The sequence below is a fragment of the Podarcis raffonei genome, chromosome 6 (genome assembly GCF_027172205.1).
Source record: "Podarcis raffonei isolate rPodRaf1 chromosome 6, rPodRaf1.pri, whole genome shotgun sequence".
Classification (NCBI taxonomy): Eukaryota; Metazoa; Chordata; class Lepidosauria; order Squamata; family Lacertidae; genus Podarcis; species Podarcis raffonei.
In genome coordinates, this window is record NC_070607.1 from 33,054,014 (window position 1) to 33,126,102 (window position 72,089).

Sequence of the window (72,089 nt, forward strand, 5' to 3'; positions counted from 1 at the left end):
GTTCCATGTGTTTGAGTGCCGTTTACAACCATTCTGTCGAGTTAACAAATCAATGAGAGATTTGAAAGTGGTTTGGGATCTCTAGATCTGACTGCTCACCTCAACAACAAATAGAGCTAATTTTGGGAATTGAACCTTCAGTCCCCATTACTGACTCCACAAGCCCCTAATTAGTCCCTAAATAAATCCATTCTGGTACTGTACTTACAAACTGAAGTTGTCTTCTAAGTCTCCAAAAATGTCCAGAATATTGATAGCCTTGTTTTGAGAATGACGTGTACCTCCAGGATTGGACACCTTTGCAGGATGACACCAGCTGCATCCACCATGATCTGGCATGGAACCTGGCGGTGGGGTCTTTTCCCAGGCTGGTGCAATGCCAAATTGGTCTTGCATCGGCCTGGGAATTGACTTCTGGCCTGCTAGTCATTTCGCCAGTCACTGGTGGGCTGGGTGCCTGGCTCCGCTTTGGGGGACAGACCAGACTGGACCAGCAAACTTCATTCCGGTCCACCTCTGGAATACTTATGCCCGGCCTGCCACTACCACCTCATCCATTTCCTTGTTTTGAGAATTTGCCATTTAAGCAAGCCTGCAATAAAAGATTTTTATTACATGAAATGTGGCAGAAAGGAACTAAGATCCCAATGTAGTTGATGAGACCAGAGTGCAAAGCAGCTTTATCACAAGAAAAAAGAAGTGTGGTTATTTTAAGCCTGCTATAAAAAGGAAGTCCAAGCCTTTCACCTGCAGGTTTATCTGAAAGTGATTGTTTCATGCCTGGAATAAGAGGCCACAGACTAATTAGTATTATACGGGAATGGGATGCATCCAACTTTTCTGATGAGAGAAAGACACCAGCCTTCAAGACTATTTACTGCTTTTCTGTTCCTTACAAAAGAGTCTAGCTCTTACAGCTCTGGAGATAAGCAGAACCTCCATAACTCAAAGGCAATTTTCCTTCATTTGGCACTGAAAACAACACGATTCACTAGATTTCAGCGAAAACTTTGCACCACCACCTCACTGGTGATTATTTACAGTAGCCATCTAAGTTTATTTCAAAGGAGTTTCAGTCAAGGCTCTGAACAACTTTGTATTTGGTACAGAAATTGAGCAAAAACGAGTTCCATTCACTGAAAACATGCATCTGACTTTCCTCGCAGAATTAATCAGAAAATTATCAACTTCCTTGAAATATTTCCCCTTGAAAGAGAATTGTATGCTGCCTGTACCAAGCGCTGGGAAGAAACAACAACACACTTTCTATGACATCTGAAATAGAGAACATTCACAGTGAACATTTCTCACACTGAACATTTCTTCCCACCAACAGAGGGGCTATGTCAGAAAGAGAAAGATTTATAATTTTAAAAGGCCACATTTCTCTTGTACAAGCCATGGTTTTGTGTTGTTTTGGGAAGTGAAAAGAAAGTGGTACATTGTGGGTGAGGGAAGTGAGATGTTATTTAAGTTAATACAGTGTGATTGAGTACAAGAGAAAGAACACCCTTTTACATACTATGTACCACATTCTTATCTCTCTGGTACCCTCAAACAGATTGCACTCAGCAGAAAATACACGCCGTCAATCATTCTATATCTATCCCAGCAGTTTTATTTCATACTTCACTTTCTTGCCTTTCAACGCCATGTGTGCACCACACATTCCTTCCGAGAGCAATACAATCCAGGGAGCAGCTGTATCTTAACAAGTAACGCTCAGTAAATCTCATTCGCACATATAAAGTCAGTTCCAAACAAAACTCATTTCACAGATGAGTTCTACTCTCTATGTTCAGGTGGGAAGGTAAAGGAACAGGCATCCCTGCTTGACCCAAGGAAGCCTGAGTCTATCTTTGCCTGCCCCTTAAAATTTTATAGGCCTATATCTGCTGCTATGTCAATTACAGATCAGACGATGGTTTGTTTAATGGAGTGTGGACTGGATTTGTGGCCAAGGTTCCTCGTGTGGCTACTAGAGCTTAGCTGTTCAAACAAAATGGAGCCCCAATGTACCGTGGTGATGACATACCTCTATGGCATTTGAAGTTGAAACGTTCCAAGATCCCCACAGTTGAACAAATTATTCAGTTCCAAACTTCTTTTCCTACAACAGAAGTACTGTAAAGAACAAACATCTATACTCCTAAGCACATGTAGTTGAGGACATTATCATTCCAATTAAAAATAAATAACAAATGGTTTGATTTGGTTCTCTCTTTTTGTTTATATCGTCTTATTCACATAACTAACACAGGAATGCCTTAATTGAACCCTTTTCTTCACTTGTTACCATGTGTCCTTATCTACACATACTTATGAGCACACATGTGAACTCAGGTTTCAACAGCAAACCTAAAAACATGGTGCATTATGATAGGAAATGGTATTGTTGTAGCTCCTTAAAAAGATAGCTGAGGGAAGCACAGGAAATGGTAAACAGACTCAGTCTCACCTTTACCCATCTCCTCCATAATTTTGATGCAGCAAATATTAATTTTGGGCAGGGGATTCAAAGCCTTAGCTCCTTCGTGTTATATAAAATTAAGCTACTTTAGTTTCTCTAAGCACTTTTAAGTTATTAGTCTTGATTAAAATTCCAGTACGTCAACTCAAACATGTTGCTACAGTGAACCTTTAACCTGTTCTCACTTTTGCGACAGCTATAACAAATTAGACACTATCCTGGCATTCTACAGTCATAAAAGCCCAAGTATAGAAAGCCTTAATATTTTCCACTTTTCCACTCTGTTCTAAGGTATTTTTATATGGAAATATTAAATTTCCATATATGCTAACCTTAAATCACTTCAGTATTAATTCTAAAAACCCTAATGGTTTTAAATAAAACATTGTATGGATATAAGCATTCAAGGGCATTAGGGTGTCTCTCTGACTTAGGGCACATCCGAAGGACCTGTTTATTGACCATTTATCCTGATTTGCTTGCACAAAGCTTACATAGAGGTTAGACTGCATCCAATCTTGATGAAGCATTCATTCTGACTTGTCTCCAGGGAGGTTTACCATCAATGAGCAATCATCCTGATTTGCATGTAGAATATTTGTGCATCTTCCTGTGAACCATTCATTCACCCCACACTTTTCCTCCAAACCTCAAAAAGCCTTGTTACACCCGGGCAGCAGAACTCGCTTTTATTGTGCAAACCTAAATTTCTTGTATTCACGTGATGCTACCAACCTATTGCTACTAGTAGTGGTAGCAATAGAAGTAAAAGTAGTAGCAGTCATTTATCCTCTTATTAGTAGTAGTATCACTAGTCTAGGCACTATATGGTATACTCCGTTTTCTTCTATCTTGGTCTTCAACAAAAAACTCATAGATTACACTGAATTCTTGACTACTTCAAGGTGAGAAAAAATGAAGCTTCTATCCCAAAGCAACTAATAGCTGCTATTGGTAATAGTCATACTATTATCCAAGGAACAGACTACACTGCATTTTAATAAATCTTTATTTGTTTTTTAAATACATTTCATTTTTATTCTGTAATCTAGCCACAGATGTTGAAGCACTCACTGGGTGTTTCTTGCCTGAGTTTTGACTGGTATATTGTTACAGGTAATTCTCTTCAAAGAAAAATACAAACACATATTAGAAAACCAACAAGTGACAACAAGAACACAATTTTAACGACCCTAACATATAAAATGAGGAGCGTAATCACTTTGGGCTGTAAATAAACACAGATGCAGATTAGGTAATGGAATAATAAAGTCACCGTGTTCAATATACCTCCTATTTAATTCAGTTGCAAAACTTGTCATTGATTTTAATGCAGTTGGATTGCATCCATAATTTGCAGACTTATGTTTTAACTAGCCTGACATTTGAAGATTTTCTTGTTCACTGGTGTTCTAAAATTAGTATGCCTGAAATGAACCTTAAGAACTGTTTTTTCTTCTTCTTCTCCTTTAGAGTAATAATTATACTCTGTCACTTTCTGTCTTTGCACATTTTAAGCTACACGTAGCTTTCTACGTTGACACCACATCTTACCTTTGTCTTTAGCCTTTGAAATTCCAGCAATCTTATTGCCAGTTTGGATTTCAATTAACATTGTTAAACTGGAACCAAAAATAGCTTATGGCATGTTATTCTTTTCCACTGGGAAATGAATGACCTCCATTGTCTTTTAAACATGATTTGTAGGACTAAAAACTACCTAGCTTATTTCTCATTCCAGTATAACTCAGAGAGTCTTCTGCGGTTACGAGATACAGAGGAACAGGAAGCACACTAGCCCATACTTCCTGTCCTCTGCATTTCTTCATACTAACATAAAGAAGGCTGATCGCTGAAGAATTGATGCTTTTGAATTATGGTGCTGGAGAAGACTCTTGAGAGTCCCATGGACTGCAAGAAGATCAAACCTATCCATTCTTAAGGAAATCAGCCCTGAGTGCTCACTGGAAGGACAGATCCTGAAACTGAGGCTCCAATACTTTGGCCACCTCATGAGAAGAGAAGACTCCCTGGAAAAGACCCTGATGTTGGGAAAGATTGAGGGCACAAGGAAAAGGGGATGACAGAGGACAAGATGGTTGGACAGTGTTCTCGAAGCTACCAGCATGAGTTTGACCAAACTGCAGGAGGCAGTGGAAGACAGGAGTACCTGGCGTGCTCTGGTCCAGGGGGTCATGAAGAGTCGGACACGACTAAACGACTAAACAACTAAACAACAACAACAACAACAACAACATGTTGCAACTTCTCCTCTTTTGAGATGTGCAATCTCTTGATGCAAGGACAGAACAGATGTATAAATAAAAGGAAGACCAGGGAACTGGAGGCGCGAGGCACTTGGGCTTCCTGTTCTCCTCTGTGTTCCTTAAAGTCTGAAGGCGAATTGATGCCATTTTCTTTTAGCAGATTTCATGATTGATTGTGGGCTATAATCATATAGGCATACAGAAGCAAAGAGGAAGCTAATAGAGCTGTTCAGGGCTGGGCATATGGAAACTCCCTCTCATGCAGCTGTTCAGGGGTCAAGATTGCTCTGCCCTGCAATGTGTTATATCTGTGGATGCCTTTGGGTACTTGCACACTTCAATAAATGTAAAATGTAGTAGCCAAACTGCTGACTGGAGATAGCCAATTTGAACACATTTCATCAGTATTAAAATATCCTCACAGACTTCCTGTGCGTTTCTGAGAATTATTCTTCTTTGGCGATCACTCATAGCCGAGTAAGATTGTCTTCCATAAACAGTTTTAACAATGAGTCCATAAGTGACTGTGGAGGCCAATTCTGGAACCACATGTCTTTCCACAGTGGGGACATTGGTTTCCAGGCAGGAATTGATCACAGTGTGGATTTGCCAAGATTGCCTTCCTCCTAGCACAATTCTCTCTTTTGTCCTGAGTTTGAGTGTCTTCAAAGCCCATGACACCTTTGGTAAAGGCTGTTCTCCAGTTGGAGCACTCGCAGGCCAGTGTTTCCCAGTTGTCAGTGTTTATCCTACTTTTTTTTTTATTTGCCTTGAGACAGTCTTTAATCTTCTTTCGTTGACCACCAGTATTACACTTTCCATTTTTAAGTTTGGAATAGAGTAGTTGCTTTGGAAGATGATAATCAGGCATCTGCACAACATGTCCAGTCCAACGAAGTTGATGTTGAAGAATCATTGCTTCAACACTGGTGATCTTTGCTTCTTTGTTTCTGAGAATACTTCACAGTCTTTAATACTGCATATGGTTTGAGGCCAGGAATAAGAAAAGGATAATTAATTGCATGTCGAGGTCCTCAGGGCCACCCCAATAACTCACACATCACACAGAATTTTTTGTTTAAGGTTTTTGGCATAATTTTGGCCATAATTTTCGCACGATGCGAAAGTCAGAATAGGGCAATACACTTGGGGGGTAGTGAGGGAGCAGGGAACCTGCCCTCAGCCCTCCCCAAATGCAACCAGGAGCTCATTGCTATGGCCCGAGCCCCCTTGACAAAGTGGACAAGCAATAGTTAGCCCCCGATTCCTTTAACGGAATCCCTTGCAGCAGCAGCATTAGAGGGGCAGGCACAGCCAATCCATGCCCCTCAACCAACCAAACCATAAACCAATGCCTAACCACAACCTTACAAGTTGTGACAATTTGCTACGCAGTAGGCAAAAACCAAATGGCCCCAGCCAATCAGCCAGATGGACAAAATTCCTACCGGGCCCCTGCCCCAAGAGCTGATGACCCCATGACAGGCATAGCAAGGTCAAAGCGAACAACCCTAATTCTAGGGAGGGGGGACGGGCAATCCGATGCACGGGCGAAAAAGGAAGCCCTAGTCTCATGCAATGAGTTTTAGCATTTCTGGCTGTCAATCAACAAATGGCAACATTAACTTCTTCCCAACAACAAGGGAGGCCCCAATCGCATCAGTGGCCAATGATCAATTAGCCCACCCCCAACTTTGGAGAGTCCTGGCAGCCCCCACTGCAACACGTGCTCTCCATGAAGGAGAACATGCTTTCCCATATATGAAGCTGGTCATTGTGATCTTATTCAGTGGCTCTACTCTGCTTGTCACAGATTCAGAGGCTGGTTGCTGCTAGACACATGGGACCTTTTCATTACTGATGCCCCCAGTGTGGAAAAGAACCCCTAGAGATGTTCAACTCACACCATTTTTGGAAGGTTTTTTTAATGCCAGAACAAAGCCCATTGTTACACAGAGTTGCTGCTGATGCCAGTTTGATTTTGATTAATGTAAGTCATCTTTTAAACTGTGTAAATTAAAAGGCAAGTAGTGTGTGCTTGTGTGATTTATTGACCAATTTATCAATCACCTTTTACATGTGTCTCAAAGTGAGTTACAAACAAATCATAAAAAACAGTTTTCATAATTGGTTTTCAAAACAGTACAAAAGGAACTCCTAATGCAGAGCCCTTTCCATTCAGCTCGAAAAGTTCATTGAAGCAAACATATCTGCAGCTGTTTCTGGAAAGTACAATAGTAGGCAATATTTCAGTTTATTTGCTCTCTCTTTTATCATTATTTGTGTAACTTGCTTTGAATATCTACAATTGAAAAATGAGTGAGAAATACTTCAAAATAAATAGATGGCAATCCCCCTCCACATTTCTTCAATAGTTCTTGCTTTAGTTTCTAAAGTATGTGCAGAAAGTGAAGGTAATTCCTTGAAGGTGGGGGAGCAGTGTCAGAACTGAATGCTGTGTTTCAACTTCTGTCGGCTGCTTTTTCAGGCTACTGTCCTACTTATTTCCTGTCTCTTGCATTTAGAACTGCTCTTTAAAAATCTACTAGCTTAGATAACACATATCTGAAAAACAGAGACTGTCATTTGTCAGAAATAAAACCTTAAACACTCAGTGCTGTTCTCTCCTCCCCCCCCCCCCTTTTACTTTCCATAACTTTCATGAATTTCAAGCCCAGAATTTAGGCCTAGACACTTGTCTGTCTCTTATCATATCTAAATCTATTTGTAAGGTGCTCAGCACTTCATCCAGTGAATGAAGAGATAGCCAGCATTATTTCAGGGAAAGAGAGAGGCATTGTGGGAATGTTAAGGATTATCAAGCCTTCTGAGTGTTTGTCTCTATCTGGAAATTATTTGTTAATGAGTGGAAAGTCCAGCAACATCAATCGAACTGAATGATCTGAGATTTGCTGTATTTATCTCTCAAAAACAATAAGGCAAGTAGAAATGTGTTCAAATGATAAGATTCATAGAGCCATTACCTCACAGAGCAGGAATTTTCTGGAAAATCTCTACAGCTACATGAACAGACTGTATTTGAGTCAGATTTAAAAGGAAACGCAGAAGCCATCCTGTAAATGTAATTATGTCCATAAAGGTCCAAATAGTTTAGGAGGCTATAATACCAAGTTCTCCCCATGAGGATAGGGTTAAAGTCAAGTGAAGTCTGAAGCAAAACTGACTTTGTACTCAGATCAGTTCACAGAAGACAATAATTCAACCTGTCAGTGCACCCCAAGTATATATATTTCAGTTGCTTAGCCTCACTGACAGGTTCTAGTCAGGGGAGATTTAGGATTGCAAATGTTAACCCTGAGTTAGCAGTGCAATGTTCAGGAAGACAGTTTGCGATCATTTATCTGATGGGCATCTCAATTGTACCATTTTTCACAGAACAAAGGGGTCATACAGAATACAGCTCAGGAGCAACTGAGGGGCAACTGAGTCAATTCTTTAGCAAACAAGAACAGAAGGGGGATGTCTCTTGCCAAGCAGATTATATCAGGTTATACTGCAAGTGGATTATATCAGATTTATATTGCAAATGGTTTAGGTTAGAAATTATGGCTGGGGTCAAAAGGCCCTCACAACTAGTTCCACATGCTCAGAAACGGATCTGGGCTGCCATGTGCCACAAGACAAACCCTTTTGAAATTAGGAGATTTTCAAAAGCAGTTTTTGTATCATATAAGACAGCGGTTCCAAAACTTGAGCTCTTTGGATGAAAGGCAGAGAATCTATCTATCTAAATTTAATCTCCAAAGTACTAGCCCAGATCTTACCTCCACACATCCTTTGCAGTTAATGCTTATTACTTCATTGCAAACATATTGAACAGCAAACATAAAATGCACTTGCCAACGGTGTCTTATTCCTTTAAGGCAGGCATAGGCAAACTCGGCCCTCCAGATGTTTTGGGACTACAACTCCCATCATCCCTAGCTAACAGGACCAGTGATCAGGGATGATGGGAATTGTAGTCCCAAAACATCTGGAGGGCCGAGTTTGGGGGTGCCTGCTTTAAGGGCTCAAAACAGGAGTCCACCAAAATCTTTCCCATGTTTACTTCACCCTCACCCTCAGAGCTAGCTTTCTTTGGACGTTAGGGATTGGAGTGTTGGGAAAAGTCCTAAACCAGCCGCAAATTTATCACAAGGATCCCTGGAAGTGGCCATTTTCCTTCACGGTAAGGAAAGGATTTACCTCATCATGCTGCACTATGTTGCAGACAATTGAAGTGAGAACACTGCTATCATTCTAGAGACATAGGGGAGGCAGGGGGAAATGGCAGCCACAAGAGAAACAACAACAACAAAATGCCAGTGCCAGTAGATGGGGGATTAAAATATATAATTTCCTTCTTCAGTTGCTCATTTGCTCATATTTAGTTGAGGGAGGGAGAAGTAATTTACACATGGGAATATGATGCCGTAGCCGTGTCGGCTCACATCAATGCATGGAATTATGCATGTGACATATTTATTTTTGTTACATTTTTTTTAAAAGTTTCATATCCACAACCCACACACACACACCCCGACACCTACCAGGAACCGTGTGACTTGAAACGTTTTGGGAAGTAACACATCTGCTTAACAGAGACACAAGTCTCTCATTTTCCTGTTTTGAAGAAGTCAAGTCCACAAACCTCCCATGCTCAGAATCTGCGTTTGAGTTGGATGAGCCCCAGGTTCTTGGGGTGCTTATCTGAGTCTTATCTGAATTACACGAATCTCTGGAGCCTAAAAATGGAAATATTTGGACAAGAACAAATAGACACCACTAGTCTTTCAGGCAGGATTTCTGTACACCCACCCCACCTGAGAACTAGAAACACAGATTCAATTAATGTAGGGATGCCTTTTCAGAGGTGTAGAGAGAAATTTCAGGAGGGAAGATTTTCATCTAGGCTTAAATGCCCCATTTTAAAGGAAAAACCTGCTTACATAGCTCCTTACTTAACCAGTGAGACTTAATGGGGCTCTACATTTTTCACCCCATAGCATATCTTTGCCTCGGAGCAAGCAACATAATGATTAACATGACTCATAAAAAGACTTGGAATTTCAGGAAATTAACAGGTGCTTTCCAGCAACAGCCTGACCTTTTATATTTTTCAACAGCTTTAGTGAAATGTCTTCATGGGAAATGTCTTCATAACTACATCTTACATTGGTTTATATGGATGTATACATTACCCAACACTTTCTGCACTGGACCACCCACTCACACATCAAACTCTCATTCTGCATGCATGAAATCTGGCAATGCTTATAAAATGGAAACTCATAATGTTTTCATAATTAATATTGGCATTCTGTAATTTGAAAAAAAAAATCAATACCATTTGAGACAGGGAAAAATGGAATCTTATTGAGAAATTTGATATGTAATTAATTATAGGAATGCATGAAATTCTCCCAATCCAGTCTCCTTCTACTCAGACACAAAAGTAGAATAAATTAGATGAAAGTAATTAATGGTTCTAATAAATTCTAATAAACACTTTAATCTTATCCAAATGTGGAAAATGAGCATATTTTCATTCATTTTGCATAGATGTAATTTATCTATAAAATACTATTAAATCCTTTGTAAAAATAGAATTTAGCTATTGCAATGGAATTATATTTGTTTTTGATGTTCACGTCAGGATATTCAATCACAGTCTATGAATAATCAGATCTCTGTTCTGTATTGCAACTAAGTCTAACTATACATAACTGTAATAGATGCTCATTGGTTTCTCCCTGAGGCTGTGATCTGTCCGCTTTAGTACTTTTAAAAAACACAATGCACATTGATGGTTCCATAAGGTGGAAGATTTAAGTATTTATTTATTTGGGAGCTGCCTAGGGCAGTGGCATGAGCTGGAGGGCTCTTTACTAGTCATGAACAGCCTATGACAAGAAACTGAGATAGTGGATGTTGTTGAATGCATCCCAATCTCTGAGCTTCAGGAGTGCCAGCTTGGTTTTCTTGGAATGAAGGTCAGTGGAGACTGCGGTGTCTTTAAGATATATGGTTTCATTTACACACAGAGAGATATACAACCTGAACATAAGATGGGAGGGCTCATAGCATTAACAATCCAATGGGTTTTGCTTCTCCATTAAGTTTTCAGGTGGGAAGGGTGCCAAAAGACATAGCCATGCATGCACAGAGCAAGAAGCCTCTTTCTTTATATCTTCCAGTCAGTGCTAAACATGCAGCATAGCCCTGGCTATTGTTCTCCTATTCAGAAAAATACGTTGCCTCCAGCCAGATGAAGGGGTGGGGGAAATGTCTATCACTCATCATAGCTCAGTTGTCTCCAAGGCAACATGGCCAGTTGAGGCCATTATCTTACAAAGAGACTGGTTTGACCAGTTTAGCAGATTCCATCTTGTGCAGGCCCCCATTTTGTAGATACACATCTAATCACTACTAATGATTATCTAAGAAAACTCCAATGACAATTTAAGATTAGTAGGGTTCATTTGAATGGTATGGTGTCATTTTTTTCACCTATGAGGGATTTATGGAATTAGGCCTACACTTTCCATAAGCACCAATCCTGTACCTCAGGGTTTTGCACCATGTTGCCACATGGAAGAGCCATGAGAACATATAGCGTATCCAAGCTGACAGAGAAACGGTCAGTCAGGATTGCACATCTCTGGTAAAACCCTATACATATGGCCCTTCAATTTGCTGGTTAATGTGTGGGTCCAAAGGAGCTGGAGTGGCCAGTGCATATGGTGGTGGTGGTATAAGTATGGGCATGGTGCCGCTTAAACCCTAATGTATGTGTTTGAGCCTTGTCGTATCTCCTCACTACAAAGGCATAGATCTTGTGATAAAAATCTCCTCTACAAAAATCTATAAGGAAAAAACCCTACCCCTCCCATTCCTACACACACACACACACACACACACACACACACACTGCTGTTTCCCAGTGGAGCTTCAGGATTATTTAGTAAATGTCACCATATGCATGAAAACATTAGGTGGGTAGCCAACACTGGGCATTTGCTGGTTTTGTTTGCAAATGAAACTTTGTTACAACGTGTATTGAGCAAGGATTAATTATCCCTAAATATTCATGTAAACGAGAGAAGAGGAGGTCTAGACATATTGGTACCTGCAGCAGTAAATGCAGATGAAGCTGCATGCATGATGAGAAAAATAAAAACAATCTACCACTTAGCCTCTAAGGAAACCTCAATGTATGCCACTAAAGACAAAGCTGTCCGAAAAGCAAGAGTTAGTTTACACATGGATGTCCTTTATTTTTATGAGATCCATTCATGGTGTTGGAACATTTGGTGATATTGAAGAATACAGGGATTAGAGTTCCTTCTGCAAACCCCCATTTCTCCATTAACACCATTCCCAGGTGCTCACATGGGAGGGCTGGGCTTATGATCCATGTGCATTTTTTCCTCATGCAGGACATTGATGGGGCCCAGATACAGAACTCTGGGATTTAAGCAAACAAAAATCAAAGAAATTTTGATCTGCATAAATATGGAAAAGGTCAAAATGTGCAGGGCAACTATTTCCCTTATGGGGCTGTAATTCACAACTTCATTTGTGACTGTTCTGAGGGATTTGATGTTCAGTCTAGTATGGTGGCTCTTCATAGAATTGGAAGGGATCCCCAAAGGTCATTTAGTCCAACCCCCTGCAATGCAGGAATATCAACTAAAGTGTCCATGACAGATGGCCATCCAACCTCTGCTTAAAAGCCTCCAAGGAAGGGGATCCCCAAACCTCCTGAGGAAGTCTGTTGTGCTGTTGAATGCTGTTCTTCATTGGCATTCCTCATCTTCTGTCCTTAACTATGTCTCCATGAATTACTTTAGTTGCTGAGAGAATGCCAGTAATATTCAAACTATGGCCACTGCTGCCTGCACGATATGTTCACAATGGGTGCAAAAAAATAATAATGTTCTTTTCCTGTACTGTTAAGTTTTGACCACACTGAGGGGCAGAACCTCAGACCAAAGGCACCAGATTTAGCACTGCAACACAACACGGCACCTAGTCATTGGTAAGGTTTGTTACCTGAAATAAAATGCTCCCACCACTTCACATGCTGGAAAATGGGTGGATTGTTGATTTGGCAGTTTATGTGATGGCGCCATGTAAAAGAGCGAAGTGTAACATACACCTAAATATAAAAATCCCCTGCCTTTTAGTTTTAACATATTATGCTAGGATGCTTTTTCTTGACAGGCTGCAATTCAATGCCCACTTATCTGGGAGTTAGTAGGATCTACACCAGACATGTGTAGAATTGCACTTTCAATCTCTCTTGGCTGCTTTGTCCAGAATAGCCTTCTCTGACCTAGGACCCTCCACATGCTGTTGGACTACAACTCCCATAATCCCTGGCCATTGACTAAATTGGCTGAGGCAGATGGAAGTTGTAGTCTGAAAGTTCTAATGGCATCAGGTCAGGGAAGCCTGGTTTATAATACACATTCCATTTAGCAACACATCTCTTCCACTAGCTGCCCTGCATTAACGATTCCTCATGCACACAAATAGAAGGAAAGAACACATGCTGAATGTGTGAAAACACCCTACATTGGGAAGCAAGGTCTTCCATCACTCTGTAAAGGAAGAATGAATGCAAATCTCTTTTCCAATAGGAAAAAAATGAGTATTCTATTTAGCAAAAATCATACATGCTGTGGGGGGAAAACTGATTTTTGGAAGAATGGGCAATAAAGGCACCTGCTCTAATCAGCATGCCCAGGCTTTGAATGTGAATTGATAGGCAAGCCTACAATCTCAGCCTTGCATTCTGTCAGCTCATACAGTAGTCTTCTTCTTTCCAGGAGAACAAAAGGAGCTCTCCTTTCCACCAGGCACTGTCTAATTATGTAAGGAAAAAAGTGATTAACTGATTATGATGAATAAATTAATCTCTGAGGAGTTGTATAAATTCAGACATTTCTAATTAGTATGATTTTCATGGGGCATCTCAAAACATCCCCTGTTCCTATTAGCAATGATTAACAGAACAATAAGTAATTTTTGGCAGCTCCTTGCAAAATTATTAGAATCAACCTGGGAGACCTAGATTAGGGATTCACGAGGATTTGCCGCTGATTGATGATGAGGGAATGACAAGTACCAAAGGCCTCCCCAATGAAGGCACCCATGTCTAATGATCTTAATAAGTAGCAGTGCAACTGGTGCATTTGCCATCCTGTCATCTACCCTTCTGCTAAATCCAGTGTCGTCATTCAGTTCAATTCATAGTGCAATGGGTACCATGTATCAGGTTAGCAGGATATATTTCTGGCAATGTTGCAACCAAGTAATTTCTCTGAATAAACCATTCATTTCTAACCTGTTCTTCAGTGCTAGCAAACTTGGATATGAATCATGTATCATGAATCAAATAATGTAGGGGCTTGGAAAAAAATTCCCATCACACACACACACACACACACACACACACACACACACACACACACCAGAGCTCTATCACATGTTGTTCTGGAGCAGGGGTCAGCAAGCTTTGTTGGGGGTGGGCTGGTTCACAGCACCACAAACCTCCTGGTGGACCAGAGTGCATGTGTGCGCATGCATGCGCATACGGCAGAGGGGCTTCTCTCTCCCCCAGTCCACCCGTCCCCCTGTCCACCTGGGGTGCTGCCAAGAGGCAGAGGCTGCCGGCAGCAGCAGCAGTGGAGGAACGAGCAACCCAAGAGGGCTGCTTTTGGGCTTTTCATTCCTCTGCCGCCACAGCCACATCCTCTGCTGCTCGCAAAGGCACAGGAGCCACACTTGGCAGAGCGGTGGTGGTGGCGGCAAATAGCTTGCTCCAATGAGGGGCTGCTGGAAATGCGCTCGGCCGGCTCAGCCCAGCCCCCTTCCTCCTCTCAAACACCCATAGCCACCGTTCACCCATTGGCCAGGGCCTCAAACCTTAGCAGGCGTTTGGCCGGTGATTTGCTGCACCAGGAGGAGGGAGGAGGGTGGTGGTTCCGCTGCAGTGATGGAGAGGGAATCCCCACGCCGATCCACAGAACCAGCCATGGGCCGGTTCTGGGAGGCTCATGGGCCGGAACTAGCCCATGGGCCTTAGGTTGCCGACCTCTGTTCTGGAGGTCCTTCATCTTTTGGAAGCATCTTTGTAGCATACAGGGGGCTGTAGTAATGAGGGAGCCAACAAGTCCCATTGTGCAAATCAAGTATTACTTATTTATTTCATAAAATTTATACCCCACACACCTCAAAGTATTTTACATAAATAAAAAGCAGTTTACAAAAAAAGAAGTTCTGCTCATCTATCCTTGGATCGAAACCAGGGTCATTGGATTATGTAAATAAATCGATGCTTTAGGTGAGATTTATGCATTGCACGGAGTTGACCCCAACACTATGAGTCTATGAAATATTCCCCATTCCCTAACCTCTTCCTCGTGCAAATATTTGCCTTCCAGGATTTGATCCCAAAATTATACTTCTTCACTACAATTTTTGATTCCTGTCCATGTCATATTGTTCATGTATACAAATCTCTATATACACACACAAAAATTAAAAAGTGATCCATGGAAATAGGGATTGTGTGCATAAAATTATTTGCTGGATGATGAACTTAGTATTGTTGCATGGTTCCCTACTTTCCCATGAAGGTCCATTTCTGGAAGAAGTCTTTCAGTGTCTGTTTCTTGGTGAAAGCCCAATGTGCTGGCTCTTGCTTGTATGTGGGTCTGTGTACAATCATGGCACTCAGTTGTGCAGGTGTCCCAGTCATGCACATTCCCTAGCTGACAGTAGACCCTTGTGCTTTTGCCTCAGACAACCATGATCAACATGGTCAAAGGAAAAGACATAATGTCAGGGTTGGAGCGAAAAGTGTACCCCTGTTGCTCTAGAGTAAACACAGTAACATACTGCATGAGCAGTATACGAGTAGCGCCAGATTGTGTGCACTTTATATTAATTTGCATTTGTATCCTGTTTCTCTGAGATTATCACTGATGCTTAAAAAAAACATGCAAAATGCTAGTGACATAGTATCCATTGGGAAGTTCTCCTAAACAAGTGGCATCAAAATAAATGAAAACTATGCAAGACAAAGCACCAAATTTTTAAACCCACCTTCCCAAGCTGCTTATTTGGAGAAAGAAGTCTAAACTTTTCAGAGGGTCGTGCACAGGTCATTGCATGCAGAATATGTCAATTGTTCCTGTATGTTCCACATGTGCAATGGGGAATGAGCACTTATTGCTTCATAGCAGGGTAAGGTAAAGGTAAAGGACCCCTGGACGGTTAAGTCCAGTCAAAGGCAACTATGGGGCGGGGGCAGCGCTCATCTTGTTTTTCAGGCCGTGACAGCTGGTGTTTGTCATGTGGCCAGCATGACTAAACCACTTCTGGCTTTTTTATATATAGTTGCAGAAAGTTTTGGGGTTTTTTTGAGAAACTATAAGCATGTTAGGTTAACCCATTTCCTTTCAATGTGAGATGAGAGCAGCAACATTTCCATCAGTGAGCATTGCTCTCAGGAATATAGTGTTCACTATTTAAACTATATTACGCACTTGTAAATTGATGCAATGAAGGTCATGTCACTTTCCTGTTGCGCTATCATGCCAGAATATGCAAAGTTATTCAAGAGGGGGGAAATTGCAATGTCTTCAATGCCAGCAAAGAGTTGCCTTGTCAATGCTATTCTGGACATGACTAAAAAGGAATGGCTGAATTGCATTTTTAGCTAGGTTTATTGAAAATAGACATTTTAATGGATGTTGAACTCTGCAGACCTCAAGACTTTATCTTTCTTTAGCTTTTAAACACCACCCTATAATTCAGCACTATCAGCCGCCACCTCTTTCATTTTATCATCCACAGGTGAATACATTTGTTGAAAACATGATTTTCAGGTGTTTTATGCAAGTTGGAACTGTCAGAAAGCACAAAGGAAGAGGGGAATGTATGACAGTTGTTCAAGGAAAGGGCATTTGTAATAGTGATTTATACCATGCTGCTAAGTAACAAAGGAGACCTACCTAAAGGGCAAATCATGTAGTCACTAGGAAAATGTTTCTGAATTTATGATGTTGTACCTAAGTGGTGTTATCTAAAAGTGGGCTCTTGCTCTTATGTTTATCTCAATGGCATGGCTGTCTTAGCGGCATGGCTGTTTGAACCCATACCTGGGGAAACATGAGAAATCAAGAACCATGTGGAAGGAGAACTCTCTTGGCAGAGTCAGCCAAGTCTTCTGATGGTTGTGGTCCTGACCGTGTAATCAGACTCCAGAGGGTGAAGCCATGGATTCAGAGTGGGAGAGGCAATTGCCCTCTGCTGATGTTACATCCTAGAGTAACAGCAGACCATTGTGCAAGTGCCTCTCTGGCCAGGGAAGCTTGCGTTGCTCTACTCTTACTCCATCCGAGAATCCTTAGTGAAACACCACTATCTCCCACTCTGTTGGTGTCAACAGCTAAAGAAAAAGCAGGAGCACTTTGAATGGAGAGACTGCTGTCATGGAAGGTGGAGATTTAGCTCTCATTTAAGACTGGGGATGATGGTCATTGAAACAGCACCTTACAGAGCTGCTCTAGGTGCCATTGAAGCCTTGTTTCCATACTGCTGGAGCTGTTGCTCAAAACAGATCAGTTGTCACTTGCCAGGGAGCGGGGAGAGAGTTTCCATATGGACTAATAGTCTGGGCTTTTCGCATCAGTTCTGCTGTAGCTCCAAGGCATATTGAAACCCAGCCTAAGGCATGATTTGACAACTCTCATGCAAATACCCAGCTCTGATTAAAATGTGGTAAGTTCTGCTATGAAGCAAGTTCTCATAACACTTGCATTTTAAAAAGCCCTCTTAGATGTGTCATAGGACTTCCCTTTCTTGCTCTTTATTAATATTTTGGAAGAGCGTGGTAGGATATTACATCAACTGCTGACTGTCTGATGACACACCAGTGGTTATGCTGTTTGGAGTGGCTTCCTAAGTTGCTAAACTCCAAAAAGGATTTGTATCTGATAAAGGCAATATGTCTGAGCAAGCTAGGATATTATAGTGTTATATGTAATTGGTTTGTATCCCACTTCCTTTCAAGGCACTTTACTATCTGACCCAAAGGACTTGGTGACGCTTTCCATTTGGTATATAGAAACCAAGTGGACTGGCAGCTGACACTTTCTTCAACAATGGCGTCAAGAAGGAGTTCTCCACAACACCTGAGAGCAGCAAGGTGTTAAGCACAAGACAGGTCAACATGGTGTTTACAACTCTGTCATCCAACAGAGGGAAATGGCTGGGTAGGTTGCCAGCAGTGTCACTTCAACATCCCCTGCCCGAGGTAGCCATCTTACCCTGCCTTATGTTTGGGTGAGCCCTGCTTTAATACAACATAAGGAAGTGTATATAGGTGCCCAGATGGAACCTTAAGCTGACCCCAACCCAGACTTGCTGAAAGGTTGGTACATCATGTAAACTACTTAGAAGCCAAATCATTATCATCTTCTTTATCATTATCACCACCCTCAGAACCTGTTCTGGGATGACTCAGAGCCATTCTGAGTTCCTCAGAGGAAGCGTAGAGTGTTACAAAATGAAAACAAACACCTCTGGATTAAGTTACATTTGGTGGAAGTATTCCATTTTTATCTAAAAAAGATTAATGTTAGATCATTGCTACTTTGTTTGCCCTAGCTAAAGGCATTCATATTTACTGAGATTATTCTGCATAGCCTATTGTATTTTTTTTAATGATTTACTAACTGCTATAGCAGAACATTTAAGAGGAGAAAACAGGATATGATCCCCCACAGGTAACCATTGACGTGTTTGTCACTTGACACTAATCTAGAGAGAGGCATTACAAAAGGAGAGTTGACAGATGTACATGTGAGAGCCACGGAAGAACCAGGAGACCTCATTGTTATCGGCACTGCATAATACAATGCAGAATGAATTAATTATGATGATTGCTTAAAATGTACCTTTTTGTGTAATAGCACTAATTATCAGCAACCCTTTACAATGAGTGGGTAATCATTTCTAATTCCTCCAGCATTCATTGTGGTAACATTAATCACGATGAGCTCATTTGGTTTTAATGTGAATATAATATGTGATACCACAGGAATTCTATTGTAATCTAGCAGTAAATAATGCTCACTTACTGCTTGAATGTTAGCAAGAATTCCTTTGTTAGACGGTGAATGCTGGTTGGTATGCATCCTCCCATAGTGTTTGCTTGTTTGCTCAAACGTTTGTTGGAAACGTTTGACGCAGCACAGCCTGCCACTCGTAGCTCAGAGGAGAATTGTGCTTGAGGCCATCTGGAAATTCCATTGCCATTTTGGACCGAGCTGAATGGACAACATTGGCATGCTGGCATTGACTTGGAGAAGTGGCTTTGGGTTCCTTTAAATTAACATGGAATAAAAGGAGGTCTGAAGACATAGCAATTATGACACACTTGTATAGTTATTGTGTTAATTACTATACTGTGGAGTTGCCTTTATGCCTTTATTGGAGAAGGGCCATAGCATCTGCTCTGCTGCATGCAGGAGGTCCAATTCCAAGCATCTACAGTAGGGTTGAGAGAAACCCCTTTCTGAAATCCCAGTGAACTGCTACCAGTGATTGCAGATAATACTAAGCTAGGTGGACCAATGGTTTGGCTCAGTATAAGGCAAGTTCCTCTGTTCCTATGACACTGCCAAATCAGAATCTGCCCTATGACAACCATATTTACAAGGCAAACAGATTGAATATTTTATAACTTGTAAAATGAGCATGGGCAGGCATGGTATGGATGCATTTTCCTTCTCAAGAATCTTGGCCAGGAGCTTCCTTGTATTTAATCTACTAATTAAGATAAAAGAGCTCGCCTTCTCACGACATTCGAAAACCACATTCTCTTTTTACTAATAGGCAACACAGATCACCACACACACATTCACGTTATTAATGTTAAGTCGGAGACAAAGGGTGATCAGGTGCCCTCTCTTAATCTCACCTAGAATAATGTAATACTTCTTGCTTTTTTTGCACTGTTTCCCCTTCTCCCATAAAAAAGCCTGTTTTGTTTTGCCACCCCAAAAAATCCTTGCCATGACTAACCGCCTCTTCCATGGAGAGTAGAGGTCCCTGCCATGTGTATGAGAGAGAGGAAGGAGAGAATAAGCTCCTCCTGTCTTTTCCTTCATCCTTCTTCCCATTGGTCCTCTAGTTGCCTTCCTGTCCCCTCCCTTTTCTCACTCATTTTCCCATCCTTTTTCCTCAGCTTGTTTTCTTCCATACATCCACCCCTTCTTATTCCCTTCATTCCCATCCCTTCTGTCACATCTTTTCTTAGTATATTTACTCCTTTTGTGTTTCTCCATTTCTTGCTTTCTCCTCTTTCCACCCCTCTTCTATCCCACTTTTCTCTTTGTGTGCACACTGTTTCTCATCTCCCCCCCAACTAGCTAATTCAGGTGGGAATAATCTTTGGTCTCCTGCATCTTGCTGAACTACTTGTTGGGGCTGATAGAAGTTGTGGTTCAGCAATATCTAGATGACCACTCTTGAGCTATGCGATGGCAGTACTTACTCTCATTGCCTCCATATATATGTCTGTTCATAGGATTTGCCTCAAAGGAAGACCCACATACACAAAGGAAAGCCCATGTACACAACACTCTTCCAAAAAAAGGCTTGGTTTTAATAACATGTTGTCTTTCTGCATATTACAAATAGGAGAAGGAAAATGTTCAGAACAGGTTTTGTGAAACTTACTTCCTCCAATTCATATGGAAGAGATTCTTGTCACCTTTCATATTTGTGGGTCCTTTTTATTCAGTAACAGATCATATTTTCTTGAGGTATCAGGTGTGAGTTTGCTTGTGTTTAATCTCCTCCTTTAGCTATCTTACACAGTCTCTTACACAGTTTCCAACTGTATCAGTAAGCAGCCACAAGGAATGTTCAGTTACTGAATTTGGATCACTAGAAGGCTATAAGCACTATCAACATAAATACAGCATACTCAATGGAGCAATCAGGGATCATGGTTATCTTGTGGGCTATGTATCTGATAATGTAGTCAGAATGTACTTTCTGACACCGGTAAGGGCAAGTTAAGTTTATTTAGAACAGGTGTGGGGAACCACTGACCCTCCAGATGTCACTGAACTACAACTCCTGCAAGCCTATTGTTGGCGATGCTTCCTAACCAGATCAACACTTTCAGCAACCCCTGAAGAATGACCAAAAGGGAAGCACCATTTGATGCTTTAAAAAAATGTTCACAGATCAGTGCAATTTTTTTTCATTAGGCAAGTGTTAGAGCTGCAAAGGTTTTCTGTTCATACCTGACAAGCAAGGATGCATTGTTAGTGTGTGAGTATAATCATTGCCCAGGGGTTCCACCCTATACAAAACCCTTGCGTGCACACTTGTTCATAGACGGCAAGACACTGTTAGCAAGGAAGAGATGGACCAGTGCAGGGTGCATTTTTCACTCATTAAAGTCAATGAGGAAACCCCCAATTGATTCACCAGAATTAGGATTGTGCTATAGCTAAGATTCTCCAATGGCTCTGCTGATACAAGCTTCATTAATTTAATGTTCACATGCTGTGTGAGTCCTGAGGGTGGCCTATAAACATTAAATGGTTTATTTCTAGGCAACATCTTTTTGGAAATACAATATTCTCAAATATCATTTTAATCTGAACCCTGTGAATTCCATAGTAAGAAAATGCTTGATTTTCAATTGCCTTTGTACTTGGTGCATGCCTTACCTTGGTGCAGTGATTGAATGCCTTCTCTGTTTTGTAAAAAATAAATAAATAAAAATTCAACAAATGTACCGTAAGTTGCAATATTTGAATTAAAAAATCATTTAGAACACAGGGAATAAAAACAAAACACACACATACCAACAGTTATATTTTGTTTACCCTTGAGTTTCTTCCTGTCATTCTTGATTCAATTCTGGTTCAACAATATATGAGCTTTGCAACAGGGATCGTGAATGCAAAAGAGTTAACAGTGAATGCTTTTCTTTAGTAAGTGAGTGAGTTCACTGTTTCCTATAGCTGCTACAAAAACCCAAGCAAACTTTAAGTTCCTAATAGGTTATAGTTACAGCTTGACATGCTTGCATCTAATTGTGCTGCTGATCAGAGTAAAATGAACTCACTGATACTAAGAAATAAGAGAAGCCAGGGCAAAAGAAAGTCCTGTGTTCACAAAGGAAACCCCACTCCCATAAATTTCATGGAACCAATTGGCTGAAACACATAGCTTAAACACATAGCATCCTCTAAACTTTCAAACCAAGTAATGTCATGATGGTGAGCAGAAGGAGAAACATAACTCTTAGATCAGGGTTGGTCATTGTTGTGCCCTCCTAGTGTTTTGTACTACACCCCCTCTCAGCCCCAGACAGCATGGTCAATGTATTAAGAACAATGGTAGTTGTAGTCCACAAAATTTGGATGCAACCATGTTGGCCATCTGTGAGCTAGATAACTAATTTTTGGTGCTTTGGGAAAAGTCCCATCAAAAGGACAAACTTATTCTGCCAGACTCCTGAGTTTCAAGATGCTTCTGAAAGACGACCACAGAACCTGCCCCAGATGGATTATCTTGTAAGCCACCCTGATAGGATTTATCCCAATAGATGAAATATAAATAATTCTCATAAACAATAATAAAATAAATAAAGATTAAGACACTAAACAGAATTGTTAGAACCCAATACGAAGAACCTGTCTAGAATGTATAACTTGCTGCTGAAATGGAATACACAGGATGAAATGGTTAAATCAGCTATGATTAAATGGGCACAGGACATTGGTCATGACATTATGTTTGCTGACTGGGAACAGTTATGGACCACCGGTATAAAATTTACGGCATGTAATGCCTTAAGAGAGAATATTATGAAAATGATTTATAGGTGGTACATGACCCCAGTCAAGCTTGCAAAAATTTATCATTTGCCCAATAATAAATGTTGGAAATGTAATGAAACTGAAGGTACTTTCTATCACCTTTGGTGGACGTGCCCAAGGATTAAGGCCTTCTGGGAAATGATATATAACGAAATTAAGAAGGTGCTTAAGTGTACCTTTCACAAAAAACCAGAGGCTTTTCTCCTGGGCATGGTAGGCCAATTGGTGTTAAAGAAAGATAGGATGTTTTTTATGTATGCTACAACAGCAGCAAGAGTTCTACTAGCAAAGTATTGGAAGACACAAGAACTACCCACACTGGAAGAGTGGCAGACGAAGGTGATTGAGTATATGGGACTAGCAGAGATGACGAGCAGAATCCGTGACCAAGGGAAAGAGACGGTGGAAGAAGATTGGAAGAAATTTAAACTTTATCTTAAAAATTCTTGTAAAATTATTGAGTGTTAAAATGTCATGGGTAAAGCATAACAGATTTGCAGCGATAAATGATTGGATAGGAAAGAAAGAGGTTATAGAAAGGAACTAATAAGTAATTGGGACCAGGGGTTGCTGAAAAAAGTTCAAAACAGGGATGCAGAAAAGGGAGGCATGGGGAAGTCGCTGAAACTGGGTATATGAAAAAATTTATGAAATTATACATGTTTATATGTTTGTTTGTTTGTGTTTGTCTTTTGTATTGTTTTATATTATATGTTGAAAAACCAATAAAAATTTTATAAAAAAAAAAAAGACACTATGCAGTGCACTGTCTTCCATTTCCTCCTTTAGCAGCTGAGGCATATTTTAAAAGGTTGTAGGTCAGCATTGCCCTTTTTTTCTAGAACTAGCATGGTCCTAGCTGTTAAATCAGAGGAACAGAAGCAATTTCATATTTTTTTAAAATAAAAGAAATACAAAGAAAAGTTTCAGCAATGAGCAATAATAGGGGGAATCACTCCGACTATGATCTTCAGATTAAGAACTGAGGGTATTACAAGCATGATCCTATTTTCATTTGCAAAATGTTGGGAGGCATGTTGATATACAAATTACCAAATGGCAGGCAGATATTAATGGCAATTTATTTATCTATTTTATAGGTCTAAACTTTGCAGTGGGTAACAACAACAAAAAGGCACAGATTGTTCATGATATACTGGATTTATTTAAAAGTAAAGCTATGAATGAGTGCTCAATAAATCTCGTTTCTTTTCTGCTTCCCAAATGAAGTTGTTTGGAAAACAGCTGTTTGGGGGGGAGGGCAGCAGGGGAACACATCTTTTGCAGACTGGTCTAATCCATTCCATCAATTTAGCCCCTTGTAAAGTCACACACAATTATTCTGGAAACAAAGCGAGTACTGTGTCAGATTGCAGGCTATGAAATAAAAAGTGGGTTAATGAAAATACAGGCTAGGAAAAGGAAATAAGATTAGAGGTGACATATTGTTTTCAGCCAAGAGGACTTCTCTGGGTTGTAGCTAGGGGAGGGGGGAGGGAAATCTCCAGCTATTCTGCTTTAGCCATCATATCAAGTCTCCATTTGTTGTGGAATTCAGAAATAATTGTGACCTTAGGGCTGCACACAGCAGCATGAATTAGATGTGGGTAGTCATGAGCACTGTTTTCTTGAGCTACCTGCAGCTAGTGTAGCTCCTTGCCCAAAAGGAAGCTTGGAGTTAAACAAATTCTCTTCAGGCACTTTGGCTTTTAAGTAGAATAAAACTCATCCTTCAATTATTATTTTTTAAGGGACCCGGTACTATTATAGCCACCGGTAAATGACTGGTATTAGCACTCCATTATTTGAAACAGAACTGGCCCCAACTTTGCTCCTGTCCATGTATAAATCATACTTTCCTTAATTGTCACAGCCTGCAGCCAAATTAGGACCACAGATTACAAGTGTGTTTGCTGAAGATATGAAGCCCTTGAAGTCTTTCGTGAAGACATGCCATTGAGTGGAGAGTATGAGATAAACGGGAAATATTTAGAAACGCCGACAATGGGGAGACTTGACTGATTACTAGGGAAGCACAAATACAGGCATATTTTTGGGACTGTGCCCAAAGAAAGCTTTCAGGAGTAGTATATTAAACTGCTCTCTTCTCTCTCTCTTTCTCTCTCTCTCTCTCTCTCACACACAGAGGTACACTAGCACAAAAATATACTTAAAGCAGCTTTTACCATCCTGCTGCCCTCCAGATGCTTGGGACTGCAACTACCAGCACATGCTTTGTGGCCATACTAATTACTGGTGAACACATTTGTACACCACAATTGGTGCCCAAGTTACATTTGGTGTTGTAGTTGTTGCAATAGAAACTAAATTTTGCATCACAGTTCTGAAACTTCATCATATTATTATTTTATTAAGAGCTTCAGTGGCTTGGATCCTAATCAGTGCTTTCCCCCCAAGAAAAATAGGTGCCAGAACTAACCATTAAGCTGTTACATTAAGTCACCGAGCTACTTGAGGCAGCCCTGAATGGATGCCGGTTTGACAACATCACGGCTAAAAATTATGGCAAGCTGTCTCCCTATCCTAGCTTGTTTGAGGGTTGCTCCTGCATCTGGTACAGGTCAATTAAATGCACCCTGCATCCCTCATTCTCTTAGATTCAGGTAGATGGCTAGGACAGCTTGGAAAGGCCCTTGCACAAATGTGCGCACATGCAACGGTAAAGGCTTGGCTGGAAAACTTAAAGAACCCTGCCACAACACTGGAGACAGATTGAAGAAAAGGAAATATGAATTGGCGCTGCCCTGTAGCTTGACCAATGGTGGATAGGGGCAACTAGGAGCTAAATGGAGTGATAGATCTTTTTTTTTAAAAAAAGTGTAGACTCAAACACCCAACCAGCTTCCATTTTGACTTGAAATATTCATTTTGGGCTTCTCAGAAGTATGTAAAAACAGGAAGCAGGTGGGGAAAATTCCGGCCCACAATGGCGTCCACCTGAGAGGTACCAGAACTGTACTCTGACATGCTCCATCTGAAAACACACACAATTAATCCTATCTAATCTTCTGCTGGTGGAATTGTTCCCTGAGCATAGTTCTGGCCATGGAATACTGCCCCTGGTGGAATGGGGTCTTTCCATGCCCCAACCAATCAGCTCTGGGAGATTGGGGGACCATCTAGAATAGGATAAGAAGCAATGCAGTGGAGGTAAGGGGGAAACTGGGGAAAAATGCCTATCTCCTTTCTGTTGGAGGATCTTCCACCTGGATCACAGTTCCTCCATGAATGGAATGAATAGTTCTATTTCCAAGCACCTAGTTAGAAGCCAAGCAATTATGTTTGTGTTTCATGCTTACTAAACTATCACCGGGAATGTCATAGAATCTTCTGCAATTGATTTTTGAAATGTTTCTGCATTTTTTAAATGATCTAACTATTTTATTTATTTAAAGTGTGAGTCTACCCATCCTCAAGATTTTGTGTAGGTAAAAATACCTTGGAAAGAATTTATATCAAATAACAAGTCAGATACATAAAACATAGCAGGTATTTATGCCTCCTACAGCATAACCTTTAGCAACAAGAAACTAGCACATACAAAAGAGATCTTAACAATAATTTCAAAAGATATTCATTCTCGGGCTTTGGAAGGTCTTCCAGAGAAAGATGTGCCAAGTTTATGATGTAGTTATTAAAGACCCTTTTTCTGTGTTGTTCAGAAGTTAGATCAAAGACACTTGATTTCATCTTTTGCAGTAGCTCTAATGTGCCAGTATCTGGATTAGGGCCAGCCTGGATTTTATTACTGTTGAGACTCTCTACAAATTGGACTTGGTCAGCCAGGTATGAAAGGTGCTGGAAGGCTTAACTTTGCATTTTCTTTTCTACTGGAATTGTTTCAATGAGACTTGCTTGACTTTACACTGGCCATCTTTCTGTGTCTTTCATGTTTTCCCAAAGAACACTCGACTGGTGCACAGATGGAAATTTTAAAGACAGTATTCAAGGATGGGCTGAGCAACTAATTTTGTCCCATTTTAGTCTCACTGGCATATCTCTGTAGCACGTCTTTACTATAAAAGAAACACTTTTCAGTGCTTTTTAGTGCATTCTCCAGTAAAATAAGTATACCACATGCAACATTCATGTAAAATATAAAATATATAAAATGTAAAATGTAAAAATACATATATGCTTGTAGTTTTTGCACACAGAACACGAATTGTAAAATTCAGAAAAATGTGTAATCCAATTGTGACTTGTGTTGCAATCTGCAAGAAAGTTCAAAAGTTTCAGACCAGGTCGCTCAATTGCAAAAATCCAAACAAGCAGAATTCTCCTTGAAAGTTGATGTATTGTGGGGTGTGAAAAGACTGAACAGAAGGGAGCCTTCTCTCTCTCTTTGGAATTTGGGTTCAGCCTATGAAGTACACTTTCAGTAGCCTCAGAACTGAAAAAAGACAATATATTTCTTAGCACAATCCAGTTAACTTTATGGATAGCCATCATATAAAGATGACAGTGATGCTCACCTGGGAAATATGGAAACTAATAATGCTTGTGTCAAAGGATGGACATCCAAGAGCCCTGAATTATTCTTGGATCATAATCTGAGTTGGGGAAGAATATACTGCTAATCCCTTCCCATTTACCTAGCCCTTTGATCCCCATATTCCCTTTACTTAAAACTGTATTTACTTGGCCTGATAGACGGGAGTCACAGTAGTGCCCTGGCCACCAAAATGGAAGCGCAGAGGTCTTTTCCTCCCTGGAGCACAGTATTTTGACAGGAGGGCCCAAGATCCTGATAACCTGCAGGAAACCCTATCCACCACCTGGTGGCCTCCTCCTTCTCCCCATGGCTCTTCTTTTTCTTCATTATAAGATAAAATATCTGTGATTCACACACACCCTAAGAGAAACATCCAAGTCTGCATATCCAGTATCAAAATCCTCAGTCCATGGCTTGATTATTATAATAGCAACAATAACAGCTTCTTTGAGTGTTTACAAAGAAAACTGTATTGCAAAATTTACATCATTCACCTTGCTTTATAATGTGTTGAGAATGTCTGCCACAAGCAACAATACACTGTAAGAAAGGGGACATTAAACATCAACTATCAATTGATGTGTCTGTTTTCCCCCCATCACTGAATTTATTGTTGTTGCCTATCGTATTCAGTTCCATGTGTAAATTGGAAGATGCTTAGAGCATCTACTGAGATATTGTCTTTCCCCCTTTCCCCAAAAAACATATTGGCAAGGAAGAATCATTCCTGAGATTTCTTTATGATTTTTATTCCTTCAAGAAAAAGAGACAGATACACGTCGAGTCACAATGATTGTCGAAGGCTTTCAAAAAGTAAAAGGCTGTTCAGTGAGTAACTTTCATGTTTTCAACTTGGCAAGTGCTGCAGTCAAAGGGAGACCTTATCCATTTTCTTCAGAGCTCTATCATTAGCTCTTCATCCCTGGTGACATTTTGACATGTCATCGTTTCTGTGATCTGAAGTATGTATCCATTGATTTTTCAATCATTCTCTATTAAAGCCAACAAAAGAGATTTAATGATCCCATTCAATCAATCCCAGAAAAATAGCCACCAGTTTCAATCCCATTAAAGATCCATACTTTTTGTTGTTGTTTGCTTTCTCTTGAATTCCTAGTAGATTAAAATAATAGATGCTTCTTTGGAAATGGCAAGAGAGGTGTTGAGCCTTATAAGCCAGAGGCAGTACTTTCGACTAAGAGAATGTTAGTGCATAAAGCCATAAGAATTCGTGATGGATATGGCTACGAGAGTCATGGCTTCAGTCACTGTCCCTTCCAAGAGTTCAAATGAAATTAAGCACACAATATTATGTCATGGCATGTGTCTGTATTATACTATTGCGTGCTGAGGTCCCCCAAAACACCCCTACCCCAATAACTCACACATCACTCATAAATTTTTGTTTAAGGTTTTTGGCATAATTTTGGCCACAACTTTATTAAACATACAAATTGTGAGTGGTTGCTTAGGCATTGGTTATGACTATCTGTCCCCCCCCGCCTTGGGGGACAGCACTGACTCCCGGATTCCAGCGAAAGCCAGTGTGGAGGAACAAGATCAGGGATAACTGGAGCTGCGACACAGACCCTCAGCTTCTCCCCGCATGCTCCCAGGGGCTTACGCGGCCCGCACCCGATTCCAGGGGTTTGGACGAAAGAATGGTAAGCCCCTGAATTCCTTTAACGGAATTCCCGTGCAGCAGCAGCAGCATTGGAGGGGCAGGCACAGCCAATCCATACCCCTCCACCAACCAATTTAAACCAATGCCTAACCGCCAACCTTACAAGTTGTGACGATTTGCTACGCAGTAGGCAAAAACCAAATGGCACACACTAATCAGCCAAAAGGAAAAATTCCTACCAGGCCCCCGCACCAAGGCGGACGACCCCATGACAGGCATAGCAAGGTCAAAGCAGAAGCCCAAAAGGGAGGGCGGGCGGGTGATCCGGTTCCCACATTGAAAGAGAAAGCAGCTTGCTGTGAACCTTGTTTAAATAACCTGTTCCCACCCCCAAATTGGCAACATCAATTTTATCCCAGCAACTCAAACAGCCAATCCTTGCCAGGCCTCTCTATCTTATCCTGCCTGGCAACTACAGGGTGTCTTGCTAGGCCCCATCCGCAACACGTGCTCTCCTTTAGTGAGAACACGCTTTGCGTGCTGAGGTCCCCCAAAACACCCCTACCCCAATAACTCACACATCACTCATAAATTTTTGTTTAAGGTTTTTGGCATAATTTTGGCCACAACTTTATTAAACATACAAATTGTGAGTGGTTGCTTAGGCATTGGTTATGACTATCTGTCCCCCCCGCCTTGGGGGACAGCACTGACTCCCGGATTCCAGCGAAAGCCAGTGTGGAGGAACAAGATCAGGGATAACTGGAGCTGCGACACAGACCCTCAGCTTCTCCCCGCATGCTCCCAGGGGCTTACGCGGCCCGCACCCGATTCCAGGGGTTTGGACGAAAGAATGGTAAGCCCCTGAATTCCTTTAACGGAATTCCCGTGCAGCAGCAGCAGCATTGGAGGGGCAGGCACAGCCAATCCATACCCCTCCACCAACCAATTTAAACCAATGCCTAACCGCCACAGAGCCTTAGCTCACCGCCAAACCACTCACAAATGCAACCCTTCCTTCAATCCCAAAGCAACCGTAGCCAACCAGGTGTCGTTCCCTATAGGGGAAAGATGCACCCTAAAGGGGGCAGCAGCCTTGAAGGTAATCACAGGGTGCAAAATCACGGAACCACCTGAAGCAAGGACCTATTTTATTTACTTTATTATTTTTTATTTTATTTTATTTTCCCCTGCCTTATTAACATGCTTTCCGGCCTCTTCGGTGGTAGTTTGTCTAGGCATTGGTTCCCGACTAGCTGCACCTGACCTCAGCAGGGCAGCACTGACGACTGGGCCCCACCATATCGTCAGTACCAGCAGGCATTGGTTCCCGACTAGCTGCACCTGACCTCAGCAGGGCAGCACTGACGACTGGGCCCCACCATATCGTCAGTACAAGCAGGCATTGGTTCCCGACTAGCTGCACCTGACCTCAGCAGGGCAGCACTGACGACTGGGCCCCACCATATCGTCAGTACAAGCAAACATTGTGGGGGAGCAATGAATCCCAAAGCAACCGCATCCAGCCAGGTGTTGTACCCCATAGGGGAAAGATGCACCCCATCTGCCCTAAAGAGGGCAACAGCCTTGAAGAAAACAGCATGGTGCAATATCACAGAGCCACCTAAAGCAAGGACCTATTTTATTTTATTTGTTATTTTATTTTATTTACTTTATTTATTTTATTTTATTTTATTTTCCACTGCCATATTAACATGCTTTCTGGCCTGCTCGGTGGTAGTTTGTCTAGGCATTGGTTCCCAACTAGCTGCACCTGACCTCAGCAGGGCAGCACTGACGACTGGGCCCCACCATATCGTCAGTACAAGCAAACATCGTTGGGGAGCAATGAACCAGGATCAGACTCAAGCTCACCCCAAATGCTCCCAGGGACTCTTGCGTGGCCCTACCCCTCGAAAGGGGTTGACAAAAGCATGGCAAATCCTTGGATTCCTTTAATGGAATATCTTTGCACATTGGAGGGGACAGGTGCTCCAACCTCCCCTCCAGATCACCTTGAACCAATGCCTTAAATTATTTTGAGTCCAGGGAGAGCTGCCATCAACTCGAACCAAGCCCTCTTGCATGCAGGAATGCAAACTTATGCTGGAGGAAGACGGCAAATCATTCTCGCCTAGCTGTACCACCAGCACTGCGGGAGGACCTGCACAGGTCACACTTGACCGCACCAAAGGAAGGATCTCCTCCCAAAGCATTCCCCATCTGGACATCCAGTATATGTTCACATGGGCAGGAAGACTGAGATGGCGCCCCAGTCCAGACTCGTCAGCGCGCTTGCCAGCCAAGTGTACAATGCTGTGGCCCAAATGCGCACAGCTGCTCCTATGAAAAAAGGAAACAACAGACAAGCATCAGCACAGACATCATTGTGACACTTCCTGATATAACCCTTGTCAGCGCCAGACTTCCAATGACCCGTATTCACAATCCTGTCTACTGACAGGCCCCCAGTGTGCAGCCTTTGCAGCAGCACCTAATCGTAAGGAATGAGGCATGTTCAGCGGTAAGCAAGCCGCAGGCCGTAATAACTGGTGCACAACGTAAGCACATTGATGCCTGGCTAACAGGAACCCATTTTCATGCACCAGGAGCAGGCCAGCCCCCAGGGAATAAAGCCAAATATTCTGTTATCCATAACCGGGCAAGGGCCCTCCTCACCTGTAAGGGAAGCCTGATTGTGGCACTCCTGCCCACTAAGACTGTTTTAGAGTTCCCAACTCTAACGACAAGCTCCAAAGCAGATAAGGAAAAGTCCTGAAGCAATAAGCCTCCAGACTCTCAGCCCCATGCTGGCTCCAACAACCATTTCCCCAACCCTCAGTGCACCAAAATGCAATGGAATACTGAAAGGAGTCTCGCCTTGATCTTTTACCAGCAGATAAGCTTTAACTTGTTGCAGATACTGCATAGGTAAAATTGACCGACTTCCTGCCCACTGTCCTATGAGGTTGGAGCCTATTCCAACCTTCCAAGGCCCTGTGCACTACAAACTTTATACAAGGGTCTCTGAAAAATAAAGCTTCAGTATAACAAGACATTGCAGCGGACTGAATTCTTATAGTTATAACAGCATGCCCAATCTGCAGCAGGTGGACCAAATACTGCAGGATCTGCTCAGAGGATGGGGGCCAGTTCATCTGAATGGCCAAGGACTGCCAGCTTAAGGCTAAGAAATCCATCCAGGCCTTCTCATAAGAGCTAAAAGCAGAAGGGGAAATGGAAGCTGCTGCTCTCTGTAATTACTAATTGTTGTCAAAATTCCACAGGTGGTCTGGAAAAGTCTGGCAGTAGCTGAGTGTCTGGAGCCCAGGATCCGAAGCGCTCCATCTGAAAATGGGATAGAGTGTCAGTGACATCATTAGAGGATCCCGTAATCAGGAGAGCAGAAAGCACAATATTAAACCTTAAGCGGCGCAGCTCAAAAGCGTGAGCGGAGGGGCGGAGACTCTGCTGGAGCGTGAGGACTGTTTTGCCAAGACGCTCACCACTACCTGGTTATCAGACCAAAAGCAGATCTGATGTTCGCTGAACTCCTCGGGCCACATGTGAACTGCTACTACAATGGGGAAAACTCAAGAAAAGTTAGGTCACATGATTGCCTCACCATACCGGGCTTGAGGCCATGGCTTTGCACACCAGCAGCCCCTGAAATAAAAAACCAAAGGGCAAAGATCCAGCATCAGCATGAACCTGAAAATCCCTGTGCAAGTTCCAGGTATCCTGCCATGGCCAACTACTATTGCATACATTTAGGAATTGCAACCATTGCGTGAGATCCCATTGCATGTATGAGAAAGGGAAGGGGACCTCAGGCCGCCTGGCCTAGTGGAAAGGGAAGGGGCGGCCTGGGGCAATCACTCTGCATGCAAGATTAATTAAGTGACCCAGCAAGATCGGATCTGATGAAGCATCACTTGCTACAGAGGAAGTATTACAAAATAACTTCCTTCAAGGCAGACAGCTTCTCCATAGGCAAGTGGTATGTTTAGCAAACGATATCCATCTGGATCCCTAAATAAAATGGGAATATGGGCAAAAGGTATTGAGCTATTGCTTGCCAGCTTCCAGCCCCCGCTTGGGCAGGGGGCATCTTGTGCTGCCATCATAATACGTAAATTTACAGGGCCGACACTGGCCAGAACCCCTAAAGAAGTCCCGACAAAGCTGCCGCCGAGCCAGCTTCCTTTTCAGACACACACTCTGTGCAATGCAACTACACACTCCATGCAACACAACTACACACTCCGTTCAATGCAACTACACACTCCGTGCAATGCAAAAATGCACACTGTGCAGTGCAACTACCCTCCATGCAATGCAACTACACGCTCCGTGCAGTGGAACTACACACTCCGTTCAATGCAACTACACACTCCGTGCAATGCAACTACACACTCCATGCAATGCGCCCACACCCACTGTGCAATGCAACTACACACTCTGTGCACTGCACACCCTCCATTCAATGCAACTACACACTCCGTGCAATGCACACACACTCTGTGCAATGCAAAAAACACACCCTGTGCAATGCAACTACACCCTCCGTGCAATGCACACACACTCTGTGCAATGCAACTACACACTCTGTGCAATGCGCCCATACCCACACACTCTGTGCAATGCAACAACACACTCTGTGCACTGCACACCTTCCATTCAATGCAACTACACACTCCGTGCAATGCACACACACTCTGTGCAATGCAAAAAACACACTCTGTGCAATGCAACTACACCCTCCGTGCAATGCACACACACTCTGTGCAATGCAACTACACACTCTGTGCAATGCAACTACACACTCCGTGCAATGCGCCCACACCCACACACTCTGTGCAATGCAACAACACACTCCGTGCAATGCAACTACACACTCTGTGCAATGCACACACACCCTCCGTACAATGCACACAACCTCCGTGCAATGCAAATGCAAATCTCTCACACAATGCAATGCAAATGCAGCCCATGCAGTGCTGTGCCCTGCAACGCACAGAGCAAACTGCAATGCGGGCACGCAAAGGTGCTTTCTCCCGCTTGCATATTGCAAACGTGGCGCCTGTTACATCCCTCGCAGTGAGGGAACCACCAAAAGGCCTTCGACACTGGACCTAAGTGTCCAGGTAGAGCAATGGGGGAGCATGCAGCTGTCCCATATAGGGACCAATCCTGCAACCTAGGCATTACCGGCACTATGCGCTGACCAGCTGAGCTATCCAGGATGATCCCTAAAGACCCAGGACAGCCTCACCCTGACCCCTGTAGAGGTCCAAGGTGATGTCTGAATCATCATCCCTGCTCCTCTTTGCCCTCCTCCTGGATTGCAGCCTTCAAAAATGCTTCCTTCTGGAAGAAGGCACCTGGCTGTCCGCAAGTCATCCCCTGCAGGAGAGGCAAGCTCTTGAGGCATCTGCAAAAGCCCTGTCATAGTCCGCGAAAACTAAACAATGTAAGGAACCGATGAAACCAATGCTTCATGGACCACATGGGGACACTATTCAGGCCGGAAACGCTTCCAGGCCATCGAATTCTAGGGCAAAGCCCTAGGATCACGTGCTAGGCCAGGCATAAATGTTTCCAGTGAAATAGCAGAGTTGAGGTAGCCCACAGCTTGTCCAGGTACCCCTGCTTGCCCTTTTAGAGGGAAGCACCCCTTCAAGAAACCCAAAGTTCTTTTATCACAAATGGGCCGAACTACCCAGCAAGAGAATAGCCCAAAAGGAGCAGTTTGTTTTGTTTTGTTATAACAATGGCTAAGAGGGGGATATGAACCCTGTCTCCAGGTCCTAGTCCTACACTTTAGCCACTAACCCACAATGGCTCGTCTCTAAAATGGCAGTCGCCACTATCAGGGCAAAACAAACTTAACGAAAATAAACTTGTTCAGAAACAGCATAGTTCAAGAGCATATACAGAGTGCTCATAGTCATTGGAGGCACAGAGAGCCTCTGCCGCACTGTCTGCCTCAGATATACATTAGCAGCAACTGAGCCTGCAAGCCGGTACATTCTTATAGAGAGGTCAGAGACTTAACAATTAACTGCTACCTGTAGCAGACTTAGGCTTGGAAGTTATGTGCAGGCCAAATAGGACTCCCTGCCTCTGCTCTTGAGAATCTTAGTCTCATAGCAATATTAAAGGAACTCAAAATAGTGCTCCCGCCCAAGGCTAGATTAAAATTTGGCCAACAGCGCTGCACACACTCAAATAAGGCCAGCCTTCGGGGGTGCTATAAACGAAAGTGATTCCAGCTAAGCTGGGAAAAGCCCTAACTAGCCCCACAATTTACAACAGGAGAAATGGGGGAAACCTTTTTGCGAAAGAAAGCCCCTAACGGGGGCTCTCTCCCTATTGGGAAAGGCAAGCCACAGATAAAGGGAGAATCTTCCCACAGGGCAGGGTAAGAGGTGGGGTAGGAAATCGAACAGGAAAAGGGGGGAATTAAATTATTTAAGGGACTAGAGAGGATTAAAAGAAAGGGGAAATAAAGAAATAAAGAAATGTAACCAGACAATGAGAAGATTGCATCACTGTCCTCCAGACAGTCCAAGTGCTCCATGTGATCCGGTTCCCACATTGAAAGAGAAAGCAGCTTGCTGTGAACCTTGTTTAAATAACCTGTTCCCACCCCCAAATTGGCAACATCAATTTTATCCCAGCAACTCAAACAGCCAATCCTTGCCAGGCCTCTCTATCTTATCCTGCCTGGCAACTACAGGGTGTCTTGCTAGGCCCCATCCGCAACACGTGCTCTCCTTTAGTGAGAACACGCTTTCCTAAAAATGAAAGGCCTGGAACCTCCATACCTCTCCTATCAGCAGACTCCAAATTTTTAGATCTGACATTCATAGAGCTGCTGTTTCCTAATGATCTCACATTCTTTCACTTAAGATGGCTCCCCTTGTTTGGTGCTCTAGCCTATAGTACAATACTTTCTGTGATTTTGGAGATACCAACAAAGGTTGGCACATTTCAACCTGTTCTGACTCCTTACTGTGCAAATGTATCTCCCTGAAAATGTTAGGTTATAGGCATCTTCCAGTCTTCCCATTCTTATAGCTTCCAAGATATACAGTAATGAGTCCACTAGCTCAGATTTCATTATATTTATTTATTTGCATTCACAGAAAAATAACAAGGTGCTGTAGATCATGGAAAAAATGGTGCTACAATAAGAGCATCAATATAAATGTATTGCTATCCTACAATTATATGCCAATTTCAGTAGCAGTATAAACATATATAGCAAGAGACAGATAGTGATATATTATTTGCTGAACAAGTTAGATATATCTCATGCCTGCTCAATTAAGAAAGCTACCACAACTGTAAAAATTGAACATTTTAACTAAGAATATTGATGGATCATTTGTATACAGAAAGGGAATTTGGAAAACAATTGTTTTTGCACTCTTTTGCAATGCAGATTAGATGAACAACACAGGGCCATGCAGATTGTGAAAATGGAGGTGAGAATGTATTTAAGTTGAAAGCAGTGGTTTCAAAATTAAGGGACCTGCCCCAAAAGACAGTAACAATAATGTAGTGAGCTGCAGATACTGGGGGTACTTTTGGATAGGATTTTTATTCAAGGCTTTAAATTATGTGTGTTCACATGCACATATCTCCCACCTTAATGGAGGCATTTTAGCGTTTGACATGTGCCCTATAGGTGAGATTCAAAGCATGCGAAAAGGTCCACTGCCTTTTTGGACTGTGAAAGCTAAAAGCATTTATTCCGGCACTGCCTTGTTGACTCTAATTGGGGCCTGCTTGCAGTAAGAACAACGGGGGGGGGGGGAATCTGTCCTGTTGTTGACAGCACAAGGGGAAAAAACAAAACCAAAAAACATTAGCCAGTTTTTCTTCCAGGAACCATATTATTCCCTATTTTATGCAGTTATCTGTATCTCTCTCTTCATTCTAGTTGGATGCTAATGCATTGATATTATTCCTGAAGCAAATATTATTTTGTATTCTTTGTAATGGACCCTCACATGCACAATATTTCTGCATATTTCATACGATCTGTTCTGTTAAAATAATCATTAGCCTGCAGTGCAATGATAATAATTAGAGCTGTGTAAATCCCTGCTAATTCAGCCCTGTGTGTTCTGTGGCACATTTTATTTTATTCATTATTTTGCCCAAGCTTTGCATCCTGTAGGTTGGATTATGGGTTTTTGTTGTTTTTGCAGCGGTGAAAACTGTCCCCCTAAGCTTTGTTTTGATAGGGTTTGGAACCGAAAGTCCTCAAAATAAGAGTCAGCTGAAAGCAGCAAGGTTTGCTTACTTACTCCTGGAAACCATAAATCTTCTCACTTGGTGCCTGGCCTTGTATCACTTGAAACTCAGCCAAACCTCACAGAAATATTCATGAAGGCAGCCAGCCTTCTCTGAATTACATGTTCATAAAACAGCCTGGAAGAAGGTGAATTCACCTGCTACCAACAACACTATAACGTGAGGCACATCTTACCTTCTTTTTCTTCTTCTTCTATTTAAAAAGGACTGTTGTGGAATTTTAAGACATATTTATAGTGTTATAAGTTTTCATAGGCCAGGCACATTTCATCAGATGCATGAAATGTCATCTATAGGGGAACATGGGAAGCTGCCTTTACGAAGTTAGACCCTTAATCCATTTTACTCAGTATTGTGCAGTATACAGTGACTGGCAGTACTTCTCCTGGGTTTCTGACAGGGGTGTAGGGAGGCAGCAGTGATTCCCTTCCCATCATGTGCTCATATCAACCAGCACTCTTTTAATTCTGCTGCAGTTCGGCTTCTGCTAAAACCTATGTACCTTGTTTGTCATGTCATCTGCCAGAGCCAAAACTAATGGCATTAATAACACAGTTCATTTCCATATGTTTAAATGGAAGAGACACATCAAAAATCAGGCAGAAAATAATATAATCATTTACATAATGTTTGTGGACTAAATAAACTTTGGCAAATACTGCTCATATTTGCTTGCCTGGTTTCCTGACCACCTATGTGAAGGGAGAGGTGTAGGGGTTGGGTTGCTATCAGTAATCCCTGGACCCTGTACCTGAAGTAAATTCCTGAAGTAAATTCAGTAAAATCCTCTCTTAATCTTGCTTTGCAGTTGCTAGCAAACAGCAGCAAGACCCATTTCCTGTGCTTGCCAGCTAAGCAGAAACCGCATCTATTTACCGTATGTGGTCAGACAGAGCGAGGGGGCCGCTTCCTATTGCAGCTTCCTATTGCAGTAACGCAAGAGAAGAACACACAAACAAGGGAGGGAGGGGGGCTTAGCTAGCTAAACACCTATATGCCATATAAGGAATAAGTTGAAAGCTTGCCAGTTGATTGGAGAAAGTTTTTGGGGGAGTTTAAGAAAGGAAGGGTGTTTTCTACCTATAAGAGTGTCTGCTGATGTGCACTTTGACGCAGCCAGTTTTTCAGAAGTGATTCTGCTGGTTGCCCCAGCATGCTGTCTTTTCAATAAATCTCTTTTCTCTGACCAAGAAGTCTCTGGAACTGTTTTTTCCCTTCTGGCACGGGAGTGGCGGACCGCCGGACCTCTGGGTAATTCCAAAGTAAGGCTTTATTTGGTGCGTTGGCCGGGAAGAGGTCCCCACTTCCAGCCGAGGGGCCAGACTCGACTGAGGTGAGCAACCCAGGACAGGTGCTCGCGACCTCCAGGCGCCACCCTGCCAGTTCGTGGGGGGAGATCGCCACGCCGTGACTGAGCCGAGACATCCAGTCGAGAGAGAAAAGAGGACGGCCGAAAGAGGGGTCCACAGGAGTGCAGGTAAGCCCTAAGGGAGAGGGCAAGGGACGAAGCCCGATCAGCTTCGCCTGGCAGTGAGCAGTAAAGTGCCGCCAGGGAGGGTCTGGCTGTCAGCAGCAGGCTGACGCCGGAAGGAGGACAAACAGGGGAAGGGGAAGGGATCTGTGTTTTGTGTGTTGTGTGCCAGATACTCCAGTGGTTGAATTGTCAAGTGTGGGCCGGGGCTTAGCGTCCCCTTGGCCGAGCGATTGCAGGGCTGTGCATTTCTTAGCAACGCGAGTTCGCTAAGTCACAGCCTGTAGTGGTTGGAGTGTGAAAGGATTTTAAGCCCGGTTAGGAGCGGAGTATCTGGAAAATGGGGTCTGGGGGCAGCAAATGTACCCCTTTGCAGTGTTTCTTGAGCAATTGGAAAGCAGCCACGAAGAATGACGATTGGGGCTTTAAGTTGAAAAGGGAGCGCCTTAGAACACTCTGTGAAGTAGATTGGCCCACCCAAGGAACAAATTGGCCCTCGGAGGGGACCTTTGATTTGCAATTGATAAACCCCTTGTGGTGAAACATAGTCAGCGTCCATCCAGACCAAATCCCTTATATTGCCACCTGGAAGAACAATGTGGAAAAGAACCCCCCATGGCTGAAGAGCTGCCGCGCAACTTTTGGGCAGGAAGCCAGAGTGTGTGCTGTAACCAAGTCAAAGCCCCCAGTCTTGCAGGACCCTGAAGGAGAGGGAGAGGACATTTTAAGACCCCCTCCCCCGTATGTCCCACCAACCGCACCCCCAGTGCCAGCCGATCCGGCTCCAGGACTCCCTGAACCAGCCCCACAACCCACGGGAGGAGCGGGAGGAGAAGGAAAGCCAGGGGAAGACGAAGAGAAGGAGGAGGAGGAGGAGGAAGAAGATGAGGAGAAGTTCAGAGAGAGGCTGGGAAAACGAGTGAAACAAGGAGGGAAATGGACAGAGAAAGATGACGAGAGGGTGAGAAGGGAGATTGAACCATGGAAGAGCGAGGTAGATGTGGCGCCACACCTACTGGAAGTAGCCACATGTAAGCCAGGACAGACGAGGAAGAAACAGAAGCATTTAATGAGGGCATGGGAGGGAGCCAAAAAGCATGAAGCAAGGAAAGAGGAAGAGGAGTTAGCAGCGAAAATAGCCCCCCTGCGCCGAGTGTATGACCCCCCAGGGCCTCCGGGACCGAATGGGGAAGCAGCAGCACGGACCTACACGGTCCAGCATATACCCTTCTCAAGTGCAGATGTTTGCAATTGGAGGAATCAAAACCCTTCTTTTGAGGAAAACCCAGCGAAAATCATAAAGTTGTTTGAAGGGATTTTTAAGACTTATAATCCCACTTTTGATGATGTGCAGTATTTGATGGATGCGCTGCTAACTACAGAAGAGACTAGGCGAGTCCATACTGAGGCTCGAGCACATATGAGAGCGCAGGAAATGCAGGAGGCAGACATTACAGCAAGGTATCCTGAAAACACACCGAATTGGGATTATCAGACTACTGACGGCCAGAATACCCTCGCTACCTACCGCCAGCATGTATTAATTGGTATGAGGCGGGCAGCAAGGAAACCCACTAACTTTGTGAAGGTCAGAGAGGTAGTGCAGGGGAGTGAAGAGGCCCCAGGAGCATATTTAGAACGCCTGAAGGAAGCTTACCGCCAGTATACTCCTGTGGACCCAGATGAGGCTGCCAACGCCCCTATCATAAAAGCTGCCTTTGTAGCTCAGGCGGCGGCCGATGTCCGACGAAAAATCCAGAAACACGACGGGTTCATGGGGCACCCCCTTGAGTGGATGTTGGAAATAGCTCAGACCACTTACAATCAAAGGGAAGAGGAGGCCCAAAAGAAAAAGGAGAAGTATCAGGCTAAAAAGCTAATGGCGCTGCAGAGCACCACACCCATTCCCCAAGAAAGAGGAAGTGCCCGGGGAGGAGGGCGAGGTCGCCTGGGAAGGAACCAGTGCGCCATCTGCCGGCAGGAAGGGCACTGGAAAAGAGAATGCCCACAGGCTCACTCAGGGGGAAGAGGTCGAGGAGAACGAGTCCCAGGCTCCATTCCTGTGGGACCCGGACAGGAACTGAGGCCTTGGACGTCGGCAAATACCAGCAGGGGTAGAGGACGTGGACAAGGACCTCCCTGGTACCCCCCAGCCCAAGGGCAGCCCGGTGCCATGAGCCTGAGGGAAGAAGAAGAATATTAGGACCGACCGGGCCCAGCTGATTTAGGTTCCCGTGAGCCCATGGTCAAAATACAAACAGGGAACCGAACCATCCCCTTCATGGTTGATACAGGGGCCGCTCATTCTGTCTTGCCCATACCAGTGTCCAAGCCTACCAAGCAAACAATTAGCATAATAGGAGCTACAGGCAAGTCACAAAAGGCCCCATTTCTACAATCTGTTGTCTGCCGCCTGGGTGGCCAAGTGGTCCAACATAAGTTTTTGTACATACCAGAGTGCCCCATCCCATTATTGGGCCGAGACCTGCTTTCAAAATTGCAAGCCCAGATCTCCTTCCAACCGACAGGCGAAGTAACAATGACTACAGGGCCAGCAGGAGAGTTTTCCCTAGAGGTACCCTTGAGGGAACATTGGCGCTTGATGGTGGTAAAAGAAGAGGAGGGACCCATCCCCGCCAGTATTCTGGAACAAGTGAACCCTGCGGTATGGGCTGAAGGCAATCCTCCAGGAATGGCAAAGAACATCCCACCTATAATAGTCAAGCCCAAGCCATTTGCTAACCCCGTGGCAGTAAACCAGTACCCAATCCCCCGGCGAGCTGCAGAAGGAGTATGGGTCCATTTAGAGCGGTTACTTCGCCATGGCATTTTAAGACCGTGCCAATCTCAATGGAATACCCCACTCTTGCCAGTAAAGAAGGAAGATGGCGGGTACCGTCCTGTCCAAGACCTTCGATTGGTTAACCAGGCCGTGGAAACCCTCCACCCCAATGTGCCCAATCCTTACACGCTGTTGAGTCTAATACCTCCCACCGCACGTTACTTCACTGTGCTGGACTTGAAGGATGCATTCTTTTGCTGCCGCCTAGCGGAGGAGAGCCAGCCCCTGTTTGCATTTCAATGGACAGATCCAGGAACAGGCACCAGGGTGCAATATACGTGGACAAGACTCCCGCAAGGCTTCAAGAATTCACCAACCCTTTTTGGGGTTGCATTGGCCTCGGACCTATCCAGCTTCCCCACCAACCCACGCAGGATTTTGTTGCAGTACGCGGATGACCTTCTTCTAGCGTGTTCAGACGAGCACACGTGTATGGAAGCCACCAAAGACTTGCTGAATCACTTAGCCGAGGCAGGATACCGAGTATCTAAGAAAAAGGCCCAAATATGTCAGCCCACTGTGAAATACCTTGGATTTGATATATCTCATCAGCGGCGAACCCTGAGGGAGGAAAGGAAGCAAGCTATTATTCAGATTCCAGAGCCAAAGAACCGCAGGGAACTCCGTGGCTTTCTGGGATCAGCAGGGTTCTGCAGAATATGGATACCAGATTACAGCACAATTGCCAAGCCTCTGCATGAATCAACCAGAGGAACTGAGAAGGACCCCTTTGTGTGGGGAGAAGAACAACAGCAGGCCTTTAAGAACCTAAAAAGGGCATTACAGCAGGCACCAGCGCTAGGCATTCCAAATCCCGAGAAGCCGTTCTCCCTGTTTGTGGATGAGGACCAGGGAACAGCAAAGGGAGTGTTGTGTCAGAAATTGGGAAGCTGGCAGCAGCCCGTGGCATACCTGTCTGAGCGCCTGACGCCTACTGAACAAGGTTTACCGCCCTGCATGAGAGCAGTTGTGGCAGTCGCCACTTTACTAAGCAAAGCAGACAAATTCACTTTTGGCCAAGACACTGTTTGTGTGACCCCGCATGCAGTCCCAGCTCTGCTTGATATGAAGGGTACCTATTTCCTCTCCCAAGCAAAGATGAGAAAGTGTCAGATGTTATTGCTGCATCCGCGTTTGAAGTTCCAGGTTACCACCGCCCTCAACCCAGCTACCCTGTTGCCGGTAGGAGAAGGTGAGGAGCCAATGCACGATTGCATTGAGGTTATGGACGAAGTGTATTCTAGCAGGCCTGACCTCAAAGATGAAGCAAACCCCCACTGGCCTTCATGGTTTGTGGATGGCAGCAGCTTTGTTGAAGCTGGACAGCGAAAAGCAGGCTATGCAGTGGTAGCCTTGGAAGACCAGGTGATCGAAGCAAAGGCACTCCCACCTGGAACATCGGCCCAGCTAGCAGAACTAGTTGCAATCACCAGAGCCTTGAACCTGGCAAAGGGACAGAAGATAAACATTTATACTGATTCTAAGTATGCATTTCTGACTTTACATGCCCATGGAGCCTTGTGGAAGGAAAGAGGTTTGCTTACCTCCAGAGGAAATCAGGTGGCCCACCCACAAGCCTTATTGGACCTCCTGGATGCAGTATGGGAACCTGAGGCAGTAGCAGTGGTACACTGTTATGGACACACAACCGGACCAGGGGAAGTGGCCAGAGGAAATCGACTAGCAGACAGAGTGGCCAAGGAAGCAGCCCGGGAACCAGCTCCCACATCAGTTATTGGAGCACTGGTCCCTGAGAGGATCTTGAATACCGCTGATAAGCCAATATACACCAAGAAGGAAAGGGACACCGCAGATGCCCAGGAACTGACTATGTCCAAAGAAGGATGGTACCTTACTCATGATGACAGAATGTGGATTCCAGAGTCCCTGTCCCGGCAGATAATTCAAAGATATCATGAGTCCACCCACATGGGACCAGATGCCACGACCAGGCAGCTAAGGCAGTGCTTCTATATAGCCCACCTTTATCAACTGGCAGCCCAGATTTCCAGGAAGTGCCTGCTATGTCAAAAGAACAACCCCAGAACAGGACCTTTGGCTCCCCCGGGAGTCCAACATATTGGAACTGCACCCATGGAAGATCTTGTTGTGGACTTTACTGAATTACCTCGTTGTGGACTGCACCGTTACTTGCTGGTGGCGGTGTGCACCTATACTGGATGGGTTGAGGCATGGCCCACTAAAACTGAGCGATCCTCTGAAGTCTCAAGGTGTCTCCTAAGGGAGATCATACCCCGTTATGGCCTGCCCAGAACTATTGGCTCTGATAATGGCCCAGCGTTTGTTCATGCGGTGTTGCAGGAACTAGCCAAAGTTCTGCAAATCAATTGGAAATTGCACACTGCCTATAGACCTCAGAGCTCAGGAAAGGTAGAGAGAATGAACAGGACTTTGAAAAATCAGTTGTCCAAGCTAACCCAGGAAACAGGTTCAAACTGGGTATCAATGTTACCCCTTGCTTTATTACGGGTCAGAAGCCTACCCCAAAAGCGTACCCACTTATCACCCTTTGAAATAATGTTTGGAAGACCAGTCCCTTATGTTAGGTTACTGACTCCTCACATCACTCGAGATGTACAGCTTGATAACTATGTACAGTCACTCTCCCGAGTCCTTCTTTCTCTTAATAGGTGGACCCACGAGCGCACCCCGTGTGCTCTGACTGAACCCCTGCACCAGTTCGAGCCGGGTGACGAGGTGTGGATCAAAGACTGGGCCCAGACACCTCTACAACCGTGTTGGAAGGGCCCCCACACTGTCCTGCTGTCCACACCCACCGCTGTCAAAGTCACTGGCATCACCCCGTGGGTCCACCACACCCGAGTGAAGAGAGTTGCGTCTGACTGGTCAGCTACGCCAAATCCTACGAATCCACTGAGGCTGACCATCTCCAGGAGACCGCCAGACGACCGCCCTGCTGGTGTCACTCCGGACGCTGACACTTCTACGCACGGCTGAAGAATTGGATGGGAGGGACGCCCGCCGGCAGCGCCCCCAACGTTCCAGTTAGTCAGACCCGACCGCCTGACAATTCCGAGGTCCCCGAGAGGACTCTAGTGTGTATTGTTTGGTGCGAGGGTGCCCCGGTGGGAATTCTGACGCCTAGCATTTGCCGCCTAAACGCAGCTGTCTATTCGTGTGGATGTGTGGTAGCCCATCCCCCTTGGCTCCCGTCCTCCTGGGGTTTGCGCCTTTCACCAACTCACCGAAGCTATAATCACCCATCTGGCACTCCCGGTTTCTACGTCCACACTATAGGGTTTGACGCCTGGGCGCATCCACTTCCCCGTCATTTGGATCGGCCCGAGGTCCCTGGACAACCTAATCCCGCTCCCGATCCCTATCATGGCTGACTTATGGTGGGAGGAACCATGGACAGATTGGGGGTGGTGGATAGGAGTAATATCTACTGCCCTGTTTATTTGGATGCTCCTGTATTTTTGCTGGCATGAGCGTCACAGGCTCTGCGGAAGGCAAAGGCCTAGTCCTTCCATCCCCTTGATGATCCTCTTAGTCACTCTCATATTATCAGTAGTAGAAGGAAATGCAATGGCCGACAAGCGGGGACATAAGGGGACAGGGTTGCTAAATAAGACATCTAGGGGAGAGGATTATCATAAGATGTGGAAAAGTAATACTTATGTCAGAGATATGTCCCAGTTCGCCACAATGCTGAACCTCTCCAACTGTTGGCTGTGTATGCATATACCGCCTTATGCAAAGCGCCCAGGTCTGATGCTACATGGAATTCCTATTGATGACTTCTATACCATAGAAAATAGGATAAACCCTGAAGAGGCTCAATGGCCACCTGTAAGATTAGCCCTGCCTGAGCCAGCTCCTATTTGTTTGAATTTTTCTGAAGGATCAAATCTACGGGGGATTTACCCCGATTGCCTATATGTATTAGACTTTGCATATAATAGGACCTGCTCCCCCTTCATGTCTTATGGTAATACCTCATGGTGTTATCGATCTCATACTGGCGCCAAGTTAATGGCAGACTTGCACCACCTCCACCGCGGTTCTGAATCCAACTCTTCTATTTTGGCCCTGTTAAACTTCACCCAGGAGCAATGGCATATGAGCCTTTTCTTTTCTCAGGCCTTCAAATGGTCAGAGCTGCATCAGAACACCAGTCACCTTCTTCCGGAAAAATTATGGTTGCTTTGCGGTGATGTAGCGTTTAAATCTGTTCCTCGAGACCTTACTGGAGTTTGTACCCTGGGCATGGTGATTCCCCTTTTATATAAGGTGGACAAACTACCTAACTCTCTCAGGCTGCGCAACCGTAGGGAAGTCAAGGCACCTATCAACCACTATGTTGAGACCCAGATATCGCGAGGCCTGTTACCCTCCCTAGGAGCAGCCATGAATTATAGAGACCTCCATTCGCTGGCCAATTGGACAGAAGGGCTATTCAATGACACCATTAAAGCATTAAAGGAACTCAATCGCGAGGTGTCTGCCATGAGAGAGGTTGTCTTACAGAACCGCTATGCTTTAGATGTGGTGTTGGCCTCAAAGGGTGGGGTTTGTGCTCTGATTCATTCTCATTGCTGCATGTTTATTCCAGATAATAATGTCAGCATTTCTGCAACCATTGCCCACATGGAACAAATGATAGCTCAAAATCCTTTGAAACCCTCTGATGGTGGGGATCCGTGGAGTTGGTTGTACTCCTGGTTGCCTGACAGCAGTTGGTTTCGTCATGTTATCGTTTTAATTGCTGGACCTGTTATAATCTTACTGCTTTTCTGCTTCTGTATGCCCTGCTTGATGCAATGTATGCAAAATATGATGGGGAAGATGATGTCCCGCATGATGGGGCCCCGTGTCATGACCCTCACTGCTCTCCTCCAGGAATACTATGAACCCGAGAGGCCAGAACGAACCTAAGTATTAGGTTGTTCATAAGAAGAGGAGGGAGTGAAGGGAGAGGTGTAGGGGTTGGGTTGCTATCAGTAATCCCTGGACCCTGTACCTGAAGTAAATTCCTGAAGTAAATTCAGTAAAATCCTCTCTTAATCTTGCTTTGCAGTTGCTAGCAAACAGCAGCAAGACCCATTTCCTGTGCTTGCCAGCTAAGCAGAAACCGCATCTATTTACCGTATGTGGTCAGACAGAGCGAGGGGGCCGCTTCCTATTGCAGCTTCCTATTGCAGTAACGCAAGAGAAGAACACACAAACAAGGGAGGGAGGGGGGCTTAGCTAGCTAAACACCTATATGCCATATAAGGAATAAGTTGAAAGCTTGCCAGTTGATTGGAGAAAGTTTTTGGGGGAGTTTAAGAAAGGAAGGGTGTTTTCTACCTATAAGAGTGTCTGCTGATGTGCACTTTGACGCAGCCAGTTTTTCAGAAGTGATTCTGCTGGTTGCCCCAGCATGCTGTCTTTTCAATAAATCTCTTTTCTCTGACCAAGAAGCCTCTGGAACTGTTTTTTCCCTTCTGGCACGGGAGTGGCGGACCGCCGGACCTCTGGGTAATTCCAAAGTAAGGCTTTATATGAACATGCAAATTGTGGTCATTTTTTGCTCCTGTTTCTATTTTTGACAAAACATGAGACCATCTGCAGATGCTATGCCTCTTGAATATGATTAATATAATATAATATAATATGGAGAATTGTTTAATTTTTGTTCAAGCTACATAAGACACTGTAATTGCTTCGTGTTGCTTTCTCCTCTCATACCTTTAATGTAGTCCTAATAGTCACTTTGCAATTTTGCACTTCATTTTTGCACCTCGTTAAAGCTATCACCCATGGCGCTGGTGCATTTGTAAATATATTCTTCACATAGGAAACAGTTTTCCCAAGCAAAGGAAGCTGCAAGAAGCATTTGAGCTTCATCAAACGTCGACTGCAAGACCCTCATAGCCATTGGTTGTCATCAGCTGCACATGCTAATGTGTTTATCTCAAAAAGGGGAGAAAAGAAAGGGGGTAAAAGCTGCATCCTTCCAAGATTAAGCATCTCTGCTGACTGACTAGCCAGGCCTGTCTGAAGGAAGAACAAAAGATCCCCCTGAACTAGCATGACATTAAGATGACAGTCCTTATCTACCATTGTTAGCTCAAACATGGGAAAAGTGTCGCTTTGAGAATTCCAGAAGGTACCGGATGTGCCACAGCTCAATTGTTTGCAAAGGCCAAATTAAAACAAGCTATAGTTTTTGGACTACTTAGTTATACACCAGTGACCAGAGAATTGCAGACATGTCTCCTAGCGCACCCTATCTTCTGAAGCGTATCCTCTAGACTATTATGTAGCATTTGAACAATGACTGTTTCCCACCCCTAAAATAAAGGGGAAGTCTGAATGCACTGCATATTTCAAGCTAATATTGTTCCTTTGGCCATTTAAAGAATAATGGTTGAAATATAAAGAAGCTCATTCATTTCATTTAGGCAAGAGGTGTTAGTAGGATTTTCCAACCCACAAGGCAATGTATATCTCTCATTTGCTGATATATATATATAAAAATAAACCTGTTATGTCTCAGCACTTGTAAACTTTATGGACACGGTTTCAAATCTCAGTGGCTATTTAAGATGGACGCTGTAATCCACACAGGCATCTTTTATTCTAAAGCAGTATTAACGTGATTTTTTTTAAAAAGTGGTCATGATTCTTGCAACGTTTAGTATTTTGTAGTCTGGTTGGCTCCAATCATATTTCTCCAGGGCAAAATGTTAGATGACTGCAGCTGTACTCAATTAAAAAAAAGGAAAGGGAAAGTGGGGGAAATGGATGCATGAAAGGCTCTACACTGAGCAGAAGGAAAATGATGGTTCTAACAATGAAGCTTTTTCAAGTCAAGGCTTTAAAACTTATAAATGGTACAGTAACACATGGCATGTAGAGGCAAGAAATGTTTGCCACAATCCAATGTATCTACACTTCTGGCTGTAAACCTTTTGACTCGGATATAATGAACTTGCAATAAAATACATGGGGAAGTTCAAGGTCTGTTTGCAGCAATAAAATTCATCAAGGAAACTGGATGGATGTAATCTTCAAGACAAAACCAGCAAAACTCTGACACAGTCACACTTTTGAGTTAATAATTTGGACGAGAGACGTGAGCGGAAGCAATTCCCTAAAGCTAGGCAGTAGGAACAATTGCAGCGGTGTTGGACTGAATAAGGCTTTGATATATGAGGAAGATACAGCTGTGACATTTTATATTGTCATAAAGTCAAGTGGCTCTCTGTGCTGCACAACTCAGAGTGGCTTCAGTTGACTCACTTTCCATGTTGACGTGGCTGTTTGCAGTTATTCTAAGACAAGAAATTCAGTTCTCTGAATACAGAAGATGGAGGGTGGCTAATAAATATACTAATGACATGCCTGGCATTATGGTCTGTCTATTGCATGGCTGCTTCTTTGATTGATTATGAATATTTATTATAAATTCTTAAGAGCTGAAGACCCCATTTTGGTTTGTCCATGAGTTTTTTAAAAGCCTCCCCACCCCCACCCCCACCCGCTTTGTGCTATGTTCTAGTCCATTATACACTCCAAACACCTCATAAGTAGAACTCTTGAACCAGATCTCAGAAAGGTCTGTAAAACTGCAGACTAAACCACAGATCTAAATTCCAAATGAAGGACTAGTATGATGGGACAAATGTGGGGGCTTCACTGTAAAATCTGACATAATGGCAAAACTTCCAGGAGGAAATAACAAAGAAATCAACAGAAATCCTAGTTAAGGAAAGCACATCTAGATCAAGGGGGAAACAATTTGCAGGGAGAAATTGACTGTCATATGAAAATACAATACTATCAGAAACAAAGGATGCAAAGAGATGGAACAATTGGAACACAAGGCATATAGGTGGGTATGTGTGTGTGTATGGGTATGATTAAGAGCCAAGTAGGAAGGAAAAGAACCAAAGAATATGAACAGATTAAAGATATGAGGCAGATAATGTAAGACGGCAGGAGCTATTGATTTCAAAGGAGGAACAAACTTAAAAGAGGAAACCACAGAGTGCGGAGTAGAGAACACAGCCAAGGTCAATGGAAGAAGGGAGGGGAAACAAGTAAAAGGATGCAGAAACCACTGAAGAGAGGGAGAAGAAGGAAGTAGGGAGAGATGGAAACAAAGCAAGTAAAGTTCTTGGTAACGCATTGAGGAAAACTAATGTTGAGGATTAAGGAAAACTGTTAGGAAACTGGCCCAGGACAGGCACATAGCCGCATACTACTGGAACCAACAATGGCAATGAAAGTGATAGCTGGAAGAAGAACCATGTTTCCAAAATTAATATTGTTTGGATCTGGCAAAATATTTTATTCCCCTCAATAGATCTGGTACCTCAAGGCTTCTCCTGCAGCAAATGAATAACAACTGAGCATTTCTTGTGGAATGAATGAATGAATGAATTGATCATCTGGAAAGACTCTCTGACATTGTCCATATGACAAAAAGCATCAGACAACAAATTAGACAAATTCCTTTCCTCTAAGTCCCCGTTATACACCAGAGACACAAAAGAGTGCCTGGCTAGCGTTTGGCTCAATGAGAATGTAATGCCACTTGATTTTACTTAAGAAGTTTAGTTTGAAAGCTTTTCAAAATGAAATGATCCTTACATGTGATAAACCTGAAATGAATGTGAAACGAAACTCAAAAACTGTCCACTTCATTTGTACCCTAAACACAAAGACTACTCCTTGACTACTATTGTGATTATTAATGAAATATTCTAACTGGCACTGACACCTTTTTTTGTAATATACTCTGTGTTCTCTAATGATTAATATTGCTAAGAATATCATAATATGGCTCTTTTTTAAAAAAATCAGTTATATTATCAACTAATTATATTGCATATTAGGGTTGCTAGGGTTGCGGTTTTAATTTTATAAATGTTTATGATTGGATTTGTCAAGGAATTTCTTTCATCCTCCTCATACCTTTTCCTTTTGATCTGTATCCAGCTTATATCAAACATTCCTATCTTTTCCTTTCACTGAATTCCTGGTATGATGTTTCAAGCCCATAACATCTGTCTCAGCGTTTTTAAACATAAGACAGGTCAGTTAGGGGCCATTAAATTCATTGTACCTATCAATTTCCCTGAAATTAAAACATCCTGCCATGGTTGGGGGGGGGATTATGCTCTGAAGCAACGACTTGACAAAACTTTTGCAAATATTTAGCTTGAATGGTGGTAAGTAAATCTCACATCATGGACAGCCTTGCATACGTTACTAAGTATAGTCCTTCTAGCATGTAAGTACAATGTTTCATAGTTGATCAAGGTCCATTCTCATGATCTTCTCCATCAAGTAAACCTCCATGTCAGCTGGCTACCTACAACTCAGAAATGGAAAACCTGTGTTCTTCTACTTGTTGTTGGACTACAATTTCCACCATCCCTGACTGTAAATCATGTTGGCTGGGGCTGATGGGAACTGGAGTCCAATGAGTTCTGGAAGACCACAGATTGACTTCTACCCCTGCAATCTAGATTCTTCATGCCACAACGGCAACTTAGAACTGGCACACAGAAAGCTGAACCACACCATGCTCTGTATTAATATTAGCTTGAAACGAGAGCATTCAGAGACTCTTAACGGTATTAATATCATTTGAGAATGTTTGTATACCGCATTTCAGCCTTATGCCCTTGGAGAACAGCATATTTCAAAACAATCAATTAACAATGCAATAATCAAAAATAGCACTGGAAAAAGTTCCAAATATAGTCCCTCATTTAGGTTCAGTTCACACAAACAAGCAGTACAAGGGTCATGAGAGAATGGCATGAGGAGGCTGTGGCTGATCTCTGTTCAGAGGAGTCACTACAGCACACTGGGATGGAGAGGGAGGGGGCTGCAGTGGCAAGGTCAGTGCAGAGAAAACACACCAGCAGGACTAATCCAGTGCTCTAACGTCACCACCCAACTCTCTATCCTGGTATGCCAAGTGGCTCAGCTGGATGTAAGTCAAGTGAGCAGTTCAGCCCACCACACAACTTGGAGAAACTTGAACCTGCATTGATTCTGTAGCCAAACACCTAACTATGCACTTCTTCATGTGAAGAGGACCCCCAAGCTGCAACTTTTGTAGGTTTCCTAGGTACATTTGTTAGCGGGAAGCAAGTTCCACTGAACTTAGAAAGCAGATGTTGTCGAAAGCCCTCTGAAGTTGAGCTAAAATTGAAATAATTCCTGCTGCTTTTCATGTATTGGTAAACCCAACACCTGACTTTGTTTAATAGTTTTGTTTATCTTGGCATGGTGGGTGGGTAGGAAGAGGTGGGTGGGGAGTGACAAGGCAGTAATTTAACACCTGAAGAAATACTGTTAGGAGTGAAATATTTGTAAGGCAGCTGCCAAAAGCATAGCTTCCTGTGTTGTAGGAGGTTTCCCTAGTACCTGAAAGTATCAAGCATCTTGATAGCTAGAGCTTTGAAAATATCTAATTACACTTACGTAAAACTTTTTTGATTTCCCCTTCCTCCCATAAAGATAATTAAAATATGAATCATGGCAGCCACTGCTGACAATCTGTGTTAATAAAGTAATTATTAGCATGTTCAAATTCAATATGTTTGCATTCTCTCAATATCAACTTAGAAACATCAAAAAATGTTGTTTTTGTACTCTCCCACCCATACAGTTAAGTGGCTATTCCACATCCACACCCTTTGCTATACACACCAGATATTTACTACTGTAAAGGGACCCCTGACCATTAGGTCCAGTTGCAGATGACTCTGGGGTTGCAGCGCTCATCTCGCTCTATAGGCTGAAGGAGCCGGCGTACAGCTTCCAGGTCATGTGGCCAGCATGACTAAGCTGCTTCTGGCGAACCAGAGCAGTGCATGGAAATGCCGTTTACCTTCCCGCCAGAGCGGTACCTACTTATCTACTTGCACTTTGACGTGCTTTCAAACTACTAGGTTGGCAGGAGCAGGGACCGAACAATGGGAGCTCACCCCATAGCGGGGATTCGGACTGCCGACCTTCTGATTGGCAAGCCCTAGGCTTTGTGGTTTAGACCACAGCGCCACCCGCATCCCTTACTACTGGTACTATCGCTTAATATGCTTTTACGTTTGTAGAGTTTACTCCTGGCCCATGGCAGTTCATCATTAAATAACTGATTAAAGGTTCAGCTGCTGTTCAGGCCAGAAACAGGAAATGGAGATAATTTTGGGGAGGAAATAGTTGGAGAACCTGCCCTTTTCACAGGGAGCGTCCCACTCCCTTGCAGAATACACATGTATATACTACAGCTGTGCCATTCTTCTCACCATGAAATCAAAGCAAGAAGAAAAGCAGTGGTGTATTCATTCTCACAGAAGTGACCAAACAGTGCAGAAGTAATAACACTGCTGCAGCTTGTAATTACCTGGCTCAGAATATGAATTTGCCTCGACTGTGTAAGACTAGAACATTTTATGAATTAAGCAACCTTTTCCTCAGCAGTTTTGTAAATGCCTGTGGCAAGTTCTTTAATAAATCCCTTACTTTCACACTGTGAAATTACACAAAATGTGTAGCCGGTTGTTTTGTATGCACATGCGCAAAAGTTCTTTAATATGCACCCCTTACTTTTGCTGACGCTCTTATTGATTGCTTGAAGAGATGGTCAGCTGGTGGCAGCCAACATGAGTCATGCTCCAACCAGAGGCACCGAAATCAACATGTTGTATCCAGCACTGCAAGAGCACACCTTCACTTCCTCTCCTCCCCATGTAGTTCTCAACACACCCCAAATCCTCCAGATTACCCAACCCTCTGGAGCAGACATTCGAGGATGTGCAGGGAGTTGTTAGGGGAAAGAGAGGAAGGGAAGTTTTGTTGTGTGAGCAGAAGCCTGTTCTACATGCACAGTGAGAGTGATGGAACAGTCCAATGGACTTCATTCCATTGATTTCAATGGGCTAAGTATGACTAACAATGGAGATCACTCCATATCCCCCCCCCAGTTTTTATCAATGTTATTTTTATTTTTTAATTAATTAAAAATATAGGAACAATTGCAGTTCCCCCTCTCGTCCTTCATGACAACCCCAAACACTTTAATCAATGTTATTAATGATTTCTTCCAAGCATTTTTGAGTCATTATTGTCCTGCATCCAGATCTAAGGATTCTCCCCCGTCCCCCCCGTCCCCTCCGCCCCCCCCCGTCACCGTTCTTAGGTGTGTCACTTTTTCAAAAAGTGACATGCATGAATTCCCAAGCAGCCCTCAGCCATGGCTGGTGTGGTGAGTTGCAGTTCCCATGAGACAACAAAATAGAGCACATGAAAGCACACCATGGGAGTGGTACTATCTACATACATCAGTAAACATGACAAGCACTGAAAGATCTCTTTAACATGGATGATTTTTTCATCTGAATGCTTCCTGGGAAAGCTCATAAGATCACGTCACCTACTGTCAGGAAACTGCCATCGGAGCCAGAGGTGGAGGCAAGGCTCCAGAGCGATGCTGGAGAGGGGCCCAGCAAGGGGAGAGGCAGCCCATCTGCTGGGGAAGGAAATCAGCATAACACCAGGGGTGAAGGGGGGCAGATGGGGGAAGCGGCGAAGGGGCTCCAGGACTCCTCGCCGGAGACCAGCGGGGAGAGCACGGGTCCTCCGCTGCCCACACCCACCCTGCACAGAAGACTTCCACGCAGGGAGAGTAGGCGGAGACTTGGCGTCAAAGACCTTCTTTGCTGGAGGAAGTTCAAGAAACGCCCACTGACGGATTCTGCCAGCGACTGAAACAGCCATGAAGTGAAGGGCTGTCCAGACAGAAAGGGTTTAACCAGGTAACCTAGCCAGGAGTGGCGGCAACTTACGCACGAGCAACCCCTATAACCATTACACCTACTATATATCCAACCAATCACTATATGCTGCAGGAGTGGGCCTCCTCCACATACCATCTGACCAGAAACTTCATTCCATATAAAGTTGGAATCTGCCTTTAGTGTGATGGCACCTGTCCTTTGGAATAAAAATATAAACACTCTCCCATTACATAACAGCTAAGTACCTTTCCTATAGAGTTTTTTGGCACATATGGAAGACTTTCTTTTTTTCCCAACGAGTATTTTAAGTAGAAACTCTTATTGCAGTCTGCATCTGTAATGGATTTAATACAGTTTTTATTGTTGGTGTTTTATTGTTAATAAGCAATAACTAACTAACTAACTAACAACTAACTAACTAACATAATTACTGAGCCAAGTCTGATTTCAGCCAAAGGAGAACTTTCCCATCTCTATCAGAATGTGCAAGGTAATGTAGGACTAAATTCTGCTGGGTTGTGAGTAGATTTGGATGCATTAGTTTAAAGCAGGTTCATTCTTCTGGTTTGGTTTTTATTCAGCTTCCAAGCACCAAATAATTAATCACTCTATGACTTCTTTGAAATAGAGGATCCACTAGGACCCAAGAGTTTTGTTTCATCTACTCATCCTACTGGACAAAAAGAGATGTAGCAGAACATCCTATCCATTTCTCTACACTAGAGAAGAAAGTGTTATTATTTTTTGGATAAACTTTCTCAAACCCTTCCCTTTCCCCAGCCTGCTGCTGTTATTTTTGATGCCTTTTAATTTAATGTTTTCCCCAAGAGGAAGCAAATAGTTTCAAATGGTGTCACAAGTATGACCTTTAAAAAAAAAGTATTTTTTTATTTTCTGTGTACTGCTGCCCATTTCAGTCAACTGTATCAGAATTCACTGCACTCTATGGTAGTCACTGAAGTACCTAAGCAGAGAAATGCACAAACTGTGTGAGGAAAAGTGAGCTCCCTTACCTGAGTTGCAAAAACCTTCAACAACACCCTAAAAATAAAAATAAAAAGATTTGGGTTTTGTATTTCTGCCAGGTAGCTTATCTTCCCCCCCCCCCGCCCCGCCTTTTTTCTTTCTTTCTTGTCTCTTGTTCTTCAGAGTTCAGTGAACTCTAGTCACTGAGATCCTTTACAGAAACAGGCAAAGGAAACAATAGTCCCTTGGGTAGCAGACTTTTAGCTAACAATACTTTTTAAAATGTCATCAGTATTGTGGCTATGCTAGTACGCTCGTCAACCTTGGGCTGACACTGAAGAATATCCTATGTGGAAGTCAATCCTCTGTAGGTAACTGAGCAAAGCTTGTGCATCGTTGGCCCTGAATAATATTCACATGGCAAAATGCATGTGCTGTATACATGCAGTTTTACATATAAATATAACTCCTTTGTAGGAAAAGTGATCATCTGTCAGTGTTGTAGAACCTATTGTACATGGAGAATATCCCATTATAAAATATCTCTGCTATCAGGACCGGACAGCAGTTGCTGTTCAAAGAAGGCATTATTGGTTTAGATTGGTACCATGATGACTATATGCCATCAGATAATACCCAAAGAAATTGTATCAAGGAGGAGAGAAATTTCCAGTGAAATCCTTACATGTGGGGTGCAGGAGTTTTGTTGCACTTATCTGACTTTTGATGTGGACAAGGGGTCTTTGTAAGTCTCCTTTATTTCATTCTACAAATCGCCTCCATCCTGCTCTGCATTCTGCAGCCTCCCCAGATGCACGTATATCAATTAGATATCATAAGGTAACTCATTTCATGTTTTGTTTTTTTCCCCAGATCAGGAAGTGGGGGCAGCCGAGGAGGTTGCAGAGGATTTGAGAAATATTTACATGAAAGAAAAGCACATCTACCACCCTTGGCTACCTTATAATGATAAGGTAAGCTCAAAACTCCACACCGATCAAAATTCTTAAGGGCTTCTAAAACACAACGAGAATGATACAGAAAAATGGAAACCTTGTTCACAGAGAAAGAAAACATTTAAAGAAACTGGAGGAAAGATCATGGCACAGCACTTGACGAGATCTGAATTAATATAAGGCAGTTTCCTTTACCTTGATGAACCACACACAGGATACATGAAATTTCATACACACCAGCAAATTCTGTTGTGTAGGAAACCTGTCTGTTGTAAAAGGGGTTGTTTCATACCAGATGGATTTCTAAAGAGAGGTCCATTTGAAGAAAGTTGTCTATCATTCTCCCAATGGAGCCCAGGGCAGAAAACAACAAGAGATAAAACAATAAAACACCCCTAAAACTTTTTGTTTAAAACAACTGCAATAGAGGTGCAGACTGGAAAAGATCTCAACTGAAAATGTTTGGTCTTCAGTAGGTGCTTGTCTAATATTCAAGGAGCACAGGAAGACCTAGAGAAGTGCAGGTTGCACTAATGAGTCACACTGCCTTTGTTCAGGCACGCTGTCATCTGACAGGTACAAGATTTTGAGCAACATTTGGTTCCACAGTGCAGATGCACCCAGAGGCTACTTTCACCTGGTAACACCAATGTGCTTAAAATAAGGAGAGCATCTTCTAGCAAAAGCACTTTTTAACAGGAATCAAAAGCAACACAGAGAAGCTGACTGAATTACACTCATTATATAATCACAGGGACGTAGTTGAAATACAAAGCCAAAATGAGAGCTAATGGTTTCTTCTTGAAATTGGAATTTCTATCAAGGCAGAAGTCCTTCATTATACTGACTATTGGAGGTTTCTCTATCAAGTATTTTTTTGTGTCATTTACTCAGCTAACGAAAATATGCTTTAAGTATAGCATCTGACTATCATCGATGTGTGTTTTTTTCTCTTTATGCAGTTTTCTAGCTGGTCTGACTAAACCACTCCAAGGTTGAGAAGACTAGTCCAAGGTGACTCTAGCATCTCAGCATACATTATCGTACTTAGGGCCCATAGTTACCTTCATGCACATCAATGCCATAGATAAATCGCCCTATGTAGATAGTCCCTGAAACAATTACTTTACTTTTGAATAAAGCAATTGAATGCTGTTTAGTATAAAAAAAAGTTACAAATGTGGAGATGGCATTTGATATGCAGGTGGGCACCCATATTTCCATACGAATTACACTGTAAATCAGAATCACTTAAATACTAATTAAGTTGTCTCTTCAAGGTTATTTTATTACAGTGTGCTTGCCTCCCCCCCCCCTTTTGCACCAGAGTAAAATGTTATCTGATCTGTCAGATTCAAAAATTAAACCATAAGGGATACCTATTAGCACAACATTGCTGGCAGATTTATCTCGACAAAGCCACAATGAAATTTAAAAAAGTGTGTCTAGCAGATTGACTCTAGGATGCCTGATCAATGCCCTCTGGTGGCTACTGCAGTATGAATAATGGGTAGCTATGTATAATTTAGAAGGGTATAAATATAAATCCACCCCTGCGTCTATATATAACTTTTAGCACGTAATCCAGCTTCATTAAAATCAATGCAATTTTTGCTATTCCTTCTGCTGGGGTTTTTGACTGGCCTTCCAAAATGCACATTTCTAATAATTGTCCTAGCGAAGGCATTAAAGCAAGGCTCTTCCTTTTAAAATAACGCATAATTCTTTCATCTCATAGAAAAGCCAACTTTCCTGCCTTGTGTATAAGGGCTAGAATTAGCCTAGTATCTCCCCCCAGATAGAGCTATGACTTTTCCGTCCCATGTAGATTATTTTAACTAATGACCTATCAAGGTCCTTTACACGCCTCTGCAGAAGAGCTGCATGCCAAACCTCTGAAAGCAAAAGCTTGCTACACTGTCTCATCTTAGCATTACTATTACTGGGGGTCCTTCTGGGTGGAAGAGAAGCATCTGAATTTATGTGTAAACAGATAAAGGGGTAGGCAGTTATTATTATTTTGATAAAACAGAGGCATCGTAGCATCAAAAGAGAAGAATGTACATTCACACCTCCCTCGCTAATCCTCCATCCAGGCAAGCAAGGAGAATTTTCAGAGCTCAAGGACACATTCCAGCAAGGCAAAAACACTCAAGGAGGGTGTGGAGCAAGGCCAATGAAGGGTGTGTGGCAGGGAAGGGGTGTGGCCTGGGAAGAGTCAAGGGGCTAGGCAGATAGACATGGAAGGATGAATTTGGCCTCTCGGGCCAATGGTTCCCCATCACTGCTATAGCCTTTTAGGCTTGGACCGCCCTGGGTGTCACCACTGAGGGGGGTGACAAAATGCTGGGCGGCACTCACCACGGGGCCTGCAGCGCATCCGAGCCATGCATCCCTCCTCGGAGAGACACAGTGTCTTAGGTGCACGCACGCTCTGCGCTGCCCAAATGGTCTGCCCAAATGGTCTGCCTTCCCCCAGCTGTAGGGTGATTGAGTAGGAGGAGGCAGGCAGACTCCATGGAGGCCCTGCGGAGCATCCTGCCCCGGCTGGCCCTGCCCACATGGGCAGCTGGCCCTGCCCCTGGGTGCAGGGCACGTGCACCACACCTGGCACCTGATCAGCTTGCTCCACCGCTGTTGATGACTTTATGATTTACTTATTTATTTATCAATATCTGTGTACTACACATCCTCTTAGATGTCTGTCCTCTTAGCCCTTTAATTTGCACCTGGATCAGCTCTTTGCACAAATCGGAGAAGTGGTTGTGAGAACAAGCACCCAAATGCTTGCTATCAGACCGGCACATAAGTGCTTCTAATGTTCCGTCTTTCTGTAGCCTAGTGTCTTGGTTTGCTTCTAGAAAGCTCCGGGCTCCATGTGGCTGAAGAATTTTAAGTAGTCTCAAGAGATTAGTAGCAAACATTTTCAAAATTAGAAACAGCTCATGGCATTTCTTAATATTTGGTCTACAACCAACCTATTTTCCTTTCTAAATGCATATCTGTGCAATAATAGCAGTAATTTATTTTCTTTTGAAAGACAGGGTGGAGTAAGGGGCATCTATTGCTTTAAAGAGCCTAAAGTGCTATTTTAAATGGTCAAGAGATATTCAGCTCATGATTCTCCAAGTGACCTCATTTGAATTAATACTTCTCCGTTACATATCAAGGCAGCTAGCAGTATGTGGTATCAGTAGGTAACATAAAACGTCTGCCAAACTTGGTCAATAATTGCCTAGCTTTCCCCCAGCCATAATTAACATCATTCACAGGGTATATCTATCTAGATTTCCTGAAGGTTAATTGGGTTTAGATCACTGAAATATAATTTATATCAGATAGATTTCATTTGTACAAATTGCACATTAGGTTTTTTCCTATATAAAAAAAAGTTTGTATGGAGTGTTCTTAATTAAGGAAGTAAAATTCAACTAGAAAGCAGGGCTTATCTGCATTTTCCAAATGGAACTTGAAAAGGTATCGTCCAGATAACCTCTAGAGATGTTCACAGAAGTCAGTATAAATACTGAGAGCTATGATGGCCATGGTAGGTCATGTTTTTGCCATGAAACAGCTGCATAATATATCAGGTATAAGGCTTTCAGTAATTTGGAAAGAGGACTTCTCGGCTGCTCATTTTAATTTTAATACAGGAACCCAGTGCTGTTTTTCTAGAAAAAGAGGTGTTTGAACTCACTATCCTTCCTCGTTCTCTCAGAATGGCAATGGCGTCCACCTGAGAGATGCCGGAACTGTGTTCCGGCAAGTTCCAGCTGAAAGGGGGGAAACTGTACTAAGTTACTGTACTAAGCCTCTGGTGCCACTATGCCGATGAGTGGAAGCTGGCTCATTAGAACAAATGGAGCCCTGCTCTACCAACATTAGCCAACTCTCACCTGCCGGTCTTCTAAATCAAGCCAAGAGAAGTTTGCTGACCGCTAGTTATATACAGTGGTACCTCGGGATGCGAACAGGATCCGTTCTGGAGCCCCGTTCGCATCCTGAACAGAACATAAGATTCGACAGCGCATCTGTGCATGCCGCATTTTGCCGCTTCCGCGCATGTGTGTGACGTCATTTTGACCGTCTGCACATGTGCGAGCGGCGAAACCCAGAAGTAACACCCTCCGTTACTTCCGGGTCGCCGCAGAGCGCAACCTGAAAATACTTATCCTGAAGCTTATTTATCCTGAGGTATGACTGTACAGCAGGTCACCTGAAGATCTTCTTTCCCTCCTGGGTCTAAGGGCCACTCATTTTCTCCAGATATTATGTATGCAGGTGTGCAGCCATTTAAAGTGATCTGTATCTCAGTGTAATAGAGACATTCTTTGAAACGTACGTTGCCATGTAAAGCTTCGTAAGGCATCCTGGTTAGGGACCAAGGCATCACTTTTTCTAAGTGCTCCAATCAACAGCTTGTCACTGTTGTTTGTGTCTCACTGTGATGTTTCATTGCCAATGTCTTCTTGCATTGACAAATGAATGACTTGTTTCTCGCTCATGCTATCTTTTGTCAATATGGTGGAGTGCAGCAATTTTGGCAGCGGCAATTTTGTCACGTATGATGTCACTCTCCAGTGAAGTATGGATGATGCCCACTGAAGTGTGAACCCCAGTTACCCATTGGGAGCTTCTCAAAGAATAGATGTTTTCCACGCAATGCTTAGCCTGGTCAGAGGTAGAGTGCTTACTTTAAGAGAAAACGCATTCCAAATATGTATTTACATGGACAATTCAATATGAATTACCATGCGAGTTTAATAATAAAAAAAGTAGAAAGAAGACAGAATGGGCTTATGAAAAAAACATTTCCAAATGAATCAAAAACAGATGTATCCATCCATCCAGACTCTGCATTGAGTACCAGTCAGGAAGCACCTAAGCAAGGCTTGGGTCTCAGCAATTGCATGACCTTCCCAACATCCAGTGGCTGCCATGTATCAAGTTAATCTATCTAAAGGAGCTGCATTAAAGCAGAAATATGGGTGTGTCTGAGTGAGTCTACGGCACTATAAAACCACCCATCCTGCCAATAAAAGCGCTTGCCGAAAGAGGTTAATAGCAATTATAAACTCACAGCTCATTATATCCTGCTCAGACTAATGCAGATACAACATGATTTAAGATTGGAAACTGTGGCTAAAGGAATTAGCCTGCTCTGCATGAAACTGGGTTTATTTAATCAATGTTGCTTCCACTAGAAAAATGGATTAGTTTTTCTTTAAGACAGAGTTAAAAGTTTTGCAGCTAATTTATTTTAATAAGCATTCAGTCACTGACTGCTGCAGAAAAAAGGCTAAACTGTAATGAAGCACCAGGAAAGAAAGCATGACTTAATTATTTTTCAGGGTGGGTAATGAATAAATTAGGCACACTGCAGGCTTGCCAATTGTACAGAATTTATTACTTTTGCTTTAAGAAGCATATCATGACAAAGTCAATTTTTCTTCCTGATTGCAAGAGATGGGGTAATGTCTACTTATGAAAGACATCCACTTTGTCAACGTATTTCCAATGTTTGGATCTCAAAGAAGGCTTGTTTTTCTATCACCTTCATGCTTTTTTCCATAATTACATGACAGTTATTCAGATTACGATTTGCTTCCGATCAACCCTTCCAGTTATGCAAGCTACCAGCTAAATACTACAGATAAGCTGACTGATCAGAAGTGTTCCTTCTTTGATATGTAACCACTAACCACCCAGTCCAAGATTCACTGAATGAAGGGAGAATGGCTATTTATGTACATGAGATTCCACCACACCAATAGGAGAAGAAATCCATTGATTCGTCCTTCTTGCATGTAACTCAAGCCAACATAGGATACTAGTTTGTGTGTAAAGCAAAATATTGTATGTGGGTGATTAAGGGCCCTCTATTTTACTTTTGATTTTTTAAAATAGATATATAATTTTTAAAAAATGGGAATTAATATTTTATTGAGAAGGGTTAAATTATAAAGAAATAAAGTGATACAAAGAAAAAGAGAAAAAGAAAAAGGTACAAAATGTATAGAAAAAATCAATATACAAGTATATACCATGTATGAATATTTTTCATATATTTTACTTTTGATTGTGTATTACCTATGCAATGTGAAAACCTGAGCAGTTTAGCTGAGTTACTTGCCTCTGATCCCAGCAACATATGAATATTCATTTCTTTACATCGATTGATATCTCTATCTAGTCCTAAAGATATCGATATCTGCCTATGTCTGATCTCTGTGCCTGCTTCACGAAACTTAATTGCGTGGAAATTACTCACTTGAATAACTTTGGGACATGAGAGCATGTCACATGATTAACAGTATTTTTTATGTAAACCCCCAGAGAAGATTTGAGGAAGGTGGGTAGGAGAAGAGGTCCTATTGGGCAAGCATAAATCCTTGCATTGATGGGATGGGCTAATTGAAAACCATCCTTATAAAGGTCATGATCCACAATTCAGGAGCTTTGCAGCAAGAGGACCAAACTTTTCATGTGGTCTGAAAGACTTGAATCAATTAAAAAGTGGCCAATGAGAGCACTGTGTTTAGGATGTGTGACTAAAAAGGAAACAATTCCACATTTCCCTTGGTATATAATGTATATACCCATTAATATCTCCCCACCCTCCACCTTTTGGTTCTTTATCAAACTTTCTCATGGTGATTTCTTGTCTTCGCCTCTCTCTTTTTTTGGACCAGTCACTTATTACTATTACTATTGTTATTGTTGGTTTCTTGTGTGCCCTTCACCTTAAGGTCTCAGGGTGGGTTACAACAATTTTAAAATGTAATACGAAAGCAGTTTAAAACAAATTGCAGTCACAGGAATAGGATGGCTCCATTTGTGAGAGTGTGTGTGTGTGTGTGTGTGCATGCATTTGCCCAAGCTGCTGTGCCACAGCAGAGTCCATCTCTCAGATTCCCTTTGCCCCAAACGTACCCCCCACAAACCCCCACAACAACCAGCATCTGATTTCAATCACTTCCAGAACAAAGTCTTGTCACATACATCGTCCTTAACTGGACTGAGGTTTTGCTTGGTACTTACATCAGGACCTTTTCAGAACTCAGTGAATATGTTCCCCTTTTCACATTTTATCTCTTCAAGTTTTTTGTTTTGTTTCCCCCTTTGCTGGGTTTTAGTGCTGATTTTATTGTTCTTATTGATCTTACGCTGCCCGGTGATGGCTTTACGGTGGCTTTATGCTGATCTTTGTGCTAGCGCTGTATTGACCACGTTTTAGTTTTGATTTTATTTGTATGTTCATTGATATTTAAATTTGCCAATTGCCAAAAGAACATGGCAAATCAGGCAGTATATTAGTACCATAAATATATATACAGATACAGCCTTTAATACAGAGGACATCAAACTGGGAACGAGTGCCCAGCCACCCGCCACTAATACAAATATTATAATTTTATATACCTACTGGGCTTGTTCCTAGTGGTGAAAATAACACCTACTTTAAATTAAGCTGAATAGAGATTGTTGGGTTTGTTTCTTTTTAAAATATTCCTCTCTTTCCTCGGTTATGGAAAATTTGCAGCTTTTTAAAAGAAAAGCAGCTATTAGACTAAAAAAAGGCAAAAGATCATTATAAACATCCGCAATATATATTACAAGACTTGCTCTGTTCTGTAGTCAAAGCTCCTTGGTGGCTAAGGGTCAGGGAAAAAGGATAAGGAGAGAGGTGGAAACAGATAGTACTGTCTCCTTTTACAGTCCCCAGGGCAACATCTAGCTTTTGGGGGTTGTTCATCAGCTGTAGAGAACACTAAGTGCTTATCTCTATAGAACGGGATCATTCTCGGCTCGTTTCAGAGGAGAAAACTAAAATCGTTATGACTTATTCCATCACATCTGACACTGTCAGTGAAAAGAAGAAAATGGAAACACACAAACACACATTTGGAAAGGTCAGGTGAACTTCCTGTCAGGGATATTTGCCCAAATAGCCTTTCCAGCTGGTGTTATTTTTAACCCTCTCTTTTTTAAAAGACATAGATATCACTGTTATATTTAAATATTATGTTCTCAAAATGATGTAGTTAAATAGCCAGAGGGCTGTAGCTTAAAAAATTGGTTGGAATTCACTTCAGTGTGGGGAGGTCAGCCACCCATTTCCCCCAGCACCTTTGAATATTTTCTGCTAGCATCCTCCGGTCTCCATCGGCTGCTGTGCTTCTTTGCCTCTGCTTTGGACCAAGAGCATAAAGTTGCTCTGTCCTTAATCCCCATAACAAGCCCCTCAAAAAAAAAAAAAAGAAGAAAGACTATTTATGGGTGGTTAAAAAAAATGTGGCCCCAGCAAGACACATGGGCCCTAGCTGCTGGGGCTGGTAGATGGAGGCAAGGACCACAACCACATTCACTAAGCATGTCAAGAATGAAGTAGCTAGGGATGAAATTTTCTGAAAACATCAGGCTTATCAATTCCTTGATCTTGATGAGAAGCGCGTCATTATTCTACTAGCTCCACTAAAAATGAGAGCAATTCTCAAATATTATATACATTATTGTGCACATTATTATACATATATAATATTATTATGTTCATATTATATTTAAATGCAATCCAGATCCCCCAAAGTGACTGCCGCATAAGCAGATACATTCAGCAAGGCATATAATTGTATAAGAATGCTTATATGTTGATGCATACAAAACTATGTTGGAGAAATATAGTACTGCATGGGAGTTGGCACATTTATATGTATTATTTTTAAAATATATGTATTTTTTGGTAGAATTTTGGCACAATGCACAAGTGGCTCATGCATAAGCTTGCATTTAATGCAAGAAGCAGCCCAATGCAGGCAAAGGTTGATTAGACTATAATCTCCAAAATAATATTATTTTAAAATTGATTTATGCATTAATATTTATTTAATATCACTTTCACCACACACACACACATATGCATGCACATGCGCACACATATATGCACACACAGACATAGCAAAGGCAATGTCCTGGGCCACCGCTCCCAAAATATTGTACTCTGAGGAAGGGCTCTCTTCAATTCCTCAGACCAAGTTGGAGATGAAAAAGAGTAATAGGAGTGAGATGGCAGTAAGTCACAATGTGAAAGTTGGAGTTAACAAGAACACAATTTTCGCAGCATTGCAGCTCATCACCCCATCCCCAGTAGGTCTTGTCCCAAGGATCAGTTGCTGAGACTGAAAACTCCTGATAGCCAGCTTAGTCCCTTCCTCTCTGGGGTTTTCCCCAAGCAATCAGAGACTGCACTTGCATATAACCAACCTCTTCCCCATATTTTGCATGACTCTTCTGGTTCTGGGAAACAGAGAGGAGAGGAGTTTGTTGTAGCAGGGCAGGAACACTCTTCACCGGCCTGACTCATCTCTGCCTCTTGGGCTCCCTCATCCCACTTTCCTGCTCCAGCTTCTGTCTCTGATTCTGGACTTCTCTCTGCCACAGACTCTCCCAGCTCATGAAGCTCTGTTACCTCTTCAGCTTGTTACCTCTTCTCCATCTTTTCTCTCTTTTCCCTCTGACCACTCAACTTAGTCCCATCACCGCTCCTCAGGCTCTGTCTGTCAGGCGTCCAAGTTCCCAGCTTGATAACACAGTAAGCGTAGGTAATTTAAAGTGAGGATTTATTGCAAAAACAAACAGATAGCGCCGGACAGCTCTAATGCAGCCGCCAGCATTATCAATCAAGTTGACCCTTCTGAAGAGTTCTTCCGGGTTTTATAGAATATATTGAACCACTGCCCCTTGCGTTCTTTGTTTTGCTTCCAATCTAACAGCCCTCCCATTCAACAACTCCTTGGAGAGATTGGGCTAGCTCCAAACTCTTCCTGCCCTGATGTACTCTCTCTGTGTATGTTCCTGCCTGGTTGAACTTCCTGAGAGCTTTGGCTGTGTTCTAGCCCACTCTCAGGCGTTCCCTTGGCCCCTGGCATTCCAAGGGATGGGGAAGTTTCGCTGAGCTCTGACTGCTGTCCAGCCTGCTTCAGATGTATCCCTCTCTGTTCTGCAGCAGGCTGTAACATTCCACTAGGAGCTGGCTCATTCCTGGCACTGATTCTTCTTCCATTTGTGGTTCCCCAGCTGGTTCATCGCACCATTCCTCAGCATCCAACCAGTCCATGGCAGAGAGGCACACTGCCTCTGAATTGGCAATGTCAAAATATTCAAAACAAGAGGGAGGGGGGAGAGAAAGCGGGGGTAGATTCACTTCAGCTGCCATATAATGTGCTGGCCTTTGCTTTCCTTTATCGTGAAAGGATCTGAGAAGTCCTCCCTTATATGGGGTTATAGATATCAGAGTTCAATAAATAAATATTTTTTTAGAATAATGGCGGTTATGGAGATAATAAATAATATAATAATAAATAATTTAACAATATAATCCAAAAGCAATAAATAAAACAAAACTTACTGTAAATGTTATATGTGATTTTTAAATAAATACTTATGTGTGCTTAATTTGCTCAATTAAGAAAACAGATTCACTGAGATCATTTAAGTGGTTAGCAGATACACACATGTTTCTTGTAAAAACCTACCATAGAGCGCATACACACACACACAAGAATACTAAGTATTTTGGGAATTACCCTCCAGATTGATGGGCTTGCTCCGTGCTTGTTGACAGTATCTTGGCTCACAGCCAATGAGGTGAACAGAATAAAATCTTGGAATGGAACTTTTGCTATATAGACCCACATTTTGTACACCAGTCTGTGTATTTTACACCCAGAAAAACTGAACAAAGGTGAATAAAATATGCAGTACATGCAGGAAGGAAAACAACTCCTCATCTTAACATATAGGTCAGAATCCCAAATGTTTCAAGGTGCAAATTTACACAAATGTACTTGCTTACCTAAAAAAATAAAGACAAAATGAACTCATTTCCTCGCATTGTTGAGGATTTAACCCTTAATGGTTCAATGGTGCCCCATCCTGGCTTACAGTGCTGGCTCCACCCATCACTGACATTTGAATCCCACAATGAAATGTGGCCCTTCACCTTTAAAAGAACAACAAGAAAAGGTTCCCCCCCGTTTTAGAACAATGCAATTGTGTCGTGTTCTGTACATCTATCAGGGAGTTCTCTCTCTTAAGGAAAATACCTTTTTACTCTCACTGTATTCTTTCTCTTTCACCCTGTTGATGCATTTCATCAGGAGACTTGAAATAAATACTGTGAACTCACAGAATCAATTAATTATTTAAAAATAAATAAATAAAAACGAGTCTTCCGCAGCAAGGCATGATCTGTCAACAAGCCTGATCTATTAATTGTTGATTAATAGGTTAAATTTACACAGTATCGGGTTTAAAATAAATGCTCTCTTGCAGCTAGTGCACCTTTTATGCGGATAAAGCACATGCATCAAAAGGGAAAATAAATAAAACCCACACGTTATTATTTGTCGTAAGCGTTTGCTCGGTTCTGCAAAGCAATGTCAGCTGCCGTGGCGCAGGCCTGTTTCTTTCCTTCTTTTGCTACAAGGAGAGAATAAGAACAGGCAAATGGGCAGTGACAGCTGACTAATGTAGTGTCTGATTGCTTTTCCACATGTCAGTGATAAAATCCATAATGTTCCTTTAGCCTCCATGAGGGGAAATATAATCCAGGCTTGTAAGGCCTGATGCATTCAACAGCAGTGAGATTATGCTTGGCAAGTGTATTATAATGAACCAACAGATGACATCTAGTTTATAGAAGCATAACCACAAGGCTTGGGAGTTAAATGCTCCTCAGATAGCATACAAGAAGAGGAAAGGCGTCTTTGGTGTGGGGGTTCTGTAATACAGAAGGAAGAACTGGAACTGCATGTCTGTGCAAATAAAAATAATAATAATTCTATTATTTCATTATTATTAATAATGTATCCAAATTAGAAATTGTGGCTGCCACACACACTTTGCATAGTATCAGGGCATGTCACAGCTGATGGCAAGAAGCATTTTGCTACAGAAACTTGACATTGTATACTTAAGCTATACATGCATCGCCAGCGGATAAATGCCTTGGCTAAGGGCCAATTCTCACTTTACGTTTCATATCCAGATACAGACACCCAAATGTGAAAGGCAGCTACACACTCACATCATATCCATAAAGAGTAGTGCGCTAAATCAACACACTTGCTTAGCAAAATATAGTGATCAGGAAAGCCCTGGGTAATATAAACATGGCTGTTCTTCTCGCTCGATGTGCTACTCTTTTTGGGTATGCACAGCTGAGTCTAACATCAGACCCTCCCTATTTTCCAGGGACAGTCCCAGATTTACAGAAGCAGTCCCAGTTTCTGATTTGATCCCGGAAAATGTCCCACTTTTCCTTAGGACATCCCTATTTTCATCAGAGAAATGTTGGATGGTATGGAGTTTTGCAACTCCTGAGCCTTTAGAAGACATCTGAAAGCTGCTCTGTATAGGGAAGTTTGTTAATGTATATATGCTGGAAGCCACCCAAAGTGGCTGGGGCAACACAATCAGATGGGTAGGGTATAAATAATAAAATTACTACTACTACCAGTGGCGGAGCTTCATGTTCCAGCACCAGGGGTCGGAGAGCAGGCAGGGGTGGGGCTGGTGCGCATCCTGGGGGTGGGGCGTGCCACCCGCAGAGGCGTGGCACACGTTCTGGCGGCGGGGCACGCCGCCTGCAGGTGCCTGGGGCCCAGCGTGGGCAGGGAGGCAGCCGCGATGGCACCCTACCGGGATCGTGCTGATGGGGGCAGTGGGCTCCCCCACACTCCTCTTCCTCTGCCAGTGACAACTACTACTATGGAATAGGACACCCCAGTTTTCATTGGAGAAATGTTGGAAAGTGGAGAAAGTGAGGGAAGTCCTGTTGTGCAAGTGGATATTCCTGCACAGATGGAACAGTTACATACTACCGCAGTGGATGCACAGAAACCTTTCCTACCACAGATATATTATTTTATGAAATAATAATTGTACAATTGTTGAAATGATTTTGCTGCGTTTGGTTTCCCGAGTCTGTAATCTTTTGCATGCCACTTCAGTGACTTTTAGTTGTAAAGTGCATATGCCGATAAATAAATGAAACTTCACCTGTTTGATATCTGCCTGTCATGCAGCTATAATAGGTACAGAAACCCCGCACACAGCAGGGGAGAGGAAACAGCTTTAAATTGTGGCAATAACACAGCTTGTGTTCATGTTTCAACATCTCCCACCCTTCCCCCCGTGGTGTCCATTTCTATTTAAAAAGCCATCTTTTTCCAAGGTGAAATAAATATGGTCTCAACAAAAGCTGACTTTTACAAAAGGTCTCTGCCTGGAAATGACATTTGATTTAACCACATTAGTCAAGTACCTATTTGTCTTCTTTTACTGTGCCACATGGAATCATCCAAACTTGAAAGCTTCTGTTCAATACATCTCGGCATTTGCCACCTTTCCATTGTGAAGCCTCGTGGGCTATCCTTGACCACACAGAAATTCATAGGAGCTTAGTTGTCATGCTATGGGGCCCAGTCTATTCACTGCTTACTAGCAGAAGGTTGGCTGTGTCGTGGTTTTTGAATGCAGCAATCTTAATGCAAACTCCAGATTTCATAATTTTTGTGATGCTAACTAAATAAATCAAGAATGCATGGAAAGACCTCATCTTTGGAACTATGGCTGTGGAACTCAAACCTGTCCTATCATGGATGAACTAGGGTCCTAAAGTGTGGACTACCTTTGAATGACAGGCACTAGGGATGTGAGAATCTGCCAACTTCAGTTTCTCATTTTCCCACTCTTACATTCAGCTCTCCACATTTCCAAAGGAGTCAGATTCCCTCCCCCCCCACACACACCAAGTCCTCATGAAAATTCCTCAGCATTTTAGTGAATAGCTCTCCTGTCATTCACACTTTGGAATGCATTTTGCCAAATGTACACAGTTTTGCACATAATGCAATGCATTTTTAGTGCTTTTTTTCTTCTCACGCTTTAGCTTAGTATATGCCTTCTTGTGCATTTTACTTGGCTGCAGAACAGCATTGCAAAATTCAGAGATGTGCAAGTTTGAAGCATGCATATGTTTCGGTTCTTGGATAGTTTTGGAAAGGGCAAATTAGGTAGGTTCACCTCTAAATGCAAACGGAATTCAATTTCTCCCCCATATCTAGCAGGGAATAACTTTTAAAAATTAACTAAGAGCATGAAACTCTTAATTTCAGGGTTGTGGTTCGAGCCCCATGTTGGGTGAAAGATTCCTGCACTACAAGGGATTAGACTAGAAGGCACGTCCAACTCCCTGGAGACTGCGATCTGTATTCCCAGTATAATAAAACGCAGTGATCTACCTGTTGTGATTGCCCAGAGTTGTTGAGCTCCCCCCCTTCCTTCCTTCCTTCCTTCCTTCCTTCCTTTCTTTCTTTCTTTCTTTCTTTCTTTCTATTTTTCTTTCTTTCTTTCTTTTGCCCAATCAATCAAGATCACGCAATTGACCAGTAGATCACGATCGACTGGTTGGACATGCATGGACTAGATGATCCTCATTGTCCCTTACAGATCTGTATTTCTATGTGATTCTGCACATGTTTCGATGGTTTGTTGATGTCACTATTTTAGGTAGGCTTGCAAGTATTCTTTCAAAAAGTATTCTTTCAAGTATTCTTTCAGCTGCTGTTAATCAATCATTCCAATTAATTGATTAAAGTGTTTTCCCTGAGTCAAAATTATGACCCTGATACGCCAGCGTCCACCATTCACTCCCTATGGCCCCTTTATTTATTTTATTCAGCCACAACTGTCCATCAAACAGCAGGCGGGCTGGCTGGCTGTTTATTAGATACACAGCCAATACCCATGTCAAGCCTGTTTAATCTGTAACCAATAATGTTGTGGCCGAATTTGAATCTAATCTATGTCTCCTTGTGTTCATTCTTTGGCTACGCATTACACTACAGCCTCTCCACAACGTTGAAAGTGAATGGCAGAACCACATTTTCACCAGTTTCTGCAATTAGTCATTTATCTTGAGAGCCAGTGTGGTGTAGTGGTTAAGAGCGGTAGATTCGTAATCTGGGGAACCGGGTTCGCGTCTCCGCTCCTCCACATGCAGCTGCTGGGTGACCTTGGGCCAGTCACACTTCTCTGAAGTCTCTCAGCCCCACTCACCTCACAGAGTGTTTGTTGTGGGGGAGGAAGGGAAAGAAGAATGTTAGCTGCTTTGAGACTCCTTCGGGTAGTGATAAAGCGGGATATCAAATCCAAACTCTTCTTCTTCAGCAGAGGGTGAAAGCACTTTGCGCTGAATATTTACTAGGCTGTTTTGGTTGTATTTAATTACATTTTACTTAGAGTATACCCATTGAAATTAATGAACCTAAGTAATGTCAATTCATTTCTAATAACAACAATTTATTTGTACCCTGCCCATCTGACTGGGTTGCACCAGCCACTCTGAGCACCTTCCAATAAAATATAAAAATACAACAAAACTGGTAGACCCAGTTTTAAAACCTTATTTTACACTATTTTTTTCTGGCTGTTCCTGTTTTAGTACCATTCCTTCACCACTTTGCTGACAGCTGTTTCGTTGTTTTTGGATGAGGCAGATGAATATACCCACCAATCAGAAAGGAATGACATCACAATACCAGTTGGGTCCACAATCAGATTGGCTATGTGCTCATGCCAGAGAGAACAAATGAAGACAATAGATAGGCAAGACAAGGGTAGGCAATGTAAACAGATAAGGAAACATGTTCACAAATAATGCTGAAAAACTGCCCTAAACTTTCGGGATTGTGTAGCCATTCCTGAGTTTTGAGTATACCAATTATCTCTATGTATTGACCACTTGTAAAATCACTTGCATTGCACAATGAAGAATGTTTTCTCCTGCATTCATTCCAGAACAATAAGAAATAAATAACACATGCTGAATAGGCATTCATTTCAGACGCATCCTAAAAGAGAGGCAGAGGGGGAA

General features: G+C 42.8%; 1 protein-coding gene across 1 annotated transcript; it reads left to right on the top strand.

Annotated features, from left to right (window-relative positions):
* The first annotated feature begins 29,872 nt into the window (after positions 1 to 29,872).
* On the top strand, positions 29,873 to 44,421 carry LOC128415120 (uncharacterized). The gene is made up of 4 exons (XM_053390985.1): positions 29,873 to 29,903; positions 39,149 to 40,714; positions 40,862 to 42,689; positions 44,094 to 44,421. The coding sequence occupies exons 1-4, from the start codon at positions 29,873 to 29,875 to the stop codon at positions 44,419 to 44,421; spliced, it is 3,753 nt and encodes a 1,250-aa protein (XP_053246960.1).
* The last annotated feature ends 27,668 nt before the right edge of the window (positions 44,422 to 72,089 follow it).

Bases quoted from the DNA above. Each gene is read 5' to 3' on its own strand.
- LOC128415120 (XM_053390985.1), top strand. From the start codon at position 29,873: ATGCACCCTAAAGGGGGCAGCAGCCTTGAAG. The intron at 40,715-40,861 runs GTAGAGGACGTG...AAATACAAACAG, and splicing joins GTCGGCAAATACCAGCAGGG to GGAACCGAACCATCCCCTTC. The intron at 42,690-44,093 runs GCCTGACCTCAA...TTCTCTTAATAG, and splicing joins GACGAAGTGTATTCTAGCAG to GTGGACCCACGAGCGCACCC.